Source organism: Python bivittatus, unplaced genomic scaffold (assembly GCF_059951505.1).
Source record: "Python bivittatus isolate LINGU-HERP-01145 unplaced genomic scaffold, Pbiv_v1 ctg000470_np1212, whole genome shotgun sequence".
NCBI lineage: Eukaryota > Metazoa > Chordata > Lepidosauria > Squamata > Pythonidae > Python > Python bivittatus.
In genome coordinates this window covers 1,116,124-1,188,212 of record NW_028277065.1, presented here as the reverse complement: position 1 = coordinate 1,188,212, position 72,089 = coordinate 1,116,124, and the positions used below count along the sequence as shown (strand labels likewise).

The 72,089-nt window shown below is 37.4% G+C and overlaps 8 protein-coding genes across 8 annotated transcripts; 7 read left to right on the top strand and 1 right to left on the bottom strand.

Annotated features, from left to right (window-relative positions):
* Nucleotides 1–376: 376 nt before the first annotated feature.
* LOC148215542 (olfactory receptor 14I1-like) lies at nucleotides 377–1,327 on the top strand. The gene has a single exon (XM_088142941.1). It carries the CDS (start codon nucleotides 377–379, stop codon nucleotides 1,325–1,327), a length of 951 nt encoding a protein of 316 aa, XP_087999067.1.
* Nucleotides 1,328–5,017: 3,690 nt separating this feature from the next.
* Nucleotides 5,018–5,956, top strand: LOC103059282 (olfactory receptor 14A16-like). Its single transcript, XM_007440814.2, has one exon. It carries the CDS (start codon nucleotides 5,018–5,020, stop codon nucleotides 5,954–5,956), a length of 939 nt encoding a protein of 312 aa, XP_007440876.2.
* Nucleotides 5,957–17,913: 11,957 nt separating this feature from the next.
* On the top strand, nucleotides 17,914–18,825 carry LOC103059528 (olfactory receptor 14C36-like). Its single transcript, XM_007440815.2, has one exon. The coding sequence runs from the start codon at nucleotides 17,914–17,916 to the stop codon at nucleotides 18,823–18,825; it is 912 nt and encodes a 303-aa protein (XP_007440877.2).
* An 8,294-nt stretch (nucleotides 18,826–27,119) lies between these two features.
* Nucleotides 27,120–28,097, top strand: LOC103059775 (olfactory receptor 14A16-like). Its single transcript, XM_088143053.1, has one exon. It carries the CDS (start codon nucleotides 27,138–27,140, stop codon nucleotides 28,095–28,097), a length of 960 nt encoding a protein of 319 aa, XP_087999179.1. The 5' UTR covers nucleotides 27,120–27,137.
* A 6,077-nt stretch (nucleotides 28,098–34,174) lies between these two features.
* On the top strand, nucleotides 34,175–35,119 carry LOC148215541 (olfactory receptor 14A16-like). The gene has a single exon (XM_088142940.1). The coding sequence runs from the start codon at nucleotides 34,175–34,177 to the stop codon at nucleotides 35,117–35,119; it is 945 nt and encodes a 314-aa protein (XP_087999066.1).
* A 15,558-nt stretch (nucleotides 35,120–50,677) lies between these two features.
* On the top strand, nucleotides 50,678–51,631 carry LOC112542287 (olfactory receptor 14I1-like). Its single transcript, XM_025174783.2, has one exon. It carries the CDS (start codon nucleotides 50,678–50,680, stop codon nucleotides 51,629–51,631), a length of 954 nt encoding a protein of 317 aa, XP_025030551.1.
* Nucleotides 51,632–54,778: 3,147 nt separating this feature from the next.
* On the top strand, nucleotides 54,779–55,708 carry LOC148215540 (olfactory receptor 14I1-like). The gene has a single exon (XM_088142939.1). The coding sequence runs from the start codon at nucleotides 54,779–54,781 to the stop codon at nucleotides 55,706–55,708; it is 930 nt and encodes a 309-aa protein (XP_087999065.1).
* A 5,636-nt stretch (nucleotides 55,709–61,344) lies between these two features.
* LOC112543187 (olfactory receptor 14I1-like) lies at nucleotides 61,345–62,268 on the bottom strand. Its single transcript, XM_088142937.1, has one exon. It carries the CDS (start codon nucleotides 62,266–62,268, stop codon nucleotides 61,345–61,347), a length of 924 nt encoding a protein of 307 aa, XP_087999063.1.
* Nucleotides 62,269–72,089: the final 9,821 nt, after the last annotated feature.

The following is a 72,089-nucleotide window of genomic DNA, read 5'->3' as shown; positions in this document are numbered from 1 at the left end:
ATCATCATCATCATCATCATCATCATCATCATCCCATCCAACTCCCAGTAACTGGACAGTTAAGTTAGTTTATTATCAATGTTGCTTTTTAGAAGTTTTCTTTTTAAGTATATCAGCTTTGTTATTGTCTCAGTGCTATTATTATTGTTCATAAAGGTGGGTTTCTGTTTTGTAAACCACTCTAAATTATGTATCCCATTAAGTGATGCATAAAATTAATTAATTAATTAATTGCAACCCCATCTTCAAAAGTCAGATCCAATCTCTGCTTTTTTATGTTTCTTGCGATGGTATTGAATGCTTTTTCTACTATTCTATGTCCTTTTTTCCCTCCCCCTTATCCACTTCAGTTGCTGTACTGAATTCTAAGACGGCAATGCCTAACCGAACCACTGTGACAGAATTTCTTCTCTTGGGATTTTCTGAAATTCGACAAGTGCAAATTTTATACTTTCTGGCCCTTTCCATCATCTATCTGACTTCATTGACTGGAAATTTTCTGGTGATTGTTGCTGTAGCATTGAACAATACTCTTCATACTCCAATGTACTTTTTCTTGGCAAATTTATCTACCTTTGACCTTGGCTATATTTCTGTTACTATCCCTAAGGCCATAGCTAATTTATTAATGGCTACCTGGCAAATTTCCTATCCTGAATGTGTGGCCCAAGTCTTCTTCTTTGTCCTTTTTGGGAACTCAGAATTCTTACTTTTGACCATCATGGCCTATGACCGGTATGTTGCTATCTGCAACCCACTGCAATATGAATCCCTTCTGAACAAAAAAGCCTGCATTCAAATGGTGGCCAGTGTGTGGACTGTGAGCCTTTTTTATGCTGTCTTGCACAGCAGCTGCACATTTGCAATTACCTTCTGCTCCAACCTCATCAACCAGTTCTTCTGTGAAATCCCATCACTTCTACAGCTCTCTTGCTCTGACTCCTACATTCTTGAAGATCGAATGATGAGTTTGGCCATGCTGTTTGGTGTAGGGTGTTTCAGTTTTATCATCATTTCCTATCTGGAGATTTTTAAAGCCGTGCTGAAAATCCCCTCTGCAAAGGCAAGGAAGAAAGCTACCTCTACTTGCTTTCCTCACCTCTTTGTCCTTTTCTTGTTCTTCTTCACAGGAGTCATTGCTTACTTGGGACCATCTTCAACAATCTCAGGAAAAATGGGCCTAGTACTTAGTGTGATGTATTCTGTCATACCTCCTTTTATGAACCCCATTATTTATAGCATAAGGAATAAAGAAATCATGTCAGCTCTTCAGAGCCTTTGGGATAAAAATAAATTTTGGAGCTGCATGTACAGACTTTGTGCATGAGGATTCCTTTTTTAAGAAATGGAAAATCTGAAGGAGGACAGTTATACCCCGCCCCCCCAGGGGAGAATGCACTACAGCTTATCCAAAGGCTTAATCTAATATTCAGTCACTGTATTTGTTCTGTAGTATTACTAAGGACAATAATGTATTTTCACACGATTTTCAAAATGAAATAAAATGATCTAATTACTATTGAGAAAGAAGTCTATCTGGAGAAATTCAATAATAGTGTATCTTTTTGAGTAAAGCCTACATTAAGCAAACTATAACCTTAAAGGTGTATTACTCCTCTCTTTATATTTCCAACCAGAAATAATAAAATTAGCTAATCCCACACTCACACTGAGAATGTACAGCCTGAAAAATCGTGTTGTTGTTCAGTTGTTGTGTCTGACCCTTTGTGACCCCATGAACCATATTGCGCCAGGCCTTCCTGTCCTTCACTGCCTCCCTGAGTTTGCTCAGTTTCATGCTCATTGCTTCAGTGATGCTATCTAACCATCTCATCCTCTGCCATCCTCTTCTCCTTTTGCCTTCAATCTTTCCCAGCATCAGGGTCTTCTCCAAAGAGATCTTTCTTCGCATTAGGTGACCAAAGTATCTGAGCTTGAGCTTCATTATCGATCCTTATTATCGATGCCTTGTCGTGGCGAAGGGGCTTGCGTAACTCAGTGAAGCCATGAGCTATACCGTGCAGGGCCACCCAAGACGGACAGGTCATGACAGAGAGTTCTGACAAAATGTGGTCCACTGGAGAAGGAAATGGCAACCCACTCCAGTATCCTTGCCAAGAAAACCCCATGGACAATGTGAAAAGGCTAAAAGCGTGAAAAATCAGTTCTTAGTAATTTCTGTGAAAAGAGAGGTTTGAGGCAACATTTTACAGCAAAGTTTCCAAGGCATTTCAAAGGAATTATGGGGGGAGGAGGGAGAGACTTTTATCAGTCTACTACAGTACCCTTTTCACACTTCTACATCTATGTTCATAGTTCATATTGATGCAAGATGCTCTACTATCCTACCTTACATAGGACCATAGGATCACTCATGTAGTGAAAGCCATTTCTGGGTACAAGAGTTTGGGAGGTGGGGGTGGAGATTGTCAAAGCTATAAAGGTCTTTCCAACTTCTATTCAAGCCTACTTGCCCCTGCCTCTATCAAAAAGAACACAGATTTTTCTTGGTGAGTATCATATTCTGCTTTTAAGTAGTGCACTTAAGGAACACATTCCAATATTTAGGTGGGGTCAAGACAAAATTTTAAATTTGACTGACATTATATTTTATTGGATCCAATACCACAGAGTTAATAAGATTCTTTTCCTAATTTGGTGGAAACTTTTGGGGAGCTTCTAAGATCCATAGCTAAGGCTTTCAGGGGTTACATGAACCTAAGGCCTTCAGTCTGGGCATCTCTGCTCTATCATTTCTAGTACATGGCCCCTTTATGGTCATAAATAAGCTGTAGAATTCAGTTCAGGTAAATACTCCAAAATATTATTATTGCAAAGTAGTTTTTCCTTTGTCCCCATTGTACAATAATTGTTCATCATCAGTTCATGCTGACATCTGCTAAATTGGTCAGAGCTCTAGGGAGTAGAAATTTCAGTACCAGTGTACAAAACACAGAGCTATATTGCATCAGGTATCCAGATAGATAATTGTTAACTTATATACCATTTGATGTGCACCAGCCTTACAAGGTTGGTAAAAGGGAAACAAACTGTTTTCATAAACTGCTAAATAAAGACAGAGAGAGGGCAAAACAGAGGTTTAAAGCATTTTTCTTGTAAGTTGGAAACTCAAGTCTCATTCTTCCTCTCAATAATTTACCATCTCTTCCTACTTCTGCCTTTCTGAGTATTTCATTCTCTGCCCCTGTGCCTTTCCACCATTCTTTCTTTAAATCATTTGTGTAGCAGGAATAATGCAATATAAGTTATAAGTAAGCATTGCATTATTAGCTGTGTACATTTTTAATGGCATGGGAAAAATGTGTCCAAACCAATGGCATTTCAGACTTAAGCCAGCTTTTAAGGGTCTGAATTTTATACTTAATCCTTTTCAGTTCATCTGAGTTAAAGGTTACAGACAGATAAATCTATGCATATAAATTCTAGTTTGACAGTCTTTACTAATTGTTTTCATAAATATTCATTCATTCATACTGGGCAGAGGAACATATACGGAGATTGTGTTTAAAAGGAAAGGAACCAAAATAGTTCCATGCAAATTAAACATTGTTGACTGAGAAAGAATACTGACAGTTCTGAAGTATGTGTGAATAATAGGTCTATAAAACTACTGTTAACTTTGCTATCATGGGGGGGGGGGCGGCAGCTACTATTACATGAGGACCATCTGACTTGCTTAAATAACCAAATATGAGTTTCCATAAATAGCCTTTTCTGCCCATGTCAGTTCACTTTTCAAAGGACTGCTTCTCTCTTCTCTTTTGAAACTAACAATGTGGTCAGAAATTAGCTGCCACACTTCAGTTAGGCCTGTTGATGAATTTATCTTTTTCTTCATGTTACCTGAACATACCTTCACTGGAAGAACTTTTTACATGGGACAGAATTGATATATTTTCTACCGTCAAACTATGGAAATATCATTTTCCCATAGAAAGGTAATGGAATGGCTGTGTATCTAAGTAGGAGTGATATTATTCTTTCAAAGTGCCATCTTGTTCATCTCCTAGCCATCTCTTGTGGTGATTGTCTGGGTTCCCCAAACTATATTAAAACTTGTTGCCTGAGTCCAAATACATTTCTCATAGGCATCCTAACTGAATGTTTGGTTTTGTCTCCAAAATTTAACACCCCTTGATCAGACCACTTCTGAAATGTTTCTAAAATTCCCAATAATATTTTTATTTTATAATTGGATTTACATCCAATCCTGCTTTACACTTCCTTAATCTCTTCTAGCCCTGCACTATGTGACCAATATTCAAGGGGCCTTGTATCCAAGGACTGAGCATGCATATTTCAGATAGTATGAAGGTATTTCCAATCTCATTTGCTTTGAGCTTCCAATCTCATTTGCTTTGAGAACAGATGTATTGATTATTGAACAATTTACTGATGATTGAATAATGCCAAATATTTTCTCTTATAATATTTTTATCATGCATGTGTATATATCTGTGTGTCCATTAGAAACAATTATAATCCATAACAATGATACATGTGTTTTTTATTGATTTTATTACTGGCAACAAATAAAAAGTTTCACAAAATATCCACAAATGATCAATAATGATATCAAATCAAAACACTCCCCCAAAAACTTTATAGTTTAAATCTGGGGTATTATTGAGATTATCTAACCTACTTGTTCTACTCAATGTCTTTAAACAGTAAAGAGATGTTTACATTGAAGTCAGATCTCAAGAAAAAATAGTGTTTTTTTTAAAAATTTATTTTACTTTAACTTAATTTATCCAATTAACTGTCTACTATGTTACTGGCCCATTGGGTTTGATTCTGGACTTCATTCATCCATAATGTCTCCTGACCAGTTGCAGCTTTATCCTCTGCAGTACAGTCCTGGCTTCTAAAGCCACTTAGACTGAGCTCTTCTTTATAGCCAAAGAAGATCATTAACTAGAACGCTGAACAGATAAATATGTTTTGCAATTACTTAACCCTTTCTTCTTTTGCCCACAGTGACTATTAAGGGGGAATGTCCAACACAACCAGAGTGAATAAATTTCTCCTTCTCGGGTTTTCTGAAATGCGAGAGCTTCAGATTATACACAGTGTGATTTTTCTTGCCATTTATTTAGCAGTCCTGGTGGGGAACAGTCTTATCATTATTGCCATAGGTTTTGAATGCCACCTCCACAAACCCATGTATTTCTTTCTGATGAATTTATCTCTTGCAGACCTTGGATTTGTTTCTGTCACTATTCCTAGATCTGTGTTCAGTTCACTTTTCAATACACAATGGATTTCTTATTCTGAATGTGTCAGCCAAGTATTTTTCCTGATCTTCTTCATGGCAAGTGATTTTGCTCTCCTCACTGTGATGGCATATGATCGCTATATTGCCATCTGTAATCCATTATGCTATGAAACTGTGATGCATAAGGAGGCCTGTGTCCACATGGCTGCCATTTCATGGATTGCTGCCCTTTTGTATGCATTGTTACACACTGTTGGCACTTTTACAATGACTTTCTGTTCAAAGGTCATTGATCAATTTTTCTGTGAAATCCCACAGTTACTTAAGATATCTTGTTCTGACAGTTATGTTATTGAAACTGTGGTTCACCTCATTGGTGCATGTTTATCATTCATAAGCTTTTTTTTCATAATTTTTTCATATGTGCAAATCTTCAGAGCAGTGATAAGAATCCCCTCTATTCAGGTACGGAAGAAAAGCATCTCCACTTGTTCACCACATTTCCTTGCAGTCTCCTTATTTCTGTTTACCACTTCATTTGCCTATCTGAAGCCCATCTCAAACTCATCAAGTAGTCTTAACTTGGTAGCTTCCGCAATCTATACTTTGATTCCTCCACTGATGAATCCAATCATCTACAGCTTGAGGAACAAACAGATCAAAACAGCACTGAGGAAATATCTTCCATTTTGTAAAACCCCTATTTATCTCCACTAGAAAGGTCTCATATCTGAAAACTTAGTTAAATAAACCAATAAACTACATTGTGATTTGTGCATGATTTCATGCTAAAAGAAAACAAACATCTGCACCAAGAATAGATTCAATTGCCTATACGAAAGATGTATATTTTCAATGTGTGATTGATTCAGTCTTGTGCAGTTTGTATTGCTGTTTCTTGCAGTGAAGATGGACAAAGAAAGACATAGGACACTGAAGTCCTCCTGACCACTGATAATATTTTCATTGTTTAAAAAAGTATTTTGAAATATGAAACTATGGGATTTATAACATGAATTCTCCACCTAGTATCATGTCTACATTGGGGTTTTGTACAATTCATGATATTGACATATTGCTATTTCTCCATATGAATTTTAGCAGGAACTGGAGATTTGCAATATTGAATGTATTATGTGTATCTGGTATTGGTTGTAACTCTGAGTCCCATCACTATGGAATGGAAACTCCTTTCCCCAAAACTTGGAATTTCTTCTTCAGTAAGATAATGAATGATAGAAATAGAAAATAGGTATTTCTATGTTTCTGGTACTTACACATTCCCCAATGGTTGGCAATTCAGATTGAGATCAATAAGTACAGGTTAGCTGTACCTATCTAAAGCTGCATCTTGACCTCCCCCCCCCCACCCCCAATCAAGGAATGTTGTGGAAAATTTAGCCACCAACATTTAAAGAACCAAAGCAATTGGAAATTCAGAACAAAGTTTATTTACTGGCATGCAAAGAATACAAGAAAGTGCCAACAACCCCAAACATTCCACAAACAAGATTAGATACAGATGGGACGATGCAATAGTGTCACAAACACATCATGAATAGTTAATTTATGGTCACAACTTGAAGGGGCATCCTCTAGTTAAGATAGTCAGATGACAGCCCTCAGCCTGGAGACATTGATGTGTTGAAGCCATCACTCCAAGGCTCCAACAGCCACATTAGCATATCAGTAATACAATAGCATCAACATTCTGCATTTGACTGTTTTATCATGTCAATGAGATGACCTTCCTACTGCTTTTCTCCCAAGAAACACCATGTCTGGAGTTCATAATCTGCCTCCTGGAGCCTTTACCCAGGGCCATAGATTTGAGAGAAAACACCCCATAAACAAAATTCAGTAGGGCTCACCAGTTCTAAAGGTTATAAAATTTTGACACCAAGAGCAAGATGATACTCTGATAAAGCCATCTTATATAAAATAAGTTCTAATTTATTATAACTATAAGTGTCTCATCCATAAGCATCTAATTCTCTGCACAGGAAGGATTGGACGTCCAGCTAACAGACTTTCTCCCAACACATACACACCTAAAATATGAGGAAACAACAGCATTTAAATAATAATAATAATAATAATAATAATAATAATAATAATAATAGTTTTTAAAAAGTATTTAAAAATAAAGCCAAATCTAAAAAACTGTATCAAAGCTGTCCTGTTCTCCTAAGGGCTAGACAGAACAATGGAAATTAAAGTTTTCCTTTGGCTTTACTCATAGTTAATTCAAGGATAAAGTTGATAAGTTTATATGGTCCATGAGGATAGACAAACAAACACATAACCAAAGGACTGTAATGCATCCTGTTCCAGTACAATGCAGCACCAAAATACCACCAGGCCTATAGAAACTGCAAATCCAGAGCAAACTGTAGCTCATAACCAAGCATCTAGCTGGATTGTCAGCCCAGTGGGATGAGCATATCTCTTGGTAATTTCAACCAATAGGAATTACAACAGAGGGACTTTTTTGTCAAAAGTTTAGCCATTCTTACACTAAGACTTCAACAACAGTATTTGCCAGAAACCAGTCAGCTATCCACTCGATGATAGGATGGCATGGTTCTAAATCTCAGTGTCCTTTCCTGACAGGATGAGCATCTCCTGTTCTTGGACCATCACGTAGTATATGCTTATGAGGACACAGCACCTAGATCTGAGAATGATGATTAAGAAAGCCTATCTCAAGTGGATTTTCCTTCTTGTGCAGCTCTCCTCATAATCATGAAACAGTGTTGTTTTCTAACAGTAGTAATATATATTTACTTCTCTTTACTACTGTGTGCATTATGTGCCTTTCTCTACAGGTTTACATTTGTATTTTTCTATAACTGGAAATTTCTATATGGAGTTTCAGTTTCAAAAGGCTGATTGAAAGTGGAAAAAGAAATCTAATTTCACTACATATAATTGTATAACTGGAATTATAATCTTATAATTAATAGACATAAATTACTTCTGGTGCTAATTCACAATGTTATTTAGTTTGTAATCAGCATCTCATTTCATGTAATAAAGGTTAATTTTATTTTTACCCAGATATTGAGTTTAGAGAAATGTGTTTTTGAAGAGATTACTACATCATTCTAAATCACACTCTTCCACACTGTTTTTAAGGCATCAGTATAGTATTTATTCCTTTATGGATCTCTCCATTTCAGTGTTTATGAGGTATATGATCTATAACTAAAGAAGCTCAAATGAATGTATAAAAGGTAATATATTGCATGGAATGAAATACTGCATCATACATTTCATTAGCTTGCAATAATTAAACCCAATTTAAGATGAAATATCTTCATAACTTTAAAATGTTTGATCTAGCTGATTGAAAGATATTAAATTATCTCTAGAGGAATAATTAATGTTAATTTTTAAGAAGAGTTCAAAAGTACTTGGAAAACTCTTTGGATAATTAGCCTTCATTATAGTAATTGGAAAGCAACTTATTCCCAAGAATCTGTGTGCTTTGTTCACTCTGCATTCTCTTTAAAAAATAATAATAACATTTCTGTTTAACATGTCTTCTTTACAAGGCTACATTTGAGGACAATAATTCATAAAGATAAAAACCATAAATCTATGTTAAAGTTTACTGAAACTGAGTTATGCAAAACTGAAAATCTCTCAAGTAAATAAATGAGAAAAATATTCTCATCTTACACTTTGATGTCATTCTCCCATGAGATTAATTAAAACAGTTTGAAGACAGCAATACACTTATCTTTCTGCATGTTTACATGTGTATAGATCTGAAAATTGAAATTAAAAGCCTGTTTTTATTTCTGTCAAATATCTCAAAAATACTTTAAAAACAAAAAGTTGTTGATGTTTGTTGCATTCACCTGGGGTGGGAAGTGAAGAGAATCACAAGTGGTCATGCATAGTATAAAAATACATTCTGAATTCCATAATTATAACATTTTAAATTTCATAATTTTTATGGAAAGTCTTTTGTGATTTAAAATATTATGGTCACATCTCAAACCAGTAATTGTCCCAATTAATCTTGTGAATAATGATACAAATATTTCAGGTAATTTTAGCATATCATGGCAATTCCAAAGACAAGGAATTGTGTTAACAAATTATATTGATGTGTGAAAATGGTTTAGAACTTGTTCTGCGTGAAAACAGATGAAGGGTGATTAAAAATCTTTAATGATTGAGTTAGTATTACATGCAATTTCTCTATGACTCTGCTGGTGAACAGGGAGAAAGCATGCATATGTTTCTATGTATATATTCTGCATATATATGTATGTATGTGGAGACATATAGAATGAAATGTGTACAAAAAAGAAAAATACCCATGCCTCCATATAAGAAATATACACGTAAAATGCATTTTCTAATCAATAAAAAATGGCTCTGATACTAACATTAAAAAAAAATGGGAAACAACATTAGGAAAGACAGTCTGCACAAGTTGACTTAATCTGGCCTCTGCGAAGCACTTCACATCTCTCCAGCTCCTTCTGATTGTCTCTCATCTCCTTTGTCTTGCAAAGGCCAGAAAAAAACTTTTGTGCAGATTTAGAAGGGCCAGGGAAAGCTAAGAGGAGATTCTTGCCTCACCGACTCCTTTTCGCATTCTCCAGTACTTGCAAATGTTGGAAGAAGGCTTTTGGGCAGGCCTGCAGAAGCATCTTCCAATTTTTGAAAGTGCCAGAGGACATTGAGGAGGGTCTGCAAAGAAGAGCCAAGAGATGCAACAGGCCCACTTCAGTGTTAAAAGTGAGGAAACTGTTGCTTTGCAAAGCAGTTTTGAGATGGTGCCTTATTTGAATCCAGCAAAGTGAAGCATCCTTCTGAAATAATGCATAGCCTATCAGGCAATATGCTTTTCACACAGTTGTGCAGCCTGAGTTGGCCTGGTAAAGATAGGCCAATAGGTTGAGGAATGCAGATATACAGCATATTGATTGGGAATATAGATTTGGTGTGCTGTGGCAGATTGCTCAGGATTTCCATCCATCTACCCATCTACCTGTTTGAACATTAGGATTAGCAAGAAAGGCTGTCTAAAAGTTTGATTTTCAGGCCCTTCATCTCCATATTATTTTTTGTGCCTTCACGTCAGTGTTGATTCCTGGTGACTGCAGGGACAAGTCCCTGCAGTTTTCTGGGGAAGATTTCAGAAGTGTCTTGCCCTTGCCTTCTTCCTAGGGCTGAGGGAGAGTGACTGGCCCAAGGTCACCCAGCTGGCTTTGTACCTAAGGCAGGACTAGAAATCATAGTCTCCTGGTTTCTAGCCTGGTGCCTTAACCACTACACTAGACTGGCTCTCTATAGCCAATTACAGTGCATAGGAATTATACTTAGTTCCTGCTCTATCTTATTTTAAATAAGGAATCAAGAGATATATTTTACCCAAACCTTTTGAGCATTATTTATTTTTGTACATTAGGTCAAATGATAAATTCCAAAGTGAATTAAGAGTAAATAGTGGGATAACTAGGATTTGAGACACTTAATGCAGTTCCTTTCTGTCGTGGATTAATTTATGAAGAAAATCACTCTAATATCTGTTTATTTATTTATTCAGCCATCTATCTCCAATTATGACACAGGGTAAGAAACATAGCATTAAAACCAACCACCACCAATAATAATATTAATAATAACAACATAATGGCACCTGAGGACAATCTAACTCAATCTACACTATCTCAGTTGTGTTAAAAAAAAAAATCACATCAACAGGGTCACCCATCTCCAGATTTCGCCCAAGGCGACATTCAGGTCCTCAAGGGCTTATAAAAATACCAGCAGAGTCAGTGCCAAATGATTTGGGGGGGGGGGGGGAGTTTATGATTTTCCAAAGGGTAGGTGCTGTGACAGAGAGCTGCTTCCTGAGTCCTGCCAGATGGCACTGCTTATTAGACAGGACCTGAAGCTTGTCAACCCTGCTGGATCTAATGGGCCAGGCAGGACCAATTGGAGAAAGGTGGTTCCACAAATAACACAGCCTCATACACTGGAGGGCTTTATAGATGGTATAATAACAACAGCAGCAACAATAACAACATAACATAGAACATCTATGGTGATATTGTGCATATTTTAATAATACAGATCACTCTTCTTTTTCATTTTTTTTTAAAGCCTTCATCTCTGTCCTTGCTGGATGACCAAATCAGTTCATATTTTGCTTAAAGGAGTAGCAAAAAATTAAAAAGCTGAGGCCTCCACATAAATTGTGGGAAAATCTCCAAGATTACAGATCCTTGAAATCCTAAAGGTTTAGCTACCACAATCATACAAGATTAAGGTATAGCTACATTATGGTAACTGAATATCTTTCTCAAGGCCATCATCGCTATTCTACCAGGTGCTAGCCTTTGATATATTTCTTGACTGCTGGTTCCTTTATTGTTAATAGTCAATCCTAAAGGCAGAAGCTATTTATGACTTCAAAATCCTCATAAGATGTCAGTGTGTAGTCAATTCATTTCATCTTTCACATGTTGAGCTTTCCTATGTTCATGCTTCATACACTTCAAATTCCCACTGTCATTCTGACTTTCAGGTTTTCTTTTCTTGCATGTCAACATCAGCAACTAGTCATACCAAATGCCTTAATCTAGCCACATCATAAATAAAATTAATACTCCAAAGACCCTCAGCTCTTCCTCAGTAGTATGTTGAGTGTCAATCAACCAGGCCCTATATTGTCAATAATTTTATATTGTCTACCCATGTAGCTTTCTGGGAAGAATACAGGAGTGATTTGCAATGGCAAATCTCCTTCTCCTACACTATATGAGAGTGTGCCTTTACTGTTGTCACTAAAGTGGCCATCCACCTCCAGAACCTTCCTGTATTGCTGCTAATACAGCTGCTTGCTTACCTTAGCTGGGCAGCTGGGATGTCCTTCATGTCTTGAGTGACCCTGATGGACTTATACATTCCTGGTGTATACTCATGGCATTATTTGCTCATCCCTCCCAGGAACAATCCCCCTGCATAATGAAAGAACATAGCTGGACTTGAGGGGTGGGTCATCCTACTTAGAATCTTTTGTAATAGACATTGATCCACTGAGATCACTCCTCATGCTAGCTTCAACTAGACCAAGAAGAAAGGAATCCAAGTCACCTCTCTTGTCTTTCAGTAAGATTTCAGAATTGAAATATCTTCATATTTTCAATCCCAGTCATCTTTTAAATATGTGCATCTATTTGAATCTTATTACTTGTCCCCCGCCCCCCTAAAAAACTGAGAATAGATTGAGCTTGACTAGGAAGTTCCTTGGAAAACTAGTGAAACCATAAATGGCCTATGTTCTTCTTTGCTCCATTACTGTCTCTGGAAGTTCTTTATCATATGTACTGAACCACATCATATTCTGGCCACATAGCCTGTGTGGTGTTTAGGTTAAGGAATTGGATTAGGGAAACCCACATTTGAGTTTACTATTAGCTATGGAAGTTCAGAGAAAGATTGGCCAGTCACTCTGAAGGAAGGTTCTTGATCAAAACTGCTTTGAGTAGAAAAATGGGATAGAAATCTAAGAATGAAAACAAATATTTCCAATCCATGGTTGCTGTTTCTCATAATAGCATTTTCCATCCTTATATCATCTCTGAAATTATTTCCCCATGAAACTTTAATATAATCAAATACTTCTGATATAAATGATAATAATAATGAGAAATTACACCTGCATGTTCTTTCTTTTGGTCTGTAGAAACAGCCTGCAGGAACTAATTCTCCTGTGCAAGGGGAAAATATCTCATTTTAATTATTGTGTGCTGGGCTCTAGGGATCATGGCAACAAAGTTTACATTGCTAACTTTATGCATACATCTTTTTAAATAGCAGTCAAAAGAAGAGTGTTTGTATATATCTGTTTGTGTATCTATCTATATCTTTGTGCTTTCAAACCAGTGTTGACTCCTCATGACTGCCTGGACAAGTCCCTGCAGTTTTCTTGGCAAGGTTTATCAGAAGTGCTTTCCCATTGCCTGCTTCCTAGGGCTAAGAGGAGCCCAGCTGGCTTTGTGCCTAAGGGAGGACTAGAACTCATGGTCTCCCAGTTTCTAGCCTAACCACTTCATCAAACTGGCTCTCTCAAAGAAAAATAACACAGATAAATTATGCAAGTAATTAAAAAAGTGACCAGAGCTAAAAAAAAGTTTTACAAAGGATTCCAAATATCTTGGTGAGTGATGTTTCTGCTTAAAAAACACATAATTATGAAATATATTAGAGGATAGAAATGTGTGAATATGTGTTTGTTTATCTCCTTGATTTTGATGGATATATTTTTAGCATTACTCACACACAAACCAAACAGAAATATTGGTACTAAAGCAAAACACATCATTATCTACCTTCATCGCCGTTATGGAAAAAAGGGTAAATCAATGTGACAGTTACACTGAACTATTTTATTCATGACAGAACCTCTAAAGAATGCAGAAGCCAAATCTTCTTGCCTTTAAACTGTCCTATTGCTTTGGTTCTGGAATTCAGCATGAACACGTCTGAAGTTTTGTTTAATACTTAACACATGTAGAAATGCTTTCTATTCTCTTCTATTGGAGACAAGGAGTCCAGAACTACTCTTCCCCTGCCCCCATCATTCAATCATCTGTCTAACAGTCTACTTTACCAGTATGTTGATAACTGAATTTTATCCCTTTTCAGTGATGGGATTCCTTTTCATTCAGGTCCAAATGCTGCTTAGTGGTTTCAGGTGGCAAACAGATTATAGCCATGAAAAAAGTGTTCTATTGTTCTGTAAAAATGTTAGAACATACATTTTATTTCATAATGGAGAGCTTTGTACTATGAAAAATATTTTATGTGTTGCAGTCCACTCTTTTATTTGGACTGTGACAACATAGTCTGTGTATAGCTGTTTCTGGTAAATGAGTCATAGGATCTAAATGATTTTCAGTGGTATGACCAGCAGATAACATAGTTGTCCTTCAGCAGTGACCGTGTATTTGAATCTTGCATTTTGTTTATTGTGGCTTGATGGTTATTCACAATTTCTGTACTATATATTAAACTTTAGAAAATGGTCATACAGTATGATGGTGCCAACATTCATTAAGTTTAGTCTGAACTAACACTGACTCTCCCAGACAAGCATCTTTCTTGGCTATCACTAGGGAATGAACCTGAGATCTTTGGTGTAGAAAACATTTTGGCCATGACATCAAAGAACAAGCTAACTAAAACACACACACACACACACAACCCAAGTAAATTCTACCATTTTATATACAATCAGTCCCTGGGTTAAGAACAAGATCCGTTCCTGACTTTAACTCAAATTTGTATGTAAGTCAGTACTCATACTTACAAATAGGCTGCCTATTACTACAAATGGCAGACAGCATTCTCCTTCCTTGAGCTGAAGAATCACTGAAGCCGTGCAATGTTGTCATAAACTACTGAAAACAGATTGCATTCCAAAAAAGATGTGGCTTCAGTGGTTCATGAAATCACTGAGCGGCTTCAGTAGTTCATCAGCTCTAGGAAGGAGAATGCCATCTGCCATTTGTAGTAATAGGTAGCCCATCTATAAGTAAGAATTCCGACTTACGTACAAATTCAAGTTAAAGATTTAGGAATGGATCTCATTGTTGACCCGAGGACTGCCTATAATCACATTTTTGAATTTATCATTATAAGAAGAATTAAGGATTATTGAGCATGGGTTGCAGCAACAAAACGAAATGAAAAGGAGATTCCTGTCCAATGTCAGAAAAGCAGTGCAATGACTGGGTTAATGATATGTGCTCATTTTCTGTTTAGGACCTGGCTCTATAAAAATACCATGAAAAGTTTTAATGATCTGCTTTGAAATTGTGAATATCAATGTAAACATGAAGTACCATCTCAACTCACAATAAATATGGCACAGCCCATAATGTATATAGGCTATTTTATTTTTGTCCTTTGAACATGGCAGATATTTGCCCTGTAACCTTTACTGAGTGCAATTTGACAGAATTCACTCTCCACCTTTCCCATTCTTGATCCAGTCATCTCCCAGTGTTATCAGATCAAGGGTGAGACGCCCTGTCCCTGTGATACCACCCTTTGATCAAATGGCTATGATTATATTAACCATTAATGGCCCATTTGAAAGGATGATTCTTATTTGAGAATGGGTCTGTTGATCACTAAATTTAATATTCCTCTAGGCCTTGTTTTGCCTTTCCAATATATTTTAGGTTTCATAAAAGCAAGTGCTCAAAGAGCAAGGGATCATGTACATGTGCATATAGTAAGGCAGAAGACAGATATCAAGTGAATGTTGGTAGATATAGCAGAACCAAGAGTTGTTAATGCCCAATTAATACACCATTCTTTTTTATTTATTTGTGCTCCTGGACCAACAAAGTACAGGTACACATTTTTAAAACACAGAGAGAAACAAACCTAAAGCCACATAAGTGGATAAAAAACAATTTCAGCAAGCCATAGCTATTGCTAGAAACTTGGCAAGCTTTGTAGTGTTTGCCCAAGTTAGGTCTTGCAGAAGGAAGATTGTAACCTCTTGATCAGAAAGAAAACTAAAAATTCTGATAATCGGGTTAATGAGCACCAGACACCAAAGATGCTGCAATGGGCAATGTAACAATAAATGGATTATTGGCTCAACAGGGTTAGGGCTAATCTAATCTCAGGTGATAAGCTATTTCAGACGGAAAGTGCTATGACCAAAAAGTCAGGTTTCCAGGGTCCAACAAGACATCATTCTTCTGAAGAGACCCAAAGCATACCCTACCTACCAGATCTAACAGGGCAGGTAGAGACAACTCTACAGAGATGGCCTTCAAGTATCCCAAATCTTCTGTTTAAGACTGATTAAGGCTTTATTAAACAATGATTTTGCCTGGAGGGAGACTCAGGGATGAGGAAAATTTATCTAGTAGTGTGAGATGAAGGACTCACACAAAATATTTGTTACAATCAAAATCTCAGGTAGCAAAGTCTCAAGTGCACCCCAAGGGAAATGCTAAAACTGAATAAGGGCATTTGAAGTTGAGCAAGGAACACAAATAATAGTTTTTAGAAATTTAGACTGAACAGCTTCTAATTCAGGGGCATCTTTATGAACATAAAGCTCAGCATCATGTAGCAAGAAGCCCAGAACCTTTGTTTCATATAGTTTAATTGCTACAGCTATTTCCTTAATAACTAGTATGTTTAAGAATTGTGTTAGAGACTTCTGGGGTTTTGACTGAAAGCCTCCTCAACTGATTATTCCAACAGGTGCAAGACTAGCTGTGGATGCCTAGATCCTTAACTTGGTCAGTTGGTGTTTGTTAATTTTCCATCCAATAAGGAACTTAAAGTGCTTTCTCCAGAGAACTAAAACTTTGGTTTTCGAGAAGTTAGTAAAAATCCCCTAGAACACTAGGATGCTGTTGCATTAAAGATAAAATGGCAACATGGTCTGCACACAGAATAACTGTAATACACTGATGGGGAAGTCTTGGAGGGTGAAATTCAAAATATTAGATAATTTAAATTATAACAAAATTATAGTATAACTTTCATTATGCTTAAAGTTCATAAATATATACTCATGCAAACAGTGATGAAATCATATGAACAGTTGCAGCAACATAGCAGTATTTTGTGAACTTTACTGAATTTTTTTTTTTTTTTTTGTCTGCGCTCAGTCATGGCTGACCCTGCAGTGACTGCCTTTGGACAAGTCCTTTGCAGTTTTCAAGGCAACTGTTTTCGGAAGTGGTTTGCCAGAGCCTCCTTCCTAGGGCAGAGCCCAGCTGGCGAGCGCAGGAGGCGGGGTTTCCGTTGCTTCGCGCCCTTTTCGGGCGCATGCGGTTTTTCGCGCTTACCTGCAACTGCTCCCCACTCCTTTTTTGCAAGGCACTGCGCCAGCATTTTTCCTCCCACCGGAGTGAGAGTCCCCATTTATCTACTCACGTAAGTTTTCGAACTGTTGGGTTGACAGGAACTGGGGGGAGGAAACAGGAGCTCACCCTGTTTAACGCGAAGGCTGGACTCGAACCGCCGAAGCGTCAGCCATTTCTGGCCGGCAACTTTCGGCGTCAACGTAACAGTTATGAAGTGTTTATACTCAGCAGTGCAACAAGTAATCAATAATGTTTGTTTTTGTTTTTGTTTTTGCAATTCTGGTTTTCCCTTTATTCTCAAATGTGTACCCAATCCTGTTTATGGGGGAAAAATATAAATATTGGTAAATTCTTATTAAATAAATAAAACAAACAAAATTCTTCCAGACTGGCATTATTTAATAGGTCTAACTGTTTTCTAATAGATCCTTCATACTTTCTCACATTTTCACAAGGATTTCTTTTATTCCATTTATGAAGCAAAATAGTGAATTTGACTAATTTTCTGTTAAATAAAAGGAAAACCTACTTGAACAAACTTCTCAACCATCTCTGAGTGTAATGGCCAAGATCCTTGCTCCACATCAGTAAGATATGCCATACCAGTAAACTGTAAATAAGTGTAAGTTAGTTAAGAGATTTTGCTTGGAGTATTCAGTATAACTAAGAGATCTAAAAATTAAAGCCATCTTCTCTGAAAAATCATCACTTGTTCTTCAAACCTCTCAAGTTGAATTGAATAAATATTTTAACAGCTTTCCTTGTTTTATTTTCCCAGGGATACTATGATTATTAATAAGAATGGATAATCAAACATCAATAGCTACGTTTCTTCTCTGGGAATTCTCAAAGACTCGGGAAATGCAAATTATACATTTTCTTCTATTCCTGGCATTGTATGTAGTGACAGTAACAGGAAATTTCTTTATTGTCTTTGCAATTGTTTTTGACCCCCATCTTCACACTCCCATGTATTTCTTTCTTATGAACTTAGCCATACAAGACATTGGACAAATTTCAACCATTATCCCCAAATCCGTGATCAATTCTCTCTTGACTATCCGAACCATTTCTTATTCCGGATGTGTTGCTCAAGTGTTCTTCTTTATTTGCTTTGTAGGATCTGATATTGCTCTTCTTACCATCATGGCCTATGATCGGTATGTAGCCATTTGCAATCCTTTGCAATATGAAATGCTAATGAATAAGAGAGCTTGCACCAAAATGATTGGTGGTTCATGGATCGCTGGCATTCTCAATGCTGCGATACACACTACTGGAACTTTTATACTTCCATTCTGTTCTAATGTTGTCAATCAGTTCTTTTGTGAAATACCACAGTTACTTAAGATTACATGTTCTGACATATATCTTAATGAAGTTGGGGTTATATTATTTATTGCTTTAATTGTGTGTGGCTGCTTTGTATTTATCATTGTTACATATGTCAAAATCTTTTCCGCTGTTTTGAGAATCCCTTCTGTCCATGGAAGGAAAAAGGCTTTATCTACATGTCTACCACACCTTGTTGTCTTCTCTGTACTTTTATCAACTTCATATGTTGTTTTCTTCAAGTCTCCATCTAGCAAAGCATCACTTTTAGATTTGACACTTAGTATGATATATTCTATCATCCCACCACTGATGAATCCATTAATATACAGCATGAGAAACAAGGATTTTAAAGTTGCTCTTTCAAAACTTTTAATGTAATCTTATTTTTCTTATATGTGGTTTGCCTTTATTATATATGAACAAAGAAAAAAACCCTGTATATTGTAGGGAGAAAAACCAGTGTACAGCTACTTCCCTTATCCAATTGTTCAGGCAAAACAATTTATTTTTCCTTTGAAGACATAATTCCTTCTAAATGATTTGCTGAAAATTCCATATAGGTGGTACAGTAATAGGCCACTGACTCTATGATTCTACCCTTTTCTAATTAATTATTTTTTCCTTCCCTGCTTCCTCCCTTCTTTCCTGCCTGCCTGTCTTCCTCACACACTTATTCTTTCTAACTCTTTCCTCTTCTCTCTCTGCCTCAAAATACAGAGACTGTCAGAAAAGAGATGGTTGTTCTTGCCACTAATCTGAAATGATCTCTTGAAATTACATCATGTGGCCATAAGGACACAAGTTACTTAATTTTGGGTAATGCTTTAAATGCATGTTACAGGTAATTAAGTACTTGGTAAATTTTGTTTCAAACCTTAATTCCACCATAATGTGATCCCCACAACTGAGCACTGCACACCACCATGTACACCATCTCATGGAATCTCAATGCTGTTGGTGCACATTTCAGAGAGGGGATAAGATCTGGAACAAGAAGCATTACATCCCCATATACAGTGAATGTACTTCAGACTTATTGAGTTTAAATAAAATCTTGGTTTTATTCCAGTGTCAACCAGTGTCACTTATATGATTGTTTTCTAATTACTGGAAGCAGTAGTAAAATGTGTAGGTACTGATCAGTGCAGACATATTTATTCATGTCCGTTGCTCCTTTAATATACAGACCAGTGGGAAGAAACATATTCTATAACACCTGTATAATAGATCTTATTACCTGTAATGGGCAGAATGTTGAAATACAAATAATAGAGCTATATAGCAGACAGACCCTTTCTTGGAATCTCAACCATCCCACCTGCATATTCGTGCAATAAGATAGCTGAACCACTCATAGCAGGTTTAGATCTGTATATATATGCTAGCAATAATTGATCAGCAGAACAGATTAGGGGACAAACAGAGATTTGAAAGGAAGAAAATGTAAGCAAAGATAAATCTACACAACTGTGCAAAAGAGTGTGGGATATCTTGCTCCTGGTGCTTCTGCCTATGCTTTCCATGCCAACTTTCCCTTTCTGTTCAAGTTCTCCCAGGGTTTCTGTACACAGAACTTGGGTCCTGTTACAGATGCACCGCCAAGTTCGGCTTATGGTCACACACTCACACACTAACAGCCTGTTGAGGCATGTGGATCTTATAAGCCCCCCTTGCTTTCCACCTGGGTTTTCCAGATATGTGTGGCTAGAGCAGATAAGACACACACCCCTCATCAACAGCCAGGAAATAGAGACATGCACAAGTCAGTTTCAACCAAACATTGAGCCACAACAGGTTCTTTGGAATACGTAGAGATCCAGTGAATTTAAAGTAACAGCAAAACTATACTCTTTACAAGTACATGTGCTCTTTCTCTCTCTCTCTCTCTCTCTCTCACACACACACACACACATGCACACACACTTATCTACACTTACCCACATCCTTCTCAGCTAGGCTGCCAGGCACTAGCTAGAGGGACAGAAATGGCCAAGTCTGGACCCAAAGATGACTCAAAGAGTGGGCAGGCTTAAGGACCCCTTTTTAATCCCAAAAGTTCTTGCTTTGTTGATTAATTGGGATTGGGTGTTTTTTCATGTGCTTAGGCCCAACTTCCTTTGTTTGATTTAGATGACTTTTTTTTCCTTTTTTTCCTTAATGATTTGTTTCTTTCTTCTCTACCTTCTCAAAGGGAACTTTTAGACAAGATGCCTGACTTTTTGTCTTCTCTGCTTACGCACCTGCTTCATCTTTAGTTATGGCAGCTTCAGCCTAGTCTCACAGTCTGAGGCCAGTGGGAAAAGAAATGTGGTCTTTTAGTCCTTGCTATTCTCAAGGCCTACAACCAACATAAACAGGGGGAAAGAAGCAGTAACTTGCAAGTGCAATGGAACAGCCACCGTAGAGTCACCAACTAACATGCTCTTAAAAACTACAGCATGTAGAACATAACAAGGACTAAGGTCCACTAATGTCCACTAATGTATTTGTCTTTAAATGGGGATTATTATTTTTTTTTAATCATAGAGAGTAAGGAAGATAACCTTGATGAAGATATACAAGCTCTGTTGCCAAGGCAACAAGGGGTAAAACTTTTTTTTTTTTAAGTTCAGAATGTCCAGATAACATTTAGACGTGGCTCAGAGAGAAACGTCCCTGAGCTATAAGAAGGAGAAACAGATACAGCGCAATCAAAATTAGAAGATTCTGTTGTTATACCCAATCTCAATAATAGTAGCTTCAGCCTTCCTGTGGGGGTCATTTCTTGATCTGGTCTACCTAGTGGGCCTGACATTAATGATAAATCAATACATCTACAGTATCTATATACAGTGGTGCCTCGGGTTACGAACGCCTCTGCTTATGAACTTTTCGGGTTATGACCAGCTCTGGCCGCAAAAATTTACCTCGGTTTGCGAACGCCGCCTCGGGGTACGAACCGGATCCGTGGCCATTTTCCACCGTGCCACGTGGTCCGCGGCCATTTTCCGCCCGTGCCACGTGGTCTGCGGACATTTTCCGCCCATGCCACGTGGTCCGCGGCCATTTTCTGCCTGTGCCATGCGGTCCACAGCCGTTTTTCCGCCCATGCCACGCGGTCCGCGGCCGTTTTTCCGCCTGTGCCACGTGGTCCGTGGCCATTTTTCCGCCCTGCCGTGCAGTCCGCAGCCGTTTTTCTGCCCTTGACGTGTGGTCCGCGGATGCCGGAACAGATTAACGGTAATTACATTGAACTTTATGAGAAAATTTGCTTCGGGTTGCGAACAAATCGGGTTGCGACCAGAGTCATGGAACGGATTAAATTTGTAACCCGAGGTACCACTGTACTACTAAAACTCTCATATCTGTTTGTCTGCAACCTTTAACTGGGCAAAATGGTGCATCATAGGCCAACAATTTTTGAACCAAGATACCTCAAATGGACTAATTTACAGAATGTGTCCAAAATCTGGGACCCATGACTCCTGTGGAATTGAAATTTGGCAAATTTTATAAAACATGTTATGACATAAAAATTATCATAGAACATTTTATGACATAATATAAAATGTCAGAAAACATTTCCTGTGGCCAACTCCTGATGTTTGACTGTGCTATACAGTTTAATATGAATGACACGGGCTATTTTCAAGGCAGATACATCTCTGAATATCTCCCTGAATTTTTAAAAAACATTTCCAGTGAAAGCAGTACATTAGAAGCTCTGCCACTGTTGAAGGCATGGAGGAATCCGGTAAGGAAATATCTCTGAAACAATGACTCCACAATATTGACAGGAATATGCTACTTCCAGAAGCAAAGGAGCAAAGTATGGAGAAAAAATATCCCACCCCTCCCAATTCCCTGCCTGTAACCTTCCTGGATGTATTATCTACAAAATGTTATAATATGTGGGCATAAATAATTCTTTGGCCTGATCAAACTAGGCTTTTATAATTTATGTCTTTAGCTCTGATAAATTACACCTCAAGCCTCTCACCCTCATGATGAAGGCAGTTTCATGGAGTTGTTGCCAAGGCATATTTGTGTTGTTGGTGGATGTTAGTGGAGATATCTGTTACTGTATCCGTTACTATATCCAACATTTCCTGTCTTCCTCCTCCTGCCTGCCCAACCTTTTACTTAACAACAAAAAGTAGTTTGTTTGCTCTTTGAAAGTAGATGAGCCAAGCAACCAATGGGCATTTGGGTTTGGATCAATTTACTCTGCCTTGGGAAAATAAATCACTGATACAAATAAATTTGATTCTCCTTGGATACCAACTTCACTCAGTTCCATGGCACAGCCACATTCTGTGTACTTACAAAGTTGAGACTTCTTGTCTATCATCCAATGCAAACCATCTATCTATCTATCTATCTATCTGTCTGTCTGTCTGTCTGTCCGTCCGTCCGTCCATCCATCCATCCATCCATCCATCCATCCATCCATCCATCCATCCATCCAGTGGTGACAACAGCCTTTTCCTGTCAGGAGACAGAACAGCAGCAAAAAAGAGAGAAAGGAGAAAACTTATTTAAATGTCATGCTTAATGACATGATATTTCAATCTAGAAGAGGAAATGCATGTTTCAAAGAAAACTGCTGAGACAGAAGGTAAATTCTTTCCTTATATGTGTTACGTTTTAGGGAAAAAATGAGCCATTTCTCACTTTCTTAGACAACTTGAATACCTGAAACTTCAACATATTTAACTGTCAATCTCATCAACATAAAGAGATTAACCAGCAGCAAACTGTAGAGCAGTTGGGCTTTCTCAAATTCTGTAATCAAAAGAGACTCTTTTGTCAACTAAATAACTAAAATAGTTTCTGAGAGATCTGATGAGGAGATACAACCTGTGGAAACTTCAAAATATGCTAATTAATCACAATTGTTGAATTTGGATTTGAATTTTAAAATTATAAACTACCACTTTTACTACCCTTACCATCTAACAATATCAAATGGAAAATGTCTTTGCTGAAAATCATGTTCATGTTCCTAAAATGATAACATGTTGAACATTTCCATCCAATTCAAGTCTAAATTATTCAGCATTTGTTGAAGTGTTAGAATTAAAAGGCTAAGTGAAAAAGTGGGGTATATATACGAGAGTGAAGAATATAGTCTAACCGAGACTCTTTATTTGCTCCTTTCCTTTGTCTCTCTTTCTTTTTCAGCATATTCTCATCTTACAAGTGCTCTTAAAGCAAAGGATCTCTCTCCCTCTCCCTCTCCCTCTCTTTTTCTTCTTAGAATCTATTACTTATCTGACAATGCAGCGATAAATGTTGAAGCTGGAGCAGCATGTAAGAACTCAGCAATAGATATATTCTGAGAAAAATGCCCAGATACTAAAAATGTGTGGAGTACTCCAAATCTGGATGACTATGATCATTTTGCTGAATTTCCCATGAAAAAGCATTTAGAAAACTAGATACAAACTCAGCAATTCTTGTGTATAGTTTCCCACACAGATTGCATCCCTCTTTCTCCCCACAATACATACATTTTTTGTATATACATTAACTATCTCTAATAGACTTTTTCATGAGTACCTTTCTAAAATATATACTGTATTTTCCTATACAATTTGGCCCAATATTTTTCCTCTGCAAATTTCCTAAATGTGTGCTTTCTTTGACATGCATTCTTTTAACCAAAAAAATATTTCAAGTAGGACGCTAACAGATTTCATGAAATTATATGTCCATATTGTGACAGATACCATTTTGACAGAATGATTATTTCACTGAGGAAAAATAGAAATACATATGTTCTTTTAAATCCCTCTTTTATACCCTTTCGGTCAAAAAATTAAATGCTATAATAGGAGGATGATAGTATATGAAATATTTGGTTGTACAGTTCCTTTTGACTATATGTGTGTGAGGGAGAGATAAAAATATGTTAGAATCTTACTAAAGTGAACGTAGTATAAAATATATGTATTCATATCCTGGTGTATAGTGTCTAAGTGTAATAATTTGGATAGCTTACAATATAAGAGTTGAGATTATATATCATGAATATGACTTTACAGGTATTTACAAATCAGCCTGCAAAATGTGCTTTGGTGTGTGCAGGAGCATGAAAGTAGCCCTGTCTGCAGTACTTTAAACCATCTGCATCTTTTCTGTGATCAAGTGGTAGCTGTAGAAGGCTGCTGCATGGATCCTGGAAAAAGTACCACTGCTTTGAATAGGGGAGGAGAAGAGTTTATATTCCTGTTCCTTCAAAAGCACTTTTGGGAGATTAAATCTAAAGCGTTGTTCAGTGTTCTAGCCATCAACTGCTTTATGTGCCTTCTGCCTCTTGCATAGGAGTTCTGATTACACACCATCAATTATTTTATCTGCATGTGTTTATTTTGTGTTATGTTTTACTACAACTATTTCACATTTCATCTTTAGTGTTCTTGGGTTAGCATTTATCTCTTGGTTTATTATAATGGACATTAATATATTTATTGCTGCTTCATTTTTTGTTGATTAGGTCAGAAGATAAATTTGAACATCACTCTGTTAATAAATAGGTTAAATTTCTGGTGTTACAAGTCCCTTTTCCTTTTCCCCTTCCTTCCTTCCTTCCTTCCTTCCTTCCTTCCTTCCTTCCTTCCTTCCTTCCTTCCTTCCTTCCTTCCTTCCTTCCTTCCTTCCTTCCTTCCTTCCTTCCTTCTCTCTTCTTTTTTTGTTTTTAGCTCCTAAACAGAATAAAACACCTACTCTGCTAAAAATGGCACTTTTTCCATAATTAAGATCTAAGATGATCTGATTTATGTTATTGCCGTAATCTGCTTCTTACATTATCCTAAGACATTAAGTGGACAGTGTGAGATTGGCTTAATCTGATATGTGGATCAAGCCACAGGAATTCATAAATGCAGGGGGAGGTTTGGACCAGATCAGTCTGGCTCCTTAACAACTCATTTCTTAAAATAAACCATCCTTCACTATAATAAACTGATCCAGCCAGTATAATCACTAGTAGCATTTGACTGGAAAAGGGCATTTTTTCTCTTTGAAGGTGGTTAAAAGGAGTGTAGAATGTTTCTTTCCAGACTGGCTGGTTTCACAGTTTATAGTAATCCAGCAAGACCATTTTCAACAATTCTCTGTTTGATATTTTATGTCACATGATTTCTTTTTGGCCTGCATGGCTTTGATTCATCTTGATGATGGGCATTGTATGTTGAAGACAACTCAGTCAGTATTGTCAAGATGAAGAGGATTTTGTGTCATCTTGCAGACTTTCCTGATACTTGCCATAGCCAAAAGAGGATTCTGCACTCCACAGTACTGAAGCAGCTTCAAAAGTATATTTCTCAACTGAGGTATTACTGACGTGGGTGAGAGCATCATTTGTAGGCAGAGATTAGATATCAGTATTTCCCTCCATCCTTCCTGTCCAATAGAGAATTCAAAAGAAGAAAAATCTGTTGAAGTTTACTTCCTATTGTGAAATTTTGAGAACTTCTGTAGCCTTTTTCTCTGAAAACATTGCTGAAATTTTGGTCTGCATATGGGGGGGGGGGGGGACATGGAGCAGTGATTAGAGTGAATATTCATAGCACCAGAATGTTTATTTTATAATCAAATACTATTCAGGTTTGCATTATTCAGGAGGCTATCATTCTTTTAGTCTACATTTCCTGCATTACATTATTTTATTCATCAATACTACATAAAAAAACATCCTTCTCTTCTCTTCTCTTCTCTTCTCTTCTCTTCTCTTCTCTTCTCTTCTCTTCTCTTCTCTTCTCTTCTCTTCTCTTCTCTTCTCTTCTCTTCTCTTCTCTTCTCCCCTCCCCTCCCCTCCCCTCCCCTCCCCTCCCCTCCCCTCTCCTCTCCTCTCCTCCTCTCCTCTCTTTCTCTTTCTCTTTCTCTTTCTCTTTCTCTTTCTCTTTCTCTTTCTCTTTCTCTTTCTCTTTCTCTTTCTTTCAACACAATTGTATTAACCACTACCAGCACTTGTTATGTCCCCATCCTACCACATGGACCTTGAACATATTTTTATTTCAGGTGGAAAGAAGGTATCAGTGTATTTCTTTTATGAAGAGACTGTCTTGTCAGTTGGAAACATTTAATACTGTGGCCATGTGTTGCTAGTCAGATATACATACATACATACGTGTGTGTGTGTGTGTGTGTGTGTGTGTATGCTATTGACTGTTATAATAAAATTGTCCAAGCAAGTCAGTTTCTTAGCCAATTATGGTAAATTATTTCTATACTGGGTGATGTGTTGTTTTGGCTATTTATGTTTTCTGGTGATAGACTGTAATAACCTGTTTGTATATTTCATATAAGTAAGGACTGAAAATTGTTCAAGTCTCCTTTCAAACTATACACTAAAAATTTCAATTGCCCTAGAATGGAAAGGCTAACCAAAATCGAGTGCTGACTTTCTTGTCTGACTTGGATTTGAGGATACATATTTTACATAAGAATAGATTATAAGTTTTAGGTCTACACATGCTTTGAAAATGATCTGAGAGAAGATTGGGAGGGGAGAAGAAAAGATAAAGATACTTTAAGAGTCACTTCCAGCTAATGCAGAAGCCTGAAAAAAGACATGGCTGCTTTAACAATACAGTGCTTATGGACCTGAAATGTCCAAAGAGCTTCCTGCAAATCCTTCTTGAAGCTTGGAAATGCCTAATTTTAACTTTTCTTTTCTTCTTCTAGATGCTATACCTCTTAACAAAATGGACAATATATCATCTCCTTCAGATTTTCTGCTCCTTGAATTCTCAACAGTCTGGGAATTACAGATTCTGTATTTTCTTCTCTTCCTGATACTGTATCTGGCAATTGTATTAGGGAATCTTCTAATTATTTCTGCTGTTATTTCTGATCATCACCTTCACACCCCCATGTATTTTTTCCTGATGAACCTGGCCATTCAGGACCTTGGCTCTGTTTCAACTATTATCCCCAAATCCATGGGCAATTCTTTCATGAACACTAGAAACATTTCTTACCCCGGATGTGTGGCTCAGGTTTTCTGTTTTGTGTTCTTTGTTGGATCTGATTTCTTTCTCCTGACAGTCATGGCATATGATCGCTATGTTGCCATTTGCAATCCACTGCAATATGAAGTGGTGATGAATAGGCAAGCCTGTACCCAAATGGTGCTTTGTGTTTGGCTAACTGGAATTTTCTATGGAGCAATGCACACTACAGGCACATTTGCAGTCCCTTTTTGCTCCAATGCTGTCAATCAGTTCTACTGTGAAATCCCACAGTTACTAAAGCTGTCCTGCTCTGACTCATACCTCGCTGAAATTGCTATTCTGGCAATCAGTGCTATAATAGAGCTGGGTTGTTTTGTCTTTATCATCATAACATATGTGCTGATCTTTACAACAGTGCTGAGAATCCCTTCTGTTCATGGAAGACAGAAAGCCTTTGCTACCTGCCTTCCACACCTCATTGTATTTTCTATATTTATATTCACTGGGTGGTTTGCCTACTTAAAACCACCTTCTAAAACTCCATCTGGTTTGGATTTGGCATTGACTATGATATATACCTTCATCCCACCTCTGTTGAATCCAGTGATCTATAGCATGAGAAACAAAGAGATCAAGGTTGCCTTAACAAAATTATTACTTTCAGCATCTTCTTCTATGGAAACCTATTTCAATTTTACCATATCACAGTGAGTTTTGCATTGGCCTAATCTCATATAATGATTTTTTTTATCCCGCCTTTATTATTTTTATAAATATCTCAAGGTGGTGCGCAAACCTCCTCTTATAAGAGGAGAGGTTCCTCCTCTTATTTTCCTCACAATTTCAGAGAAATTAAGTATATTTTAACCAAGAGATCACCAAAATTTAGGCAAAACCATGGCAGGGCATGCCACAGTATATATATGGTTCAATTTCATTAGGTAATCTCTGGTTCTAATATCTTGGGAAGAGGAAATTCTCCTTGTCTACCTTACCCCATGTATAATTTTGTACACCTCACCCATGTCCCCTCTCATTCATTTCCTTTCTAGACTAAAAAGCCCCAAATGTCATAGCTTTTCCTCATAGGGAAGCAGCTGCAAATCCTTGACTATCTTAGTTCATCATCAAATCGTCCCTCAATGGATGTTCACAGCAGTTAAGCTCTTTAAGAAGTTCCCAACAGGTTCCTCAAAGCACCTTTTCCCCTACAGATTCAAAGCACTTCACAGCCCTAATATCTGTTATCCTTAAGAATTTCTGTAACTCAGATTTATTATTGTTCCAGGGTAAAAAGGCTTCTGAATTTTTAGGGGAAACTGACATGTTCCTACACAAAACCCTATACTATAGTAACTCCACTGGGAGTAACTGCAAATTTTTCTTTCTTTCTTTCTTTCTTTCTTTCTTTCTTTCTTTCTTTCTTTCTTTCTTTATTTATTTATTTATTTATTTATTTATTTATTTATTTATTTATTTATTTATTTATTTATTGTTTATCAAACTTATATGGCAGCCCATCTCACACAAGTTGACTCTGGGCAGTGTGAAATCTTTAAAGTGCCTCTTTATATCCAGAAGAACATTTGAAGTGGAACAAATTGTACTGGTGAGATTATCTCATCCCTCTATGAAGTGAAATGTGGATCTTTAGAGTCCATTTCCCATATTTAATAGCATTTTTAAGAGGCAGGGTAGAATTGAATGGGGCTACATCACAGATGTATCAGTATAAGGGGTTTCTGTCCTTCCTAGGATTTCATAGAGGGCTGTGTGGACCAGGTGAAATTGATTTAGACTGACACTTCAGTCCAAACTGATGATTCAAGCTGAATCAAAATGTTATTTTTTTTTCTAAATTACTTTGGGGGGAAAAAGAATTTTAACTTGATTCTGTTTAGCTAGAAATGAAATAGCTGAACTGATGCTCTATTTAGCCCTAGTTTCTTTTTAAATGAGTTGATTTATTGATTCATTTTATACTGCACTATGGTTTTCATTTATTTCTTATCTCCAAACTGAAATTGAAGAGGCTCCTGAGTATACAGTAAATTAAATAGGGTTGAGAGGTCACAAAGTAAATATGCAGTGATAAAAAATGTCAACTCTGCATTTCCAAAACTTAGGGAACAAACAAATGCATTAGAATATTATTCATTCTTTAATTGAAACGTTCTGAATCATATTTTCTCTTTTTTGCTCCCTTGGTCCTATTTCAAGTTCTAACATGAGAACCTTGCTTGTCACCTAAAGTCCTCTGAAGCAAGTTTGTAATAAATGAGAGATGATGAGACTCCACTGCCTCCAGGTTAGGGTTGGATTTCATGGAGGACATTTAATTTTTTCCCCCAATTCAGAAGACAGATAAAGTTTCACAGTATATAAACAAAGAGCAGGCCCCATTCCATTCTAGCACTGAAGATGTTACCTAGCTGGGTAAGGAAACATTTGCAAGAAAACAACCAAGCTCAGAGAACCCAAGGACTCCATAATGAAATTGAATTCTGGAAGAATCAGGACAAACAGATTTTTTTTTTTTAACATAACATGCAATTCAAATTTGGGATGTGTTACCACAAGGTATAGTGATGGCTGGCTTCAAAAAAAGAGTTGAAACAATTCATGGAAGTCATGGGGATTAATGGCTATTAGTGTGATGGAATATAGTAGAGACCCAGATTCTCAGGAAGGAGGGAGCACATTCCAGAAAGAAAAAGGGGGAGGCAAGAGGCAACATAATCCAGAGCAGGAGCATGGGAGGAAGAAGAGACTTAAGGTAGCCACTCCCTAGGTTCTCCCAGAATATATCTATTAGGTTAGCATAGTACAGATTTAGTCTGGCAAGACTGTCTGTATGCTGTAAGTAATAAAGAACTGAAGTTGGCTGGATTGTTTCCCTGTTGTTCTTGGACTGGGTCTGACAATTAGCCTTGATAGCAGTATGACTGCTTTTAAAGGTCATCTGTTAGGAGACTAGTGGGCTTCCTCATACAGTTGGTTGACCACTGGGAGAACAGACTGCTAGACTAGGTGGACCAGGTGTCCAATCTATTGCTTACGTTCTTATGTAATCCATTACCTATACTGCCTATAAGGTTGCCTATATTGCCTGTGGTCCCTTAACCATGCTGTGAATGTGGGACAGGACATAGTCATGGAGAACCACAGACTATTGGTAAGGAGTCGTGCAAGGATTAGAAGGAAGTGGTACAGCCTTTACACTAATTTACATTAACCAGTGGATGTGGTCCAATGTCATACTTAGGCCCAGCCATTCTATGATAGTAAATGTAGCCACGGTTTAGCTTTCCTTACAAGTATTAAACATGAATAGTCATCCTGTTTCTGATCAAAAACCTTCTGTAGTTTATTTATTTATTTATTTATTTATTTATTTATTTATTTATTTAATTTGTCCCCGCCCATCTCCCCACAATGGGGGACTCTAGGCGGCTTACAACATACTAAAAAACATGAATACAGTTAAAAGTTATAAAACCAAACATTAAAAAATAAAAAAGCTAAAAAATCCAAGAGGCCACTGGGGCCACAGCATAGCACTAAGGGGCCAGCCAACCCCAATTCTGATTTCTTCCCTCACTGCCCCAGGCCAGATGGCAGAGCCATGTCTTTAAGTCCCTCTGAAAGGCCTGGCGTGAGGGGGCCTGTCTCACCTCCAGGGGCAAGATGTTCCAAAGGGTGGGGGCCACAGTTCCTTTTTGTGTAGTGATCTTCTTGATCATTCTTGCTTTAAATTTAAAAGGCTAAGTATATGGAGTTAAAGAATTAAAACCAGAATAAATAATGATGCTTTCTTAGGCACAGATAGCATCCATATTGCTACAAGAAAATATGTAGAAGACTGCAATCCAAAACTTCATTGTTGCAATGGAATCTCATTGGAAAACCTTTTCTTCACCAGTTAAAAAGAAGTTTCTTTTTTCATAAACATTAATCATAGACTTTCCCACTTCTTAATTAAATATTTAATAGTAAGTGCTGAGGCATAGAAACAGTTTTAACAGAGTACTGTTGAGTACAGAGTAGTGTCAGTTTTCATTCATTACCCTTTCATCACCAGCATAACAAGAGACAACAATGGGGAAGAGAACACTCCAATCTACTTTTCGATTGCTGTAGATATTCTATAATATCTATATCTATATCTGTCTGTCTGTCTGTCTGTCTGTCTGTCTGTCTGAGGTCTATCTATGTGTACTGATAATGTTACCAAGTCGGGTAATGATATGTCTGCAAGCAAACAACCAAGGTCAGAGAGCACCAAGGGCTCTACCTATCTTCCTTTCTCTATCTCTATCCTGCTATCTCTTTCTCTATGTAATCTATCTAACCATTAGCTATCTATCTCAGACATTTCTCTCTGACACCATGACTCAAAGAAATGTGTTTTCTTTTCAATATCAAAATTATATGCTTCATGTCATATAATAATGTGAAAAAATGCTTTAAGAATTTTCCATAAGACATGACTACTCATTTCTGAAAAATGCAAAACATCCAAATACACTAAGGTACTAAAAATAAACTGGAAAAAAAATTTAAATCCTTCAAGGGTAGGACAGGGGACCAAAAAAGTCAAGGTAGAGGATGTGCCCATGTAATTAAAGCTCTACCATTTTTGTATGTGTGTTGCAAGCACTATCTTGATGTTTCTGAGTCCCCTATGGGTGTCCCTGGTTTGACCTCTGGTGACAATATGATACATGAAGGTAGTTTCCTTCAAAAAATAAAAAAGTGATTTTTCTATTGCCAATTCCTCCTCCTCCTCTTCCTTCTCCTTCTCCTTTTTCCTATTCTACAGTCTTGGTTTACCTTGGAGGTATTTCATCCAAGCATAAAAGCCTTGCCTTACTTCACCTCTCAACGGCTTTTGATACCATCAACTATGGTATCCTTCTGGACCAACTCAGAGAATTGGGGGTGGGTGGCACAGTATTGTGCTGGTTCAACCCCTTCCTCCAGGATTGGTCCCAGTCAGTGGTATTGGGGAGGAGAGATCCCACCCCACCCCCTGCTATGGGGGGTGCTGGAGGTCAGTGCTGTCACCTCTCCTATTTAACAACTACATGAGACCACTGGGTGTCACCATCTGTCGCCATGGGGTGAGGTAACATCTATATGCTGATGATACTCAATTGTACATCTCCACCCCTGGCAACTTAAGTGATGCTGTGGACATCCTATCTCTGTGTCTGGAGGGTGTGAGGATCTGGATAGGGAGAAATAGGCATCAACTGAACCCTGGCAAGACTGAGTGGCTTTGGGTTTTGAGCCCCTCTGGTTCTAGGATTTTACCATCTTTGGTATTGGATGTGGTCACAGTACCCCAAACAGACCCTGTGCACAATCTGGAGGTCCTTCTGGACTCATGATTCCTGCTTGAAGAGCAGGTGGGAGTCATGGCTAACCGGGCCTTTGCACAACTTCATATTGTGCTCCAGTTGCACCCATTCCTAGAACAGAGAGACTACTCATGGTGACTCATGCCCTAGTCTCCTCCTGGATAGACTACTGCAATTTGCTGTACATAGGGCTGCCCTTGAAGAGTATGTGGAAACTTCAGCTGGTCCAAAATGCAGCGGCAAGAGCAGTTATGTGTGTTTCTAGTAGAACATACATTACACCTCTGCTTTGCAAGCTGAATTGGTTACCAGTTTGTTTCCGGGTCCAATTCAAGGTGCTGGTGTTGATCTTTAAAACCCTTCATGGCATGGGTCTGGGCTATCTGAGGGACTGCCTCTCCTCAATTTCATGTGCCTATCCAGCAGATCCAGCAGAAAGGGCATGTTACAGGTCCCATCACCTAGGAAGCTACATTTGATGGCCTTTTCTGCTGTGTTGCCTGTGCTGTGTAATCTCCTCCCCCTGAAATAAGGTTAGTCTTGTCATTATTGAGCTTCTGGAGGTCCATTAAGACTTGGTTATGCCAGCAGGCCTGGGGACCCCAGGGGATGGGGCAATTAGTGAGGTGGCTCTCTTATCTTTAATAACCTTTTATTCCTTGTTTTATTTTTATTGTTATATTTTAATATATTTATTGACTTCTTTCAGTCTTTTTGTATGCTGCTCAGAGTCACTAATGGTGAGGTGGGTGGCTATATAAATTGGTTTAATACATAAATTAAAAAAAAAGTTAAGTATAAACAATACAGATAATAAACACATAACGTTGAATCTGTAATGGACTTGTAGCAACCAAGTACTAACCAATGCTAATAAGTGCTTAGCTTTTTTAAGATAAGCCAAGATAGGATGGGTATTACTGGAGTGTTATTTGGAATCTTGTTAAATATTCCCAGTTTTTAAATCCAAGCTATTTCCACAGTCTCTACTACAGCTCTTCACATGCAACTCTGTAGTATTTAGCCAAGAAAAGAAACAAGCAAAAAGCAATTATGCATTTGTCACAAGGACTTTAATTTTAAAACTGAGGTGAGCACAGATATTATCTTGTGTTCCAATCAAAGCAGCATGAAAGGCCAGTATACTTGCTGTAGAGGTTAAAGGCAGTATGAACATGCTTTAATCACATTGCCATACCTACCTGGACTTAGGGCTGGTAAAGTAAACTAGGCTCCTGAGAAATGGGCCCCTTGAGCATAATTACAAACATCCTATAGAAAATATTCTGTTGTTATCTAACATTTTCACATCAAAGAAATTCAATTGAAGAGCATTTCACTCTATCATGAATACTGCCACAGGTACAAGTGAAAAGGGTCTGAAGTTTGACCTCCTATTACAAGCTCTGAAGTCTAAAAAGCAGAATGGAAAATAAGTCAAGAGTCAGTGAGTTCCTTCTGCATGGATTCCCTGATACTGAGGCGGTACAGATAGTCCACATCATTGTTTTTTTAATAATTTATTTGGTAGCCCTCATTGAAAATCTCATCATCATCACTGTCATTGTTTATAGTCACCAGCTCCATTCACCCATGTATTTTTTTCTAGTCAATCTATCCTTGCAAGATCTTGGCTCCATCTCTGTTACAGTTCCAAAGTCCGTGCTGAATTCCTTGATGAACACTGAAACCATTTCTTACTCTGGATGTCTCTGCCAAGTTTTCTTCCTTGTTTTCTTCATGCTGTCTCACTTCTTTCTCCTCGGTGTCATGGCATATGATCGTTATGTAGCCATCTGCAATCCTTTGCGTTATGAGATGGTACTGAACAAGAAAGCCTGCATCCGAATGGCAACCAGTGCATGGATGGGTGGCCTGTTTCATTCAATGCTCTATGCAGGAAATGTATTCACAGTGGAGTTCTGCTCCAGAATCATCCATCAGTTCTTCTGTGAAATCCCTCAGTTGCTTAAGATCTCTTGCTCTGACTCTTTTGTTGCAGAAGAACGAGCACTCATTTTTGGTTCTTGTTTAGGGTTCACTTTTTTTGCTCTAATTGTGTTTTCATATCTTAAGATTTTTAGAGCAGTTTTCCAAATACCATCTACCCAAGGGAAGCAAAAGGCCTTCTCTACCTGTTTACCTCATCTCATAGTCATTTGTCTGTTTCTGGTAAGTGGTACTTTTGCATATCTGAGACCCACACCCAGCTCCCCATCAATATCAGATCTCTTGATTTCTATGTTCTACTGTGTGGTGCCACCAGTGATGAATCCACTGATCTACAGCATGAGGAACAAGGAACTCAAAATGGCATTTTGGAAGCTGGTTCTCAGTATTTTTCCCCACAGCTTACAGAAATATTCCTAGTTATGTGTATTTTAGTATAATCTTTCAATTTCCTGGCCCTTTTGAAGTATGCCTCAACTTCAATGGGTGAATTAGTCTTATGTATATTAATAAAGATTTGATTTGGTGGATTAGGTTTTCTCTTTGTGAAATTGATGGAACTATAATGGTTGTATGTAGCATTAAAACTAGTAAATTAAAGTTAATTATGGTTTTACAGAAGCATCTAGCATTAAATTTTGTGATATAACATAAAGAAATAGAGCTAACAATAAACATTTTTAAATTACTTATATACCTTTTTTGTTTAACGGAGAAATGCCATCTATTCATTATTATTTAAATTATTTATAATTTCTTGCAATAGAGAAAATATATCTCAGATTATGCCTCCATTTATATATGTATCTTTAAATATATTTTAAAATGGCTTTTATACTATACTCTTTTATACTGTACACTTTTTTTTAAAGGAGTTACACATTTTCACTGATTCATTCATTTTAATTAAATTTGTATACCTGTCAAGAAGTGCTATTAAGTGGAAAAAATATTCTCGCATGTAGAAAGCAGGTAGAAGAGTTACTTTTATGTATCCATAACCCTCTGATTTTTGTGATAAAGCTTTTTGGGACTCTTGGTTGTTTGCAGTGTTATCTGTAGCAGCCCTTTTCGTATGTTTCTAGACATGGAGGTGTACTTCCATAATTTAGTTAGTCATTCTTCTGAAGAGGGATCAAAGATTTTTTCCCCCCCCCTAATAAAAGGCATATTTTATCCTTGCGACTGGAGTGATTTACCAATGGTAAAACATCTTGTACCAGCTCTCTCTGAGTATAATATTAAAAGTAAATTCAATGTACTTTTCCAGTGAAATTGCTACTGTTGCATCTCTACAATTGTATTTGAATTATGCATCCCTTTAATCATACCATCTGACTTGTTTGAGTTCTCAGTTGTATTTCACTAGTAAATTATACATTGTTCCTAACAAGTGCTCAGTATTATATCTTATAAGATTTTCAAATTCAGTCACATTTCTTAAAGTTCCCCTTTTTCCATAGTTCTTTTGTTTTTGTGCTGCTTATTTTAAAGTATTGGAATCAATTAAGTGTAGAAGAGCATTGTGTAATAAGATGCAGACTATAAATAGCTGTTGGTATATGTTTCCAAGTTGGTAAATAATAATTATTAAATAGATCTTTATTGTCTTGTCAAAAGTTCATAAATATTTTACCTCGTTAGAGGTAGTATTAAAGCCTGTTAATCGATAAACAAATTGCCTTTCATCTGCATTCATGTTACACGTCAGCATTTGAGTTTTGTATTTATTGATTCAGTAACTTCGGCTGCTGCTGCTTAATACCAGGTCAGTTAACAACAAGGCCCCCCTCATATGTGACTTGATCACTGAGGAGGGGGCAGACCTCGCATACATTACTGAGACCTGGCTGGGACCCGGGGGGTGCCCCTCTCAGAAATGTGCCCAGTTGGGTTCTTGGTGTGGTACCAGCTGAGAGGCCAGGCCAGGGGAGGAGGGGTGGCTCTTGTGATCCAGGAATCTCTAGTGGCCTTCAGGGGCATTGCTCCACAAGTTTCTGGCTGTGAGACACTGTTTATTAGGTTGGGCACCTGTGAACAGTTGGGAGTTCTGCTATTGTATCAGCCTCCCTGCTGCGTGGCAGCCTCCCTTCCTGAGCTGCTGGAGGCCATCTCGGGGCTGGTGGTGGAGTTCCCCAGGCTTATGGTTCTGGAGGGCTTCAAACTACCATCCCTGGGGCAGTCCTCGGAGGTGGCTCGGGAGCTCATGGCTACCATGGCAGCCATGGGCCTGTCTCAAATTGTGTGGGACCCAACCTGAGACAGTGGCCACATGCCGGATTTGGTTTTCTTGTCGGAGCAATGGCAAAGTGATCTGAGGGGAGATCTACAGCTTTCCCCGTTGTTGTGGTCAGATCACATCCTGGTGACCCTAAGTTTCTCCTATACCACCCCCCTCTGCAGGGAGGCCGGACCCATGCGAGTGGTCTGCCCCCAGTGCCTGATGGACCCATCAGGGTTTCAGAAGGAGCTGGGGGATATTCCCACGGATCTGCTGCACAGTCCAGCAGAGGCCTTGGCTGCTGCCTGGAATAGAGAAGGAGCCGGGGCCTTGGACAGGATCACGCCTATGTGACCTCTCTTGCCACATCGGCCTGACACTCCCCGTGGTTCACGGAGGAGTTGAGGGTGCTGAAGAGATATCTGGAGTGCCACTGGAGGCTGAATCCAACCAAACACAGGTTAGAGCTGCTATCAAGGCCTACTTGTGGCAATAAGAGCGGCAAGTGCCTCTACTGCTTCACCCTTATCCTGTCCACAGAATGCCGCCTGGTGGCCCTGGTCAGGATCACTAGGTCCCTCCTTGGTAAGGGGGATGTGGGGGTTCATTTGCAGGGCCATGAAGAGGAATTTTCAGAACATCTTCAGGACAAAGTCGCTCGGATTCGTTCCAAGTTAGACTCCGAGCGTGGGGCAGGGTCTGGGGAGATACCAGGGGACTCTTCTTACCCAGTTATCTGGGAATGGTTTGATCCTGTTGCTTCTGAGGAAGTGGACAGGATCCTGGGGACTGTGAAGGCCACCACTTGCCATCTTGACCCATGCCCCTCCTGGCTGGTGAAAGCAGCTTGGGAGGTGACATGTGGTTGGATCCAGGCGATGGTTACTACATCCTTGCAGGAGGGAGTGTTTCCAGCTACTTTTAAGGAGGCATTGGTGCACCCCCTCCTCAAGAAACCCTCCCTGGATCCTACTGTGCTGGACAATTTTCGTCCAGTCTCCCACCTCCCCTTTTTGGGGAAGGTGGTGGCATCACAGCTCCAAAGGGTTCTGGAGGAAAAGGATTATCTGGATCCCTTCCAGTCAGGTTTCAGGTCCGGATATGGAACGGAAATGGCATTGGTCGCACTTATGGATGATCTCTGACGGGAATGGGATGGTGGAAGTGTGGCCATCCTTACTCTCCTTGATCTCTCAGTGGCTTCCGATACCATTGACCACAGTATCCTGTTGGGACAGCTCAGGGAATTGGGGGTGGGTGGCACAGTCTTGTGCTGCTTTGCCTCCTTTCTCCAGGGCCGATCCCAATCGGTGGTGATAGGGAGCGAGAGGTCCCATCCTTGGCCCCTCCTTTGTGGGGTGCCACAGGGTTCAGTTCTCTCTCTGCTCCTTTTCAACATCTACATGAAACTGCTAGGTGAGATCATCCACCATCATGGGATGAGGTATCATCAGTATGCCGATGATACACAATTATACATCTCCATCCCAGGTGAAGTAAGTGATGCCATGGCCATCCTTTCACGACGCCTGGAGGCTGTAAGGGTCTGGATGGGGAACAACAGGCTCCAGCTGAGCCCCAGTAAGACGGAGTGGCTGTGGGTTAATGGCTCCTCTGTATCCAGGATTTTGTCATCTTTGGTGCTGGATGCAGTGACACTGCCCCAGACAGATCCAGTGTGTAATCTGGGGGTCCTCCTAGACTCACGGCTCCTGCTTGAAGAGCAGGTGACAGCCATGGCAAGGAGAGCCTTTGCACAACTTTGGGTTGTGCATCAGTTAGTTACACCCTTTCCTGGATCGGGATGCCCTTCGAACAGTCACTCACACCCTTGTTATCTCCCAGATAGACTACTGCAATGCGCTCTACATGGGGCTACCCTTGAAGAGTAACTGGAAGCTACAGCTGGTCCAGAATGCAGCCGTACGGGCTATTGTTGGAGCCCCAAGGAGGGCCCATGTAATGCCTCTGCTCCACGAGCTGCATTGGGTGCCAGTTTGCTTCCGGGTCCAATTCAAGGTGTTGGTTATCACCTTTAAAGCCCTACATGGCATGGGACCAGGTTATCTAAGGGACTGCCTTTCCCCTATGACTTCAACCCGTCCCACCCGATCACACCGAGAGGGCATGCTTCAGACCCCCTCAGTGAAAGAACTTCAACTAGTAGGGTCCAGAAGGTGGGCCTTCTCTGCAGTAGCCCCTGCTCTTTGGAACGATCTACCCCCAGAGGTGTGATTGGCCCCCACACTCCTGGCCTTCCATAAGGCTTTGAAGACCTGGTCCGGCCACCTGGCCTGGGGTGGGGTGGGAATACCTCAAGCATGGGGATGGCTAGCCCCATAGAGGACTTCTGCCTTCAGCCTCAGATTTTTCATCCTCTTGGTCTCTCCGTTTCCTTTTTAGTAATGTTTTTACTTAAGGTTTTATGTATTTATATATTTTATGTTTTTAAGGTCTGTTGTGAATCACCCAGAGTTCCCCCATTGGGGGAAGATGGGCAGTTGAAAAATTTAATAAATAAATAAAATAAATAAACTTGACACTAAGCCATATTGTTGTATATGTTCCATCAATGCTATTAAATAATCACTAAATTGACTGATCATCAATACAATATTGTCAGTAAATAATTTCAATATATGTTCGTGTATAGTTAATTTGATCCTGAGATTCTATTTTCTTGATATATTTGAATTGCCAGTGGTTCTAATGCTAATAAAATTAGAGAAGGAAGACTGCATTATTGTGAAGTAAGAGAATTCACTACAATTTAGCTCCTTGTTCTTTATAAATACTCTGTATCCATTGAGGAAAAAAAAAATTAGGTCCATGGCCATGTTTTTAAGATCTGAAGACAAAAAATGTTCATTCCAGATGATCAAGGTTTCTCCAAAATAAAAAGATAAAATACAGGTGGACTAATCCATCTTGTCCAGAGATTGTTTAGGACACAGGCAGATCTTTTGTGTATACCTCAGATGAGGCAATGAAGATTCTCATGTCTTCATCTGTAATGGAAAAAGACATAAGACATCAGAACTTGGGCCAACTGATTGGCATTTCTGGAAATGATGACCAAAATCAATTTAAAGTATTCTCAACTAATATTAGTGGCCTGAATAGTCCATTTAAAAGGAATATATATAGAGAGAGAGAGAGACAGAGAAACAGAGAGAGAGAGTAAATAAGTTTATTGTTGTAATCACAAAAACAAAATATAATACAATAAGAGTAAAATAGTAATATTGTAAAATAAATTAATAAAAGTAGTCATTAGATATAAAAAGGTTACCAGAAGATAAAGCCAAAGCTACAACTAAGAACTTAAATATTTCTTTCTAAGTTTCAGTGACAGCAGAGCAAAAATAGCAACTTGGTTGCTGACAGTTGGGGACATGTCTGCAAGAAGGCAAGTCTATTTTTTTGAGGTCCAAGCTCTTGAGTTCACCTACCACTGATAATTTGACCTTGATATCCTTGTAAAGGGGGCAGTGGCAGATATCATGAATGTCCTCCACAAGGACAGAGACATTGTTTGACAAGGTGCTTTCAAAATCTCCCTTTGAGATACATGGAGGGCATGGACTGCAGGCAAAAGGAGGTTAAATCCCTTCTCAGTGAAACACTGGTTCTGTTAACCAGGTACTGGGAGAGGCTTCTATGCTCTTTATAGTGATGGTACCAAGATAAAAATTTGGATGATTGTACTGCAGTGGCATCTTCATTGGCATCCCCTTCAAAAAGCCGAACTCTAATATATATGAATGTGTGTGTGTGTGTGTGTGTGTGTGTGAAAAGAGAAAGCACATATTATATGTTTACAAAAGACACATATTAAAAAAGACAATGAGAATTTCATGAAATACAAATTTCCTGGTCAAACATTTGTGGCCTCCAATTTCCAATTCATTGTTGACTGATGGAGAGGTGGCAGTTTCAACATATGCAATCATAATTCAATAATTGTAAGATTAAATAGAGACATTCCCAGACCATTCCTTTTGCTAAGGAGACTGCCATCAATTTTCCAGAGAAGCAGACCAACATTATCAAACTTTGAAGAAGAGCAGGAAGGTCAACCTTGGTGCACTAGGTGACTGAACAGCCTTTCCACCATTCAGTTAATTCAGGACTTCTGCTACCCAAATTAGAAACTTGTCAGCTGGGGTTGTTGACTTCATCTCCCCTTTTAAAGACTAGAACAAATTTAAACATGGCCAGCTTTGCAGTATTTGATACGTTTAAGAGATATAATATTTTTCTCATTTTTATACTTGGTCACTAAATTGTGCAATATTAAAAATTGTGTGTTTCTTGTACCTCAGCTAGAAATGCTTAGGTATTATTTGGTACTAGATAACAGGCAAAATGGCTAGGAGTCAATTTTCTGCTACTTTTCAAAGATATTTATGTTTAAAAAAAAAATCCCTTCTCATCCCTATGGGTGTTATGTGTCTAAGCTGGACAGAGAACTCTGATGTTGTTCCTGGCATCTGTTGGAGCCACTCTCCCAGCTTAGGAGTCACAGCCTTGAGGGCTTCTACCACCACTGGGACCACTTTGGCCTTTACTTTCCACATCCTCTCTATTTCCTCCTTCAGGCCCTGGTACTTCTCCAGCTTCTCAGACTCCTTCTTCCTGATGTTGTTGTCACTTGGCACTGCTACATCTATCCCCACTGCTTTGTTGGAGTTGCAGACAGGTTTTTTCACATCAGTGAAAGTTTGTAACTTGAAAGTTCATAAGCAGGGGACTGTCTGTATGTTTACAAGACCCACATATTAAAAAAGACAATGGGAGTTTTATGAAATGCACATTTCCTGGTCAAAAATTTCCAATTTATCCTCCTCAATGGAGATGTGGCAGTTTCAATGTATGCAAATCATAACTCAATAATTGTAAAATTAAATAGAGAAATTCCTAATACTTTCCTTTTGTTAAGGAGACTGCCATCAATTTTCCAAAGCATCAGTCCAACATTATCAACCTTTGAAAAGGAGCAGGAAGTTCAGCCTTGGTGCATTAGGTGACTGAAGAGCCTTTCCACCATTCAGTTAACTCAGGACTTCTGCTACCCAAATTAAAAACTTGTCAGCTGGGGTTGCTGACTTCATCTCTCCTTTAACAGACTGGAACAAATTTGAACATGGTCAGCTTTTCAGTATTTGATATGTTTAAGAGATAAAACATTTTTCTCATTTTCATACTCAGTCACTAAAGTCTGAAATATTCATAATTTCATGTACCGCAGCAAAAAATGCTTAGGAATTATTTGGTAGTAGATAACAGGCAAAATGGCCAGGAGACTCTTCAAAGATATTATATATCGATAAAAATATCAATATCCAGGCAAGATACCTGTCTTTTCTGTATCATTTTGAGTCTTCCTCAGCTATTTTGCATACTGTAGTTCCCCAATGTTTTCACTGTCACAGATAACTTAAGTGCTAGGTTATTGTGCTTCCATGGTTGACCTAAGATGGTGGTACTTGGAATTAAAAGAAGGAGTTGAAAATATAGGTGGAAATTTCATGTTTCTAAAAGAAGCCAAATGTGTTATCATACAATCAAGGTTTGAAAATTTGGAGTATCTCAGCATGATGTTTGAGGAAATCTGTTGTTTCATGCATGGAGGTGTTTACACACACACACACACACAGTATATACAGTGTGTGCGCACATGTTTGTGTGTGTGTACACACACATATACACACAGTATGTGTATGTATGTGTGTGTGTATATATATATGTATATGTGTCTGTGTCTGTGTGTATGTGTATGTGTATGTGTATGTGTATGTGTGTGTGTGTGTGTGTGTATATATATATATATATATATATATATATACACACACACACAAAGAAAATTAATATTACAGTCCTAGATTAATCTAGCTAAGAGTAAATAATACTAAATTCAAAGGAATCTGATATCTGAGGACCATAAGAAATTCCAAGAACTAATTTTGAAGACCATAGCACCTATCTAAGCAGAAATTAGAGCACAATATCCCAATGATTTGTGGTAGGAGAAACAAGAAAATTGAATTATAAGACTTCTTTATTTTTTTTTCTTTAAAGGCTTCATCAAAAACCATACTATGGTCACACTGAATTTTCATGATCAACTGTCCCACTGTAGTTCCCACCTGTCAAAAAAATTGGGTATTGTCAACCTCTATTTTTAATGCTCCCACAAAATACACGTTTGAAAAGAAATGATAAATCTCAAGAATGTGCTCATATAAGAATAGACTCAGAATAGAGCCTGAGATCAGCATCTAAATGCACCTGTACAATATATCATGTAAGTATTTCAAAAAAAAAAAAAAATCATCACGAAACTATATAAGTAGCAACAACATCTTCCTCATTTTCAAATAACTATAATGATTTTTAACCATCCACCTCATGAGATAAAATAAGAAAATATATGTTAGAAGAAACTACCATCCCACTCTTAACCATACCCTAAAACACTTTCAAAGGCAGAATTTTAGATTTCTATTACACAAAAACTGGCGGAAAATGATGTAGTGCTTAGCTGTTTTAATGTATCCTCTTCTGCTATCAGGTTTGCAAATTAGCAATACATTCAGCCTATAATTACTCCAAGTTCTGTCTCCCATTCCTGCCTAATATAACTAACATTAGTCCATGTTTATTGCTTATTCTCAGTAGATAGCTATTTGATACACATAAACCAATGGGGATGGAATTGAAACCAGTCAGAACCCTTTCAAGGAGGCTAATAGACAGCAAGATTTCAATGGTTGAGCTCTTCAGGTACATACTATTCTACCTCCAGGGTGCATCCACCATTCAGTGACCAGTATCTAGTCAGGAAATTAGTTCCTTTAAAAGGTGAATTGGAAATCCAAAACTACTTTAGAGAAAAATTCTTTTAAATAATGGTTTGTGTATTTAAAACAAAATGTTTCAGAGGTTTGTTTTTTAAATAGCAATTAAGACATTTAAACTAGATAAATGTGTGTATTGTTGTTGAGGAATAATTTCAAAATGCTTTTCATTATCATTTGTAAGCAGATATATATAGGATTAGTTTCAATTCAAGTTTAATGAGATTAGATTCAATTTATGACACGGTCCTATCCTATATTTTTCCTGGCATCTTAACTTTTCGGAATGTCTTTCCTACATGCAGCTTAAAAGCTAAAAGCATCCTAGGTCTTTTTACTTTACTTTTTTTTAGACTTCCTTCCTTCCTTCCTTCCTTCCTTCCTTCCTTCCTTCCTTCCTTCCTTCCTTCCTTCCTTCCTTCCTTCCTTCCTTCCCTCCTTCCTTCCTTCCTTCCTCCCTCCCTCCCTCCCTCCCTCCCTCCCTCTTTCTTTCTTTCTTTCTTTCTTTCTTTCTTTCTTTCTTTCTTTCTTTCTTTCTTTCTTTCTTTCTTTCTTATAACATTCAAAATAGTATGTGCATGGACAAGTAAAGGCCCTTCTCCATCATCTCTAAATGGACAGATGATATACAAGGAGACCACAATAATAAATCAGTATGCATGTCAGTACATTCTAGGATGGGGAAGTGACCAGTTGGCATTTTAAAAGTCCATATTGAGCACAACGTATCTTTGTATACACAAAAATGTAACATTTAAGAACCAAAACAAAGGCCTGCATGCATCAGATAGCAAAAGGCTACAAAGATCAGAAATGTGCACGCAATGGTTTTCCCTGTGACACTGTATAGAAGTGAAAGTTGGACTTTGAAGAACAGGATAGAAAGAGTATTAATGCTTTTCAACTTTGGTGTTGGAGAAGAGTTCTGAGAATACCATGGATAGCCAAGAAAACAAGTGGATCATAGAGCTAATCAATTAGACTCTGATCTTTAATCATAATAAACTCTATCTCTATCTGTCTATCTAATCAATTAGAATTCAATGCACAATGATCTGTCTTAAATTACCATATTTTGAATGTATTATATTCAAAATTATATTCATAGCGAGCTCTACTGAGAAATTTTAATGCTGGGAACACTGGAAAGAAGGAGAAGAGGAAGACCAGCAGGAAAGTGGATGGATTCAATTACAGTGGTGATAGATGTACTATTAGAATACTTGAAGAGCCAGGTTGGGAACAAATCATACTGAAGAAGGCTTATCTATATGGTCAATGTGAGTCAACACTGTCTTCATGGCATGTAATTATGTATCATCAATTATCCTGATGATGGTATCTGCTTGTACAGGAGGAATCCAATGATCATTGCTGAATAAACTTTTCTGTTTACCTGATGGCCTCCTCTTCCACAACACCCTGGCCTCAGAAGTGGGGCTGAAAGCAGTATTGATAATTTTGGGGGGAAAAGGATTTTGCCCCACTTAACAATTTCATTCTTATCTCACTTCCTTCGCTTTTTTATCACTTTTTCTGTTCCTGGATCTTTAAATAAATTGCATAAAAAATGGATGTGTGCTGTTTGTGATCCGGAAACCATTCCCCTCTCCTAAAACATAAGAGTTAGTGACAGAAACTCCTAGAGCTGGGAGGTTTCCTCAATAATGTTCCAGATTTTAAAAGGGGAGCCCAACCCACTTTATTCAAAATTCATATGGATTTCATCTATCTATCTATCTATCTATCTATCTATCTATCTATCTATCTATCTATCTATCTGTCTTCTTAAATGGAATAGTAGGACACATGAAGATCCATCTAGGTAATTTCCTGAGGAGGGAATATTTGATATAAATAAAATCTTAAAGGATTTTTGGAGTATTAGAAAGTAGAAGAAGATATCTATCCATCCATCCATCCATCCATCCATCCATCCATCCATCCATCCAATTTTTCACTACCCATCTCATTGAAATGGCTCTGGGCAGTTTACAAAACAGTTAAATTCAATTAAAATTACAATATACAATGCTGTTAATAAATAGAAAATAAATAGATCCAAGAAGGGATATAAAATTGACAGGGAGCATCATCAAGGCTCCAGCCACCCCCAATAACACAGGATAAAAATATTATGATTGCTGGTGTGTACATCAGTGGTCAATCAAAGTCAGTCTAATTATGCAGACAATATACAGTAATAAAATTTGGCTATTTTCAAAGAGAGTGTATCATACTGATCTAATAGCAACAACTGTACATAAAACAATCAGAATTTTTAAAAAGGAAAAACTGAAATGTCACATCGGCATGAGTATTCAGACCCTTTGCAACAACACTTGAAATTTAGCTCAGGTGCCTCCCATTTCACTTGATCATTGCTGAGCTGTTTCTACACCTTGATTGGAGTCCACCTGTGGTAAATTAAATTGATTGGACATGATTTGGAAAGGCACACACCTCTCTATAGAAGGCCTCACAGCTGACAGTGCATTCTGTATCAGAGCAAAAGCCATGAGGTCAAAGGAACTGCCTGCAGAGCTCAGAGACAGGTTTATTGCAAGGCACAGATTGCCAGATTCAGCCTAGTACAGCCAGCGGCACTGTTCAGTTTCACCACCACTAGTCAATTTCACTGCCTCAGGCATAGGCAGTCAGGGATGGGAAACAAGGCAAACTGCAAACTAATTGCCAGAAGGTGGCGGCAATTAACACATCACTGAGAGTAAGTTGAAACCGGCAACATTGTAGCACAGGCAGGTCCCCAGACGCCCCAGGCAACACCGATTACAATGCTTCAGGAATACAGAAATCCGAAGGCAATCAGCGACCAATTGGAACCAGACTTAAGAAACCCCATTTCATCTACATGAGAAAAGCCCCACGAGCATACCAACAATGTGGACAAAAGATAATGAGGACAATGAAACCTGACTGAATCTACCATTAAGGAGAGGGGAGGGAGGTCAGGACAAGCAGAGGGGTGATCCGGGACAAGGGCAGGGGCGGAACCCAGGGGTAATACAGGTCAAAGAGGAGACTATAAGAAACCATGCCAAGCCAATCCTGGCTTTGTCTGTAACCGCTACGCATTACGCCTGAGTAAACTAGCTTTCGTTCGAGTCCGGGTCTCACGAGGGTTATTTCCAGCGCCAAATGCAGCGAACCTTACACAGATCTAGGGAAGGCTACAAAAAAAATTCTGCTGCACTGAAGGTTCCCAAAAGCACAGTGGCCTCCATAATTCTCAAATGGAAAAAGTTTGGCACAACCAGGACTCTTCCAACAGCTGGTCGCCTGGCCAAACTGAGCAATTGGGGAAGAAGAAGAGCCATAGTAAGAGAGGTGACCAAGAACCCAGTGGTCCCTCTGACTGAGTTCCAGAGATCCTGTGTGGAGATGGGACAAAGTTCCAAAAGGACAACCATCACTGCAGCCCTCGACCGATCTGGGCTTTATGGCAGAGTGGCTAGACGGAAGCCTCTCCTCAGTGCAAAACACATGAAAGCCTGCTTGGAGTTTGCAAAAAAGCACCTGAAGGACTCTCAGACTGTGAGGAACAAGATTCTCTGGTCTGATGGAACCGAGATTGAACTGTTTGGCCTCAATTCTAAACATTACGTCTAGAAAAAACTAGGCACCACTTATCACCTGCCCAATACCATCCCAACACTGAAGCACGGTGGTGGCAGCATCATGCTGTGGGGGTGTTTTTCAGCAGCAGGGACTGGGAGAGTGGTTAGGGTTGAGGGAAAGCTGAATGGAGCAAAGTACAGAGATTTCCTCAATGAAACCTGTTCCACAGCGCTCAGGACCTCAGACTGGGCCGAAGGTTCACCTTCCAATGTGTCAACGATCCTAAGCACACAGCCAAGACAACATAGGAATGGCTTAGGGACAACTCTGTGAATGTCCTAGAGTGGCCCAGCCAGAGCCCTGACTTGAACACTATTGAACATCTCTGGAGAGACCTGAAAATGGCTGTCCACCGACGGTCCCCATTCAACCTGATTGAGAGGCTGAGAGGATTTGCAAAGAAGAATGGCAGAAAATCTCCCAATCCAGGTGTGGAAAGCTTGTTGCATCATACCGAAAAAGACTCGAGGCTGTAATTGCTGCCAAAGGTGCTTCAACAAAGTACTGAGTAAAGGATCTGAATACTTAAGTACATGTGATATTTCAGTTTTTTCTTTTTAATAAATGTACAGGCATTTCTAAAATTCTGTTTTCACTTTGTCATAATGGGGTACTGGGTGTAGAATAATGAGGAAAAAAATGAATTTGAACGATTGTAGTATCAGGCTGCAACTTAACAAAATTGAAAAAAGTGAAGGGGGTCTGAATCCTTTCTGAATGCCATATATATAAATAAATAAATATAAATATATAAAAGCATATAAAAACCATCAAAAAATACCAAAAAAACCACAACCCATAACTCCATTCATCAAAACAATCAGTACAGTCACTGCACTGGCTCCACCACACTCTTGTGTCTCCATGTCCATTGGCAAAATCATATCTACAGGGCCCTACGAAAAACCAGGTTAGTCCTAGTGTGATCTTTCTTTTGGGTGGGGGGCTAGAATATGTTCCATAAGGCAGTGGCCAAAGCAGCACACCATATCATTTGCCTCCGTCATATCTCAGTATGATGTTTGAGAACATCAGTTGATTCTTCCAACTGTTTTACATGTTTGTTGTAGTATTGCCAAAGGAAATTAACACTGCAGTCCTATGTTGTCTGAAGAGTAAGAAACACTGAACTAGTGGAATGTGAGATCTGAGGGCCACAAGTTGTGAACACCACTTTTATATCCACCATCAGAATGAAGGAAACATATGAAATATGTACTATAAGTTGTTAGTTTTTTTGAACTTCATTGACATGGGGTCAATGACTTTTCCTGATTGATTGGGCCACTGTAGCTTTCACCTGTCCAAAATATCTAATATGCTTTATAGAACATCTTTTTTTCAGAATCATAAAACAAACATATCTGAAAAGGATTGATATATCTCAAGAGATTGCTCATAGCATAGTAGAAGAATAGTGCCTCATACCACCACCTAAGAGCATCTGTCCAATATACTGTGCAAGCATCTATTAAAAATGATACTGTGTAAGTCACAACAACATCCTCTTGAGTTTTAAATAACCGCAATGATACTTAACCACCCACCTCCAACATAAAATAGAAACTGTGTGTCAGAAGGGGGCTACTCTTTACTCTTAGCTCATTCTAAAGGATCTTCAGATGGATTCTTTAGAATTCCATTAGGAGAAAGATACATTTTGGGGCTAGTTTGATGTACCTTCTCCTGTTATCAGGTTTGTAAAATCAGAACATTGCATTTTTCCCCTGTAGAATTCTTCACTTAAAATAATACAGACCCTTGGGTATTCTCCCATCGAGTGCCTGTGATCCACCAAGGCTTTATTAAACTGCCAATGGAGACCAACTCTTATTATATTTGGGGGGAAAGACTAGAGAAATTGGATAAGATCTCATTCATGGCTCCACAGCATACAATCCAAACAATGGCTGCACAGAAAAGGATTAAGAAAAAAATATAAAGTTATCTGCATGAATAAAGATGGTGAGTTATTCCCTTTTACCTTGAATTATACTTATTTCTCACTTTTTCCCTGCAAATATTCAACCTATAATTTCCTACCTTTCCTCTTGTAATTATAATTCTAGTTAAAATAGTTTAGAAATACTAAGGGCTTCTATAATCATTATTTTTCAGGCAGTTTTATTTTGGATATGAAATGAAAATAAGATAAGTAGAACTTCATCAGACATTATTATAATCTAAAAATAAAGTGTCAAGCATTACTTCCCCCCCCCCCCGCCTTGTTTCTAATTAGCATAGCAGACATGATGTACTAAATTTAAAGACTGAGCTTAAAAGTTATTGGTTAGAGATGCAACATGTTTTTAGTCAACCTAGTTTCAGATCAATGGATGTGAACCAAGTCAGACATTTTTATCTTCTTTACTTTGAATCTAATTGATTCAACAGCTAATGCAGATGGTGGCCTCAGTCAGATCAGAACTTATTCTTATGAGTCTCTGAAGATTTCCTTTTATATTCATAAGAAGCTGAAGTAGGTTCTGATTTGAAACAGGTCTTCAGAATTCCATTTCTACATTTCAGATGTTAGGACTAAGAAATAGTCATCATTTGGAGGGTTTCCTAAGGCTTTATTTGGAGACTTCCACAATGTTAAAGAACATCTTTTAGTGGTGCTGGGGTTTTTTCCCAGAAAAAACAAAACATACTAAAACATGAGCTCCATCAGCATTTGCCAGATGCATTTTATGTGGCTAATCTCAAAAAGAAAAGATAAAGGATGCTTCTAGCACTATTAGAGATCACACCATGACAGAAAACTAGAGGGTGTAAGTATCTCAGGATGGCTAGATTCCAGTACGTTCAAACCATAGGAACTTTAAACATAATTATCCTGTGAGGAATGAATTTCCTAATGTTGTCTTTTTCTGCTTTTCATTCTTTGAACCTCTACAATTCTTTTTGCTGTTTTTTGAAGAAAAAATGTTGCATTATACTACACTGAAACCTTTTGACAAACAAGTGAAATGGAGAGGAGAAATACAACGGATGAAGATGGAGAATTTCCCAGAAATGATGCAGAGAAAGGGATTGCTGAGAGCTTTCGTAGTGTGATATTGATATTGTGGAATACCCAGCAATCTGTCTTGACAAAAAGATCAGTCTGTTTCACTTTTGTTCCCCAAAAGATTTAATGGACGTTTACTGAGCATTGAACAGATGCTATTCATCACTTTCCAAACTCACCGAATAGAAAGCCTTTAACCACCCTATTTTTTCTTCTTCTAGGAATACTATGATTCATAATTAAAAATGGATAATCATACCTCTGAGTTTCTTCTCTCGGAATTGTCAAAGATTTGGGAGCTACAGGTTATTTATGTAACTTTATTACTGATACTGTATTTCATGACGGTAACAGGGAGTCTTCTCATCATCACTGCTGTTGTTTTTGACCACCACCTTCACACCCCCATGTACTTCTTTATGATGAACTTAGCGATACAGGACATTGGTTCAGTTTCAGTTATTATCCCCAAAGCTGTTTTTAATTCTCTGATGAAAATAAGGACTATATCTTATTCAGGGTGTGTTGCTCAAGTCTTCTTGTTTCTTTTCTTCCTGAGCTCTGATGTTGCCCTCCTGACTGTCATGGCCTATGATCGGTATGTTGCCATTTGTAATCCTTTGCAATATGAATTAGTAATGAACAGGAAGGCCTGCTTCATAATGCTTGACAGCGTGTGGATAGCTACTTTTCTTAATGCTGCATTACAAACTATTGAAACATTTTCAACTCCTTTCTGCTCTAATATTGTCAATCAGTTCTACTGTGAAATCCCACCTTTACTTAAGATTGCTTGCTCTGGTTCATATCTAACTGAAATTGGAGTTCTAATGTTCAGTATTACATTAGGATTTGGATGTTTCATCTTCATTGTTATTACATATGTGAAGATCTTCTCTGCTGTTCTGAGAATTCCTTCTGTTCAAGGAAGGAAAAAGGCCTTCTCCACTTGTCTACCTCACCTCATTGTTTTCTCCGTATTTATGTTTACTGGTTGCTTTGCCTATCTGAGGCCCATATCTGACAAACGATCACATCTTGATTTTATAATTACAATACTGTATTCCATAATTCCATCCATGCTGAATCCATTAATCTACAGCATGAGAAACAAAGATTTTAAAGCTGCTCTTTCAAAACTTCTGTGGTTATTTCTTTTTGACAAAACAGTGAACAGTGTATCTACCTTTGATCTGTGAATGAGAAAGATAAAAAGATGACGTAGGAAATAAGACTAAGCTTAAATTTCTGAACATTTATACACTTTCTTAAGATTATGCAGATAATGACAATGTGAAATTTGAATCATTCTCTTGAAGAAAAATTTTAAACTAAAATACACATTTTTATCTAACTTTTCAGCTTTAAATATAATCATAAAGTCACCAACTGAAAAATAAAATTAGAACTAGAAAATTTAGAAAAAAATGTAAATAATCTATATATTGAAAAAGGAAGAGATGAAATGCATTTGAAAATAATGTAAACTTCTGTTTGTTTCTTTAGGATATTAAGAGATGCCTATCACAAAAATAAATATTAGCATTTATGTGGGCTTGGGGGAAAAACCCCCCACAAAATTCTGAAAGAAAATTAGAAACTCAGGGGAAATGAATACTCCTTTATCTCTAATCTTCCTATATATTACTTTAAGAAAAATAACTGAAAAGGGATTTAATCCAAATGTTGTGTTTTCATCAAAGTTGAAATAATACTATAGCATTGTAGTAGAAAATTCATGATGGGGTAATTAAGGGAGAAACATAGAATCAGCACTGCTGAAGAAATATAAAACTCTTTCACTAGCTGTATGTTCTGTACTTATTTCAAATGAAGGATATTATAGACATTTCAGTTATTAGATGCTATTGATCCAACAGCTGAATTTAACATCTTTCTGTGCTAAAATCTTTAGTTGCAGACATACAAATAGATGATTAGGATGGCAGAACTAATATTCATGCATCACATTTGTAGGGAAACATGGTTTGATAGTGCATTCACACATCAATATATATACACATACAGTATACACACACACACACACACACATGTCTCTGTGTGTGTGTGTGCGTGTGTACTGGGAATATTACAACAATGGTTAATGGTTAACTTGAAGACATACACTTAATTCTTTCTTCTAGTCTTGACTACAGGCATAGCAATAATATCTGAAAGCAACTGTAATTGAATTGCCAAGGAAAGGCAAGGAGCTAATGGAGTGTGCTCATTTTCCTAGGTCCATTTCCTCTTCCACAGCTTTTTTTTTTTTTTAGGTGGAAAAAACATACATAAGCCATTAACCAGTAGTAGGTGGGTTAATCTGACTCTTATTTCCTACATCTCTCCTTTTTGGATATGTTATCATCATAGCACAATACAAGTGTTTATCCTGCTTCTTAATCTATGGTATCAGCATAGCTTGATCTCAGACCCTGGATCACAAGGTTAGCCACTGCAATACGAAATTAAAATGGCATGGTTAGGCATACTTTTTAAACAATCTATCCATATATGATGGATTATTGGTGGCATGTATGGCAGTGTCTGGGAAGATACATTTATTGTTGATAGGATTTTTCCTCACTCACCATTATATGTTTTATTCATGTATTTTGATAGTGATGATGATTTTTCTCCTTTTTCTTTTTCGTTCGACCCAGAGTCACTGCAGTGAGATGGGTAGCCATATCACTTGACTTAATAATAAATAAATACATAATCACAAGATCAAAAGTGTTTAATTAAGGGGATAGGGAGGGAGAGAGATAATACAAGATAGATTCCTTACTCCACCCCAAAGAAAACCTCTCCACACACAGGTCCCTAGTAAAGTGCTTCACCCAATCTGGCTTTGGAGTTCCTCCACATTTTTTTATAGGACTCCTGACAGCTGAAAGGCCATAAGGTGAACTCCAGTTATGTCTTTCTTTAATATTACTTATGCCCGGTATATTTACAATGAAATATGTAAGAACTGTCTCCCACTTGTGTGACCCATCCTCCTACTGCTGCTTCAGAGCAAAACACCAGGGTTAATAGCTGTTTGCAAATTCTAGCTATAGGCCATCATCCCCATTCACAGGAAATATTAAGCTGCACAGGAGCCACCAAAGAATACAGTTAAGGAGCTGCCAGAGAGTCAGGCACACTAACATTCGCACTAAGGAGTTAGAACCGTTCAAGGACTCCCACAAGACTCCATATGCCAATTTTTAATGATCCTTTCAGATTTCTCCAAACCTGGGATGGAAAGACATAGTTTTTTGGTTTTTCATTGAAACAGACTAATCTGCCTTTATCAAAGCAGAATACTTTCAGTGTATGCCTGTCTTAGTTTTGAGGCTTAAACCGCCCTTTTTTGCCATTATTTTTAAAAGGCCTATATGTAATGTCTCATTTACTACAAATAACTATGAAATATCTAGAAGCGACAACATTGTATTGAGTTTAAATAATAATAAATATTTAATTTCCCACTTCACAATAAAAAGTAGGAGAATATATGATGGGAGGGGCCAATAACTTGGCATTATTAATCTCACACTAAAACACAATATAATAGAGTACTTAAAATCTAATGCAGACAAATTTACTGCATAACTATTTTAACGTATTTTCTCCCATCATGAGTATACTAATCATGAGATCAGGTTGTTGATTTTCCTGTAGAAGTCTTCAGCTAAAATAATATGGTCCCAGGAGTATTAAAAAAAAGTTCAATCCACAGTGACCATCTTAGACTACCAATGGAGACCATTTTTAAAAACATCTTATGGGAAAAAGGGAAGAGATAGTGAATAAAACCATTTATTGTCTGCACAGGAGAAAATCTCACTAATGGATCAACAAAGAAAATGGGAAAAACTAAGAAAAAAAATACATGAATAAAGATGGTGAGTTATATGCTTTATCTCAAACAATCTGTTCCTCTCTCTCTCTCTCCCTCCCTTCCTTCCTTCCTTCCTTCCTTCCTTCCTTCCTTCCTTCCTTCCTTCCTTCCTTCCTTCCTTCCTTCCTTCCTTCTCTTCAATATATATTACACACTCTCTTTCCCTTTCAATTACAATTCCAGTAAAAACAGAATAAAAAACCCAACTGCTTCTAGAGGCTGAAGGTTCTTTTAAGAAGACAGAATGAAAAAAAAAACCAGGAGAATTTTACAAAGTAGGAAAATCTAATCTAAAGTTATTTTTTATGTAAATTTAGCAGCCCAAGATATGATGTTATCTTCAGTGAAAGTTTGAAGTTGCTCTTCAAACTCTTCCAAGGTGAACTGAATGGAAAACAGCTCTCATTTATTTATTTACTTACCTTGCAAGGCATATCATGGTTCATAATTCAAAATGAATAATCACACATCAGTATTTCTTCTCTTGGAATTCTCACGGATTTGGGAGCAACAGTTTATGTACATAGCTTTATTCCTGATACTTTATGTAATGACAGTGATAGGGAATATTCTTGTTATCAGTGCAATTGTTACTAACTACCATCTTCACACTCCAATGTATTTCTTTCTGATGAATTTAGCTATTCAAGATGTTGGTTCTGTTTCAATTACTATCCCCAAAGCTGTTTTTAATATTGCTATGAATATAAGGTATATTTCTTATTCTGGGTGTGTTGCTCAAGTCTTTTTGTTTCTTTTCTTCATGGGCTCTGATCTTCCCCTCCTTACTGTCATGGGCTATGACCGATATGTTGCCATTTGCAATCCTTTGCAATATGAAATAATAATGAATAGGAAAGCCTGCATCAAAATGGTTGGCAGTGTATGGATTCTCAGCTTTCTTAATTCTGTACTAAACACAGCTGTAACATTTACTACTCCTTTCTGCTCTAATATCATCAATCAGTTCTACTGTGAAATCCCACATTTACTCAATATTGCCTGCTCTGATTTATACATAAATGAACTTGTTGTATTGTTCAGTATTACATTAGGATGTGGATGTTTCACCTTCACTGTTGTTACCTATGTGAAGATCTTCTCTGCTGTCCTGAGAATTCCTTCTATTGAAGGGAGGAAAAAGGCCTTTTCCACCTGCCTACCTCACCTCATTGTCACCACCACATTTTTGTTTACTGCTTGCTTTGCTTATCTGAGACCCATATCTGACAATCCTTCACACTTCGATTTTGTAATTACAATACTGTATTCCATTATTCCACCCATGATGAATCCATTAATCTACAGTATGAGAAACAAGGACATCAAAATTGCTCTTTCAAGATTTCTTGGCCTGAGGGCATTTCTTTTTAAAGAAATATGAACTGTGTATCTACCCCCCCCCCCTTATTTCAGTGAGAAAGAGAAGAAGCAGATGTAAGGAATAAAGATTAGGTAAAGTGCACTCCCTAGTTTCTGGCTCCCATTATCTTCACCAAGCAAGGTTAATTTTTACCAAGTAACGTTTAACCAAGAATGGTTATTTAGGAGATTGCACTCATCTCTGTGAAGTTTTTTCAAGATCTTTTATCTGATATTTCTGCTTCAGATGTAACCCTCAAGGCAAAATAACAACTTACTAAAAGATGATAAAATGTGACTGAATTAAACTCCAAGCTTTTGACATCTTTATTAAAGGAAGTGTATGAAGAACAAAATATCTGGAGAAATCTCAAATAAAAATTTCTTTAATAATTTAATATATTTGATTCTTAGTGGATTCCAAGATTGCTTGGAAGATGTATGTAATAGGGATGCCTATGAGAAATGTATAAGAAAATATGCATGAGAATGTTTGAGGCCTCTTCATTTCAATCACAGAATTATTACAGGACAAATAAAAAACTGAGAGAAAACAAACTGTTGAGCATTTCATAGGTCTTCCTGCATAGAACCTTACATTAATAATTGATGGTTATTTGACTATTTAAATAAGAAACAATCAGAAAAGTCAGCTTACAAATAGTCAAGTAATCAGACTGTTTATCCATAAGCCCAAAAGGATAGCTCTTTATGTATGTCAGTGGGAAAGAGAAAAAGAAGATAGAGGGAATAGCACCAACTTCCCATGTGTTAGACACATTATCTTAAGATAAAAAGATGATGATGATGCAGATGTGAAATTTCATTCATTTCTGTCAAAATAGACTCTGTTTTAACTGTTTTATGTGGCTTTTCAGCTTCAGAGATATTCCTAAAGACACTTAGTGAACTAGAATATTTCTTTTTAAAAAATGTATAAACAATGTGCACATAAGAAAAAAGGACAGATAAAACATGTTTGAGAATAACATGAACTTTCTTTTTAAAGAAATATGAACTGTGTATCTACCTCACACACACACACACACACACACACACACACACCTTATTTCAATGAGAAAGAGAAGAAGTAGATGTAAGGAATAAAACTTAGGTAAAGTGCACTCCCTAGTTTCTGGTGCCCATTATCTTCACCAAGTAAGGTTAATTTTTACCAAGTAATGTTTAACCAAGAATGGTTATTTAGGAGATTGAACTCATCTCTGTGAAGACTTTTCAAGATCTTTTATCTGATATTTCTGCTTCAGATGTAACCCTCAAGGCAAAATAACAACTTACTTAAAGATGATAAAATGCAACCAAATTAAACTGCAAGCGTTTGACATCTTTATTAAAGGAAGTGTATGAAGAACAAAACATTTGGAGAAAGCTCAAATAAAAGTTTCTTTAATAATTTAATATATTTGACTTTTAGTGGATTCCGAGATTGCTTGGAAGATGTATGTAATAGGGATGCCTATGAGAAATGTACAAGAAAATATGCATGAGAATTTTTGAGGCCTCTTCTTTTCAATCACAGGATTATTACAGGACAAATAAGAAACTGAGAGAAAACAAACTGTTGAGCATTTGATACATCCTCCTGCATAGAACCTTACATTAACACTTGATTGTTATTTGACTATTTAAATAAGAAACTGTTAGAAGAGTTAAGTTACAAATTGTCAAATAACCAGACTCCTCTAAAACTCCTGGTGTCTGAGTTTCCACATATTAACTGGTCCTTACTGAAAACATTCACAATGAGTAATAATTATTAAGTTTTGTTGGATGCGAAGAATGCTTTTTCAGTAATAGTTTTACAACAACTTTCTTTAATAAATTATTCCTCTGCAAACAAGGCTTCCAGCTTAGATTTGTCAGCATGGTTGTCGTACTGGTGGAGAGTTTATTCACAGCCTGTAATTATTCCAATATTTACGCTTTGTTTCCCTTTCCTGTACAGACTATACCACTAACATTAGTCTATGTTTACTGCTAATTTTCAGTAACGTAAGAGATGCTTCTTGATACGCTTAAGCCAGAGGAGATAGATTTTTTCCAAAGCCTGGTTCCATTTCAAGCAGATTGAGACTAATACTTGAACCACTTAGATGCCTACCTTACAATCTCCAACCAATAGTATATTTTCCTCAATGCCTGGAAATCCAACAATACTTTAGAGAAAGCATTTTTCCATTATGATTTGCATATTGAGAAAAGTGTTTCATACAACAGAAATTTGGAACAAAGTTAATAAATTACATTGTGTGTATGCGTATATGTGGGTACTTCTTGAGATATTGCTTCTGAAGTATTTACTCTTTATGATGTAGATATGGAAGAATACTGTACTGTATTCAAATTCAGTTCAAGTTTAATGAAATCAGATTTAGTGATCCTGGTATTTTCCACAGTTTTCTCCTGTCCATCTTCACTTTTTAGAACTGCAGGTATTTCGTTGCTTCTAAATTTAGTTTTACTGGAGACCTAGGTATTGCTTCTGTTTAAGGGAGAAAGAAGGCCTACTGTATGAGACCTCACTGTCTTCCCCATTGATTTGTTTAATGCTTGCTTTGCTTACCTGACCCCCCCTTCTGATGCTCCATCAAACCTTGACTTCTTAATAACAATCTATGATATGAGACATAAGGACACCAAAGTTGCTCTTTCAAAACTTCTGTGACATTTCTCTTTTTTGGGGGGGGGGGGGGGGAACTGAAGTGTGTATCTCTCTCTTTATGTATGTCTTTCTTTTTTAGTATTTTTTTTAAAAGAGGAACAATAAAAACTAACAAGAACTAATATTAGGAAAAAGAAATAGAAATTGGGAAAAAAAGATAGTAAAGATCAAAATTGCAAGGAAAAAAAAATGAGAAAAGGAAGAAAAGAATTGACTTTTGACCCACCTTGCAATAGTAATGTGATAAGTACAGCGATAAGTAACATCAAACTTTTGCTCTAAATTTACAACATAACTTCCATTACTTCTATTAACCCATATTATTTCTAATCATCAAACCCATACAACATAGTTTCATTTTTTTTCTGTTTCCTGCAAAAAGTCCAAAAAAGGTTTCCAGTTAGCATTTAATTACACACTGTCTTATATTGAAGCAAAGCCCTCAGTTTCGCCATCTCAGCCAACTCCATCAGCTTCACCGTCCATTCTTCCATTGTAGGTAATGTCTTATCTTTCCACCCCTGTGCATATAAAAGCCTTGCTGCTGTTATCATATATAAAAACAAAGTTCCATGAGGTTTTTTTTCCCCAACTGTTTATCCATAAGCCCAAAAGGATAGCTCTTTATGTATGTCAGTGGGAAAGAGAAAAAGAAGATAGAGGGAATAACACCAACTTCCCATGTGTTAGACACATTTTCTGAAGACAAAAAGATGACGCAGATGTGACATTTTATTCATTTCTGTCAAAATAGACTCTGTTTTAACTGTTTTATGTGGCTTTTCAGCTTCAGAGATATTCCTAAAGACCCTTAGTGAACTAGAATATTTCTTTTTAAAAAATGTATAAACAATGTACACATAAGGAAAAAGGACAGATAAAACATGTTTGAGAATAACATGAACTTGCATTTGTTTCTTTATGGTAGATTTGCTGGCAAAATGTATATAAGAAGTCTTTGAGAAAGATACAAGAAAATATATATTTGCATTTATGTGGATTAAAAAAAAAAAGTAACATTAAGGAAGGACAAGTATGAAATGGATGGCAACTGGATACTCTACTATGATCTAACACTCACCTGAAATTAATAACAGTCACCAGGACAATTGTAGTTTCTAGAACAGTAACCAATGCATTTAGAGGGGGAAAAAAGTATGCATAATTGACCTTCATAGCTAAAGTGCATTTGCCCTCATTTTTGTTACTCCTCATTCAGAATGCTCACAGAGACCAATAATTCTTAAATTTGAAGAACAGGAAGAATGTTACTTTAATACTCAATAATGGTATAAAAGCAGTTTGCTTTCATATATAATTACCCCTCTCTAAAGAGGTTCTTCTTTTGTGATCAATGGATGAAGCAATGTTACCTTGTAGAGGTGGTCTTCTTGGAGACTGAAGTTCATTGATCTTTTCGCTTATCATTAAAAATAAAGCTCACTTTTCTTAATTCTTCATTCATGGTTGCTTAGATCCCCCTTCCCTCCCTCCCTCCCTCCCTCCCTCCCTCCCTCCCTCCCTCCCTCCTTCCTTCCTTCCTTCCTTCCTTCCTTCCTTCCTTCCTTCCTTCCTTCCTTCCTTCCTTCCTTCCTTCCTTCCTTCCTTCCTTGTATATGTCCCTGTTTTCTAAACTAGCTCTGAAATATAACTTAAAAAAAAAATCTTCCTGGGGAAAGAGTTCTGTAGAAAGCAAGTAATATGGTTTTACTTATTTCTGATATTGTGCTATGGCCAAAACCTGCTTCACACAAAGCACCCAACTCACTTTGGAGATACAACATATATTTATTAAGCATGCAAACAACTGCAGGATACACTGAGCTCCCACTTTGCTGAGCAGCCTGAGCAAAAACAGAACCACAGCTTATGCACCTTTGTCATACTACATCGCAAAGACAAGATAAAGAAAAGGGCAGACCCAATGTAAATTGCAGCGAGATGCTGGAGTGTTTTTGATCATCCCATCTGAGTGACCTTCTTAGTATTTATTCCTTCCTGCTAGGCCAGCATGCTAGCCATATTATCTTTGAGATATGTTTGGTGAATAGAAGCAATCTGGTTCCCTGAGTCACAGGTTCCGGACTGAGTCTTCTCCCTGTCACCACTCAGGGTCCATTCAGCTTGCTGTGAATGTTTTCTTACAAGGGCACTTTCAGCAGTTCATATGTATGGTTTGGTAGTGAACACAGTTTAGACATATATGGAGGGGTGGTACCTTTTACCACCACACTTGAACACTTTCTCTGGGATTATGTGAGTTTTTTCTCCTTATATATCTTATCCATGGGCATAAACCACATTAATGGATAAAGTGTGATGAATTATACTTGAGTAGTAAATTTAAGTTAGGGATGCAGAAGTAAGGAAAGCCACATTAATTAATACATCTTTACAATAAGTTAATAATTACATTAGCAGAACAATACAGAGCACTTCATAAACAAATTGATATGTGCAAACATATTTTCTCAAACACACACTTAATGGGCATTCTTTTTTCTTTCATACACGTTGAAAAACGCAATCATATTCACAGTATGTACCCACAGATTGATACACCCCGCTCAGTGCACGGCTGCCCTGCCATGGTAGAGGATGAATTTGCAAACAGAATTGTGGGGCTATTGTGGTCAGCATATTCTTTCTCCATATCTTCAACTTTGTCACGTTGTTGCCTGATTCATCCTCGTACTGCACAATAAAGGGCTTTAAAAAATTTATAGCCCCAGAAATCTAGTGGCAACCAGTGCAGAGACTTGAGAATAAGTGTTATCCTCACTTGATGGGGGAATGATTAATCAGGAATCTAGCTGCCACATTTTCTATCAGCTGTAGCTTCCTGGATATTTCCAAAGGCAGCATCAAACATTGCAGCAGCCAGCCAGGTTGTAACCAGGACATGAGTTCCTATTGCCAAGCTTCTTAGTCCAGTAGGATCCTAAATGGTACAGTCTACTTGTCCTTCCATAATGTTATATAACGTATATTTTTTGAAAGAGAATTTTTAAAAGAGCAATTTGGATGTCCTTGTTTTTCATGCTATAGATTAATGGATGCAGCACAGGTGGAATAATGGAATACATCATCGTAAGTATGAAATCAAGGTTGGATGGTGTGTTAGAAAGGGGCCTTAGGTAAGCAAAGGAAACAGTAAATAAAAATATGGTGATGACAATGAGGTGTGGTAGGCAAGTGGAGAAGGCTTTCTTCCTGCTTTGAACAGAAGGAATTCTCAGAACAGCAGAGAAGATCTCCACATAAGTAGAAATGATGAACACAAAGCAACCACTTACTAATGAAACGCTCAACACCATAGCTCCAATTTGAATCAAATATGAATCAGAGCAGGCAATCATAAGTAAATGTGGGATTTCACAGTAAAATTGGTTGATAATATTAGAACAGAAAGGAGTTATAAATGTTTCAGTAGTGTGTAGTATAGCATTGAGAAAACTGGCAATCCACGCGCTGCCAACCATTTTGGTGCAAGCTTTCCTGTTCATTATTAATTCATATTGTAAAGGATTGCAAATGGCAACATATCGATCATATGCCATGACAGTAAGGAGGGGAACATCAGAGCCCAGGAAGAAGAGAAACAAGAAAACCTGAGCAACACACCCTGAATAGGAAATATACCGTATATTCATAAGACAATTAAAAATAGCTTTGGGGATAATAACTGAAACTGAACCAATGTCCTGCAGGGCTAAGTTCATCAGGAAGAAGTACATGGGGGTGTGAAGGTGGTGGTCAAAAGCAATAGCAGTGATGATGAGAAAGTTCCCTGTTATAGTCATTAAGTACAATAACAATAAGAGAGCTGCATACACAATCCGTATGTCCTCAATCTTAGAGAATTCCAAGAGAAGAAACCCAGATGTGTAATTATCCATTTTAATCATGAATCAAGGCATCTCTGAAAGAGGAGGAGAGTTGTTAAACATTTTTTTAAAAAAAATAGTTCAGGTTGGAAAGATCTGAAGAACAATTGATTAACTTTCAAATAAATTACATTAAACTTTAGCCTGCAAATTTACATCATATATTTTGAGCAACAGAGTAACATCCTCCAGATTCAATTTCCTTGCTTTAGTTTAAAGTTCTGTGTGATATGTTTTAAATATATTTAGCAGCAGCGTGCCTTATGGCAGTAATTTGTAGTCTAATTATACGATTTATTTTTCCACCTTTAAAATTAACTTAGAAATCCTCTAAAATGTCTCCATGATTGGGATGTTAGGGCAGAGAAATTAGGCTTTCATTGGGAAGAAACCTGAAAGAGATACTTCCCAATATATTCCACCATGTCTTTATTACACAATTATGGGTGCCACCAATCTCATTCCCCCTGGGAGCCTTTTCTTTATCTGATACATCACAGGGAGATTCAATTTGGTTTGTCTGTGAAAGACAATTCAATGTAATATAATGCAAAAAACTTTTGCTTATCAATAGAACATAAAAACAAGATGATAAAGTTTCAAGAAATGAAATCAGAAAATTCATTCCTCTAGAGGGTGTTCAGGTGTAAAATCTCAGTGGCTTGAAAATTTGTGAATTTAGTCTTACTGAGAATATCAACCTCTCATTTTCTGCCAGATTGCTATTACTAACAGACTTCGGAACATCATTTTCCCTTCCATGTTAGGATTGCCCATATCAAATGTGTTTGGTAACTGCAGATAGAATAAACATTTTAGCATCATTTTTTAAAAATGTTTCTTGTTAAGTTCCTTCTGAAATGTCCTAAAAGGACTTGAGGAAAAAAAATGGCCTGCTTCCTCCACCATTATTATAACTAGCCAGTTTTATAGCAATTTCAAACATTCACATTTAATAAAATCCAGACATCATTCAGGCTATAGGAGTTCTCATTTAAGGGATGATCTTTAACATATTGGAATTCCTCAAAGAATGTGGAAAAGCTCCAAATAACATGTACCATTTAGCCTTCCTGTGTAAAAAACAGAATGGACATTCTGAAGAGCTACTTCAATATTAAAACTACTTCAGCTGCTTGTAAAAGTATTGTTTTACAAAACAAAAACCACACCCACACACACACACCTTCATAGCCCTCAGTCATCATTAAATAAGTTGTTGAGTTGACCAGATTCATGTTGAATGTCACATCAAATCAAAATGTCCCGATCAGTTCATGTGCATTGATCTGAAACCAGGTTGAATGAAAACATGGTGAATCTTCTGAGCAATACAGCTTGATCTCAGGCTTAGTAGATTACATTCAACCAACCCCGTAATTATGTTTGCTATGCTAATTAGAAATAATGTATAGGTAGACGTAGCACTTGATATTTTATTTTTAGATTAACATAATTCATTGAAATCGACTTAAGTTATTTTCACCTCTTCCTCTCAATAAAACTACCTGAAGACTAACGTTTATGAAGGCAGTTGAGTGTTATAATCTACGTATTTTAACCAGAATTTTAATGACAAAGGAAAGGACAGAAAAGCCTATGTTGAATATTTGCAGGAAGAAAGGAGAAATAACTGATCATTAGAGGTAAAAGTAAATGAATGACTCACCACCCTTATTCATGCAGGTCTTTCCACATACAACAGCAGTGTATTATGCTATGGAGCCATCAGTGACATTTTATCCAATTTCTCTTGCCATTTCCCAAAAGTTATTAAACGCCACTCTCCATTTGCAGTACTATGCAGGCACTGTAGTTTAGAAGTTTTATGTACTCCTTGGGATATTTCCCAAGAGTGTGCATTACTGTGACTGAAGAATTCAACAGGAAATAATAATAATAATAATAATAATAATAATAATAATAATAATAATAATAATAATTCACAAGCTTGATAACAGGAGAGACTATATCAAAATAGCCAAATATCTTTATCATCTTTTTCTGCCAATTTTTAAATAATGCAAATCTAAATATCCTCCATTTATTTATTTAGAATAAGGCATTTTAGCCTCTTCTACCTGATATTATCCTATTTATCTTGCAAAGTTAGTAGCTAAATATCATTAATGTTATTTAAAATTCAAGTGGATTTTCTTGTTATTTATGCATTGTCATGATTTTTTTTATAGATGCCTATATAATATAGTGTACAGGTATCCTTATATATCAGGGTCTATTCTGAGTCCACTGTGATATGAATAATCCCTTGAGATTTATCAGTCTTACTCAAATATCTTTGTTGTATGATCCTGTAAAAAACGGAGTTCACAATACATATAGATTTTTTGGGACTTGGGGAGGCCACAATGGGACAGCAAATTCAGTGGCACAGTGTCATGCTTTTCAATGAAGCTCAAATCCAATTTTCTTGTGTTTCCTACCACAAATTATAGGGAAATTATGCTTCCATTTGTGTTTAGGTAAGATCTGCAAGATGTCTTCAAATATCATACAGAGATGCCATTTAATCCGAAACAATTTTACAACATTGCTGGTCTCATCAAAACCATGGGTCACCAGACAAACTCCCCCTGTGTTGCAATTGCACTATAATGGGTGGAGGCTGAATTACAACATCACAATACTTGTTTTACGACTGTGATGGAACTTCTAGATTCTGTGGGTGCTCTTCCTTCCTTCCTTCCTTCCTTCCTTCCTTCCTTCCTTCCTTCCTTCCTTCCTTCCTTCCTTCCTTCCTTCCTTCCTTCCTTCCTTCCTTCCTTCCTTCCCCTTTCCATGTTTACAAATTAGTAACTAAGTTTATAGACTGAGCTGAAATTTCAAATATTAATTTTACTACTGTTTTTATTATTCCACATGAACAGGCATACATCTATATACTTAATGAAAAAAATGTCAGATCTCTTGATTTCTTTGTTCTACAGTGTGGTACCACCACTTATGAACCCTCTGATCTATAGCATGAGGAACAGTGAACTCAAAATGGCATTCTGGAAGCTAATTCTCCGTATTTGTCCACATCCCTTATGCAAAAATCATTCTCAGCTTCAGCTACCTATATGAACAGTTCCAGTTGTCTATACATTTTCTAGGGTCATTTCAATAAAAAAAAAATCTTTAAATTCCATGTCCAGTGTGTGAATTAAATGTTCATGCTTTCTCGGAATTAAATATTATCTGTTTCTCCAGGAATCATTCCTCAGTAAATCTACCCAGAATTGCCACTTAAATCTCAATGGTAAATTATACCCTTCTGTTTATGTATGCATGCATGTGTGTGTGTGTGTGTGTGTGTGTGTGGGTATACATACATTAATATATATAAATTAATTCTTTGTTACATAGCATGGAACATAAATAAACATTATTATTATATAATAATATATACCATCCAGATCTGGAGATATTCCAACTTTGACCTTGGATGGGGGTGCACTTTCCCATTGAAGCATCCTGGTGTGCAATTGGGTTTTTTTCCTGGACTCACAACTCCTGCTTTTGCCCAGCTTTATCTGTGCACCAGTTGTGCCCTTTCCTAGATCGGGGGGCCCTTCAAGCAGTCGCTCATGCTCTTGTCACCTCACAGCTTGACTACTACAATGCGCTCTACCTGTGGCTCCCCTGAAGACCACCTGGAAGTTTCAGATAGTCCAGAATCCAGTGAGGCTGCCGGTGATGGGCATGCCTTGGTATGTCTATGTAGCAACTCTTTGCAAGCTACACTGGTTACCAGTCTCCATCTGTCAGTTTGTGGCAGGAAACATATTAAATTTGTAGTTTAAGCAATTTATTTTTATACTTAATCAAAAAGATAACATTTCTTGATTACCTGGCCATTGTGATGCTCACTTGTCAAAAAAAAACAAAAAGAAAAACAAAAACGAATATGTGTTATTAATCTCTTTTTAAGAATTAATCTGACTGTTATTTCCTACATCTCTCCTTTTTGGATATGTTATCATCGTAGCACAATACAAGTGTTTATCCTGCTTCTTAATCTATGGTATCAGCATAGCTTGATCTCAGACCCTGGATCACAAGGTTAGCCACTGCAATACGAAATTAAAATGGCATGGTTAGGCATACTTTTTAAACAATCTATCCATATATGATGGATTATTGGTGGCATGTATGGCAGTGTCTGGGAAGATACATTTATTGTTGATAGGATTTTTCCTCACTCACCATTATATGTTTTATTCATGTATTTTGATAGTGATGATGATTTTTCTCCTTTTTCTTTTTCGTTCGACCCAGAGTCACTGCAGTGAGATGGGTAGCCATATCACTTGACTTAATAATAAATAAATACATAATCACAAGATCAAAAGTGTTTAATTAAGGGGATAGGGAGGGAGAGAGATAATACAAGATAGATTCCTTACTCCACCCCAAGAGAAAACCTCTCCACACACAGGTCCCTAGTAAAGTGCTTCACCCAATCTGGCTTTGGAGTTCCTCCACATTTTTTTATAGGACTCCTGACAGCTGAAAGGCCATAAGGTGAACTCCAGTTATGTCTTTCTTTAATATTACTTATGCCCAGTATATTTACAATGAAATACGTAAGAACTGTCTCCCACTTGTGTGACCCATCCTCCTACTGCTGCTTCAGAGCAAAACACCAGGGTTAATAGCTGTTTGCAAATTCTAGCTATAGGCCATCATCCCCATTCACAGGAAATATTAAGCTGCACAGGAGCCACCAAAGAATACAGTTAAGGAGCTGCCAGAGAGTCAGGCACACTAACATTCGCACTAAGGAGTTAGAACCGTTCAAGGTCTCACACAAGACTCCATATGCCAATTTTTAATGATCCTTTCAGATTTCTCCAAACCTGGGATGGAAAGACATAGTTTTTTGGTTTTTCATTGAAACAGACTAATCTGCCTTTATCAAAGCAGAATACTTTCAGTGTATGCCTGTCTTAGTTTTGAGGCTTAAACCGCCCTTTTATGCCATTATTTTTAAAAGGCCTATATGTAATGTCTCATTTACTACAAATAACTATGAAATATCTAGAAGCGACAACATTGTATTGAGTTTAAATAATAATAAATATTTAATTTCCCACTTCACAATAAAAAGTAGGAGAATATATGATGGGAGCGGCCAATAACTTGGCATTATTAATCTCACACTAAAACAATATAATAGAGTACTTAAAATCTAATGCAGACAAATTTACTGCATAACTATTTTAACGTATTTTCTCCCGTCATAAGTATACTAATCATGAGATCAGGTTGTTGATTTTCCTGTAGAAGTCTTCAGCTAAAATAATATGGTCCCAGGAGTATTAAAAAAAAGTTCAATCCACAGTGACCATCTTAGACTACCAATGGAGACCATTTTTAAAAACATCTTATGGGAAAAAGGGAAGAGATAGTGAATAAAACCATTTAATGTCTGCACAGGAGAAAATCTCACTAATGGATCAACAAAGAAAATGGGAAAAACTAAGAAAAAAAATACATGAATAAAGATGGTGAGTTATATGCTTTATCTCAAACAATCTGTTCCTCTCTCTCTCCCTTCCTTCCTTCCTTCCTTCCTTCCTTCCTTCCTTCCTTCCTTCCTTCCTTCCTTCCTTCCTTCCTTCCTTCCTTCCTTCCTTCCTTCCTTCCTTCTATTCAATATATATTACACACTCTCTTTCCCTTTCAATTACAGTTCCAGTAAAAACAGAATAAAAAACCCAACTGCTTCTAGAGGCTGAAGGTTCTTTTAAGAAGACAGAATGAAAAAAAAAACCAGGAGAATTTTACAAAGTAGGAAAATCTAATCTAAAGTTATTTTTTATGTAAATTTAGCAGCCCAAGATATGATGTTATCTTCAGTGAAAGTTTGAAGTTGCTCTTCAAACTCTTCCAAGGTGAACTGAATGGAAAACAGCTCTCATTTATTTATTTACTTACCTTGCAAGGCATATCATGGTTCATAATTCAAAATGAATAATCACACATCAGTATTTCTTCTCTTGGAATTCTCACGGATTTGGGAGCAACAGTTTATGTACATAGCTTTATTCCTGATACTTTATGTAATGACAGTGATAGGGAATATTCTTGTTATCAGTGCAATTGTTACTAACTACCATCTTCACACTCCAATGTATTTCTTTCTGATGAATTTAGCTATTCAAGATGTTGGTTCTGTTTCAATTACTATCCCCAAAGCTGTTTTTAATATTGCTATGAATATAAGGTATATTTCTTATTCTGGGTGTGTTGCTCAAGTCTTTTTGTTTCTTTTCTTCATGGGCTCTGATCTTCCCCTCCTTACTGTCATGGGCTATGACCGATATGTTGCCATTTGCAATCCTTTGCAATATGAAATAATAATGAACAGGAAAGCCTGCATCAAAATGGTTGGCAGTGTATGGATTCTCAGCTTTCTTAATTCTGTACTAAACACAGCTGTAACATTTACTACTCCTTTCTGCTCTAATATCATCAATCAGTTCTACTGTGAAATCCCACATTTACTCAATATTGCCTGCTCTGATTTATACATAAATGAACTTGTTGTATTGTTCAGTGCTACATTAGGATGTGGATTTTTCACCTTCACTGTTGTTACCTATGTGAAGATCTTCTCTGCTGTCCTGAGAATTCCTTCTATTGAAGGGAGGAAAAAGGCCTTTTCCACCTGCCTACCTCACCTCATTGTCACCACCACATTTTTGTTTACTGCTTGCTTTGCTTATCTGAGAACCATATCTGACAATCCTTCACACTTCGATTTTGTAATTACAATACTGTATTCCATTATTCCACCCATGATGAATCCCTTAATCTACAGTATGAGAAACAAGGACATCAAAGTTGCTCTTTCAAGATTTCTTGGCCTGAGGGCATTTCTTTTTAAAGAAATATGAACTGTGCATCTACCCCCCCCCCCCTTATTTCAGTGAGAAAGAGAAGAAGCAGATGTAAGGAATAAAGATTAGGTAAAGTGCACTCCCTAGTTTCTGGCTCCCATTATCTTCACCAAGCAAGGTTAATTTTTACCAAGTAACGTTTAACCAAGAATGGTTATTTAGGAGATTGCACTCATCTCTGTGAAGATTTTTCAAGATCTTTTATCTGATATTTCTGCTTCAGATGTAACCCTCAAGGCAAAATAACAACTTACTAAAAGATGATAAAATGCGACTGAATTAAACTCCAAGCTTTTGACATCTTTATTAAAGGAAGTGTATGAAGAACAAAATATCTGGAGAAATCTCAAATAAAAATTTCTTTAATAATTTAATATATTTGATTCTTAGTGGATTCCAAGATTGCTTGGAAGATGTATGTAATAGGGATGCCTATGAGAAATGTATAAGAAAATATGCATGAGAATGTTTGAGGCCTCTTCATTTCAATCACAGAATTATTACAGGACAAATAAAAAACTGAGAGAAAACAAACTGTTGAGCATTTGATACATCCTCCTGCATAGAACCTTACATTAACAATTGATTGTTATTTGACTATTTAAATAAGAAACAATCAGAAAAGTCAGCTTACAAATAGTCAAGTAATCAGACTGTTTATCCATAAGCCCAAAAGGATAGCTCTTTATGTATGTCAGTGGGAAAGAGAAAAAGAAGATAGAGGGAATAGCACCAACTTCCCATGTGTTAGACACATTATCTTAAGATAAAAAGATGATGATGATGCAGATGTGAAATTTCATTCATTTCTGTCAAAATAGACTCTGTTTTAACTGCTTTATGTGGCTTTTCAGGTTCAGAGATATTCCTAAAGACCCTATAAGAAGTCTTTGAGAAAGATACAAGAAAATATATATTTGCATTTATGTGGATTAAAAAAAAAAAGTAACATTAAGGAAGGACAAGTATGAAATGGATGGCAACTGAATACTCTACTATGATCTAACAATCACCTGAAATTAATAACAGTCACCAGGACAATTGTAGTTTCTAGAACAGTAACCAATGCATTTAGAGGGGGAAAAAAGTATGCATAATTGAACTTAATAGCTAAAGTGCATTTGCCCTCATTTTTGTTACTCCTCATTCAGAATGCTCACAGAGACCAATAATTCTTAAATTTGAAGAACAGGAAGCATGTTACTTTAATACTCAATAATGGTATAAAAGCAGTTTGCTTTCATAGATAATTAGCCCTCTCTAAAGAGGTTCTTCTTTTGTGATCAATGGATGAGGCAATGTTACCTTGTAGAGGTGGTCTTCTTGGAGACTGAAGTTCATTGATCTTTTGGCTTATCATTAAAAATAAAGCTCACTTTCCTTCATTCTTCATTCATGGTTGCTTAGATCCCCCTTCCCTCCCTCCTTCCCTCCTTCCCTCCTTCCTTCCTTCCTTCCTTCCTTCCTTCCTTCCTTCCTTCCTTCCTTCCTTCCTTCCTTCCTTCCTTCCTTCCTTCCTTCCTTCCTTCCTTCCTTCCTTGTATATGTCCCTGTTTTCTAAACTAGCTCTGAAATATAACTTAAAAAAAAATCTTCCTGGGGAAAGAGTTTTGTAGAAAGCAAGTAATATGGTTTTACTTATTTCTGATATTGTGCTATGGCTAAAACCTGCTTCACACAAAGCACCCAACTCACTTTGGAGATACAACATATATTTATTAAGCATGCAAACAACTGCAGGATACACTGAGCTCCCAGCTTGCTGAGCAGCCTGAGCAAAAACAGAACCACAGCTTATACACCTTTGTCATACTACATTGCAAAGACAAGATAAAGAAAAAGGCAGACACAATGTAAATTGCAGCGAGATGCTGGAATGCTTTTGATAATCTCATCTGAGTGACCTTATTATTATTTATTCCTTCCTGCTAGGCCAGCATGCTAGCCATATTATCTTTGAGATATGTTTGGTGAATAGAAGCAATCTGGTTCACTGAGCCACAGGTTCCGGACTGAGTCTTCTCCCTGTCACCACTCAGGGTCAATCTGGCTTACTGTGAGTGTTTTCTTATAAGGGCACTTTCAGCAGTTCATATGTATGGGGGAGACCAGCTCCTCATAAACAAATTGATATGTGCAAACATATTTTCTCAAACACACACTTAATGGGCATTCTTTTTTCTTTCATACACGTTGAAAAACGCAATCATATTCACAGTATGTACCCACAGATTGATGCACCCCGCTCAGTGCACGGCTGCCCTGCCATGGCAGAGGATGAATTTGCAAACAGAATTGTGGGGCTATTGTGGTCAGCATATTCTTTCTCCATATCTTCAACTTTGTCACGTTGTTGCCTGATTCATCCTCGTACTGCACAATAAAGGGGTTTAACAAATTTATAGCCCCAGAAATCTAGTGGCAACCAGTGCAGAGACTTGAGAATAAGTGTTATCCTCACTTGATGGGGGAATGATTAATCAGGAATCTAGCTGCCACATTTTCTATCAGTTGTAGCTTCCTGGATATTTCCAAAGGCACAATCAAACATTGCAGCAGCCAGCCAGGTTGCAACCAGGATATGAGTTCCTATTGCCAAACTTCTTAGTCCAATAGGATCCTAAATAGTACAGTCTACTTGTCCTTCCATAAAGTTATATAATGTAAGTGCAAACATATATTTTCATGTAACTTTCTCAAAGGCACCTCTTATTATATACATTTTGTCAGCAAATATACCCTAAAGAAGCGAATATGCATTCACATTACTTTCAAGTGTATTTCATTGGGGCTTTCCCCTAATATACACATTGTTTACAAATTTTTTCTAATTCCTCTACTTCCAGTTTCATACTAATGTTGGCATCTTTAGGATTTTTTTCTGAAGCTGAAAAGGAAAACAAAAATTAGAGTCTAAGGAACTTG

Excerpts from the sequence above, each read along its gene's own strand:
- LOC148215542 (XM_088142941.1), top strand. The coding sequence starts at position 377 with ATGCCTAACCGAACCACTGTGACAGAATTTCTTCTCTTGGGATTTTCT.
- LOC148215540 (XM_088142939.1), top strand. The coding sequence starts at position 54,779 with ATGAATAATCACACATCAGTATTTCTTCTCTTGGAATTCTCACGGATT.
- LOC103059282 (XM_007440814.2), top strand. The coding sequence starts at position 5,018 with ATGTCCAACACAACCAGAGTGAATAAATTTCTCCTTCTCGGGTTTTCT.
- LOC112543187 (XM_088142937.1), bottom strand. The coding sequence starts at position 62,268 with ATGGATAATTACACATCTGGGTTTCTTCTCTTGGAATTCTCTAAGATT.
- LOC112542287 (XM_025174783.2), top strand. The coding sequence starts at position 50,678 with ATGGATAATCATACCTCTGAGTTTCTTCTCTCGGAATTGTCAAAGATT.
- LOC148215541 (XM_088142940.1), top strand. The coding sequence starts at position 34,175 with ATGGAAAATAAGTCAAGAGTCAGTGAGTTCCTTCTGCATGGATTCCCT.
- LOC103059775 (XM_088143053.1), top strand. The coding sequence starts at position 27,138 with ATGGACAATATATCATCTCCTTCAGATTTTCTGCTCCTTGAATTCTCA.
- LOC103059528 (XM_007440815.2), top strand. The coding sequence starts at position 17,914 with ATGGATAATCAAACATCAATAGCTACGTTTCTTCTCTGGGAATTCTCA.